The sequence below is a fragment of the Saccopteryx bilineata genome, chromosome 5 (genome assembly GCF_036850765.1).
Source record: "Saccopteryx bilineata isolate mSacBil1 chromosome 5, mSacBil1_pri_phased_curated, whole genome shotgun sequence".
Lineage (NCBI taxonomy): Eukaryota > Metazoa > Chordata > Mammalia > Chiroptera > Emballonuridae > Saccopteryx > Saccopteryx bilineata.
In genome coordinates, this window is record NC_089494.1 from 265,660,557 (window position 1) to 265,721,504 (window position 60,948).

At 57.9% G+C, this 60,948-nt stretch overlaps 2 protein-coding genes across 5 annotated transcripts; one reads left to right on the plus strand and one right to left on the minus strand.

Annotated features, from left to right (window-relative positions):
- The first annotated feature begins 18,306 nt into the window (after positions 1–18,306).
- On the plus strand, positions 18,307–21,695 carry NKX1-1 (NK1 homeobox 1). Its single transcript, XM_066279295.1, has 2 exons — positions 18,307–18,769; positions 20,818–21,695. Exons 1-2 carry the CDS (start codon positions 18,307–18,309, stop codon positions 21,693–21,695), a joined length of 1,341 nt encoding a protein of 446 aa, XP_066135392.1.
- Positions 21,696–27,317: 5,622 nt separating this feature from the next.
- Positions 27,318–60,093, minus strand: UVSSA (UV stimulated scaffold protein A). Of its 4 annotated transcripts, none has more exons than XM_066233776.1 (14): positions 60,075–60,093; positions 59,002–59,101; positions 57,645–57,975; positions 56,858–56,978; positions 55,737–56,057; positions 54,627–54,739; positions 54,392–54,520; positions 47,362–47,482; positions 41,946–42,090; positions 41,383–41,508; positions 40,718–40,901; positions 40,195–40,306; positions 37,448–37,622; positions 27,318–35,593 (listed from the first exon to the last, which is right to left on the minus strand). In XM_066233776.1, the coding sequence occupies exons 2-14, from the start codon at positions 59,097–59,099 to the stop codon at positions 35,500–35,502; spliced, it is 2,070 nt and encodes a 689-aa protein (XP_066089873.1). In that variant the 5' UTR covers positions 59,100–59,101; positions 60,075–60,093; the 3' UTR covers positions 27,318–35,499. The 4 variants fall into 4 exon arrangements, with proteins under 4 accessions (XP_066089873.1, XP_066089870.1, XP_066089871.1 ...); XM_066233773.1 differs by lacking the exon at positions 60,075–60,093 and adding an exon at positions 59,468–60,029; XM_066233774.1 differs by lacking the exon at positions 60,075–60,093 and adding an exon at positions 59,983–60,007.
- Between the last annotated feature and the right edge of the window lie 855 nt (positions 60,094–60,948).

Consider the following 60,948-nt stretch of genomic DNA (forward strand, 5'->3'; position numbering starts at 1 on the left):
AGAAAGAAATGACCAATGAGCAGACAGACCTCGGGAAAGACGTGAGCCACCTGACCCGTCAAGGCAAAGAGGGGCACGTGGGGGACAGAGAGAAAGGACAGGGTTTGGCACGGAGGCAGCTGGGGATGCAGAGGCAGCTCCTGAGAAAACCCTCAGTGTGAAACGGGAGAGAGTGAAGACACCTCACAGGAACCACGGGCAAAGGACCCCCCGCACGTGCCTAACCGGCGTCACCAAGAGCGAGGGAAACACACCAACACCATAAAAGTTCCAGCGCGTTTTTAAACTTAAAGAAAACGTTGCTGAATAAAACGATTTGAAAGGACGTACTGATTCCTCGGAAAAAAATTGACACTCATCAGAGAAACTGATCTTGGAAAATCAAGTCCTGTGTATGTCCAAGCCAAAAAAAATGATAAAAAAAAAAAACAAAAACAATCAAGTCACCTCCAAGGGGAGAAAAGCCAGACCGACCACAGAGCCACGAGTCAGTGCCACCGACCATGGAGAAATGAGCTCAATGCTCAGGAGACAAAGTGTAGCCAGAAGCGAACCCTCACTTCGACAGGCAGCAAACTCTCCAGAGTGTGTCCTTGTGGGTCCCCGAGGGCCCTACCAAAATCCCAGCCCCGCAGACGGGGAGAGGTGGCGAGAACGTGGAGAAAGGGCTGGAGGCAGGCGCTGGCTTTATTTACGCGCAGGAAAAATAGCAAACATGCCTGCGGTGATGGTGAGCGGGCAGAGCAATCAGGGTGACACTGAACACGCTACTTACATGCAGGAGGGAGCTTGGCACACCGCCTGCCTTGCCACCATCCACCACAGAGGGGAGGGGGGGCTGAGGGAGTAAGACAGACAGTCAGCAGGGGGAGAGAGCGCCCGGGGGCCCAGGTGAGGCGTCTGAGGGCGGGCCTGAGTCCTGTCTCCACAACCACGGCCATCCAGGGAGGGAAGAAAAAGAGGGAGTACCACATGCACCTGACTTCCAACCACAAAAACCCCGCCCTCTAGTGAACAAAGCCCGGTTGGTACTTGACCGTTCACTGTCTGACCAGTCGGGCTGTCCAGGCCTTTGCATAGGGCGAGGTCAGCAGGAGAACCCTTCCTGACCCCCTCGTTCTGTCCCCAGAAAGTCCCCCCTGCTGGGGTGCACAAAGGACCCCCACCTCTGCAGCTACATCTCTCACGGCTCCCCAAGATTGGTATCCCCTCCTCCCACCTCTCCACAGTCTGATGAGGGTGATACAGACAGGCCACGACACAGAACGATGGGCGCAGGATGGAAGGAAGGACAGGGGACGGCGGGACACCCGCCCCAGACCAGGCTGGCGGGCCAAGGGAGCGATGCCCTTTGTCCTTCGGAAAAGGCTCTGGAGTCGAACAGCGGTGACAACAAACTCCGGTTCTTCCACTTAAGAGCTGTGTGACCTTGTGTGACCTTCAGCAGTTGTCCTCACCTCCCTGAAGGTTGGGATCAGTATTTGCAAAGGGGAATAAGAACATCTCTCCGGCTGGCTTGGTTCAGGGTGAAGGATAAATGTGCGAAGCATGTAGCATCCAGTAGACACGTGAGAAGCATCATGGGCGGTGGGGGTGATGCAGGTAGTGAAGGCGGTGGTGATAATGGTGATGGTCATGGGGTGATGATAAAGGTGGGGATGGCGATGATGGTGATGAGGGTGGTGATGATGGTGATGCTGGTGAGGGTGGTGCAGTCAGTGGGCAAGAAACAGAGGACCGAACCCCCAGCTGCTGAGGCCATGAAGGTGAGTGATAACCTCATAAACACTGTCTCTCGGCATCTGTGTTTCTGCCCACTGGCAGCCACTTTCATCCAGTGATTCTTCTCTCCAAAAAAAGTGGCCTGGCCCTGGGCGGTTGGCTCAGTGGTAGAGCATCAGCCCGGCGTGTGAAAGTCCCGGGTTCGATTCCTGGCCAGGGCACACAGGAGAAGCGCCCATCTGCTTCTCCACCCCTCCCCCTCTCCTTCCTCTCTGTCTGTCTCTTCCCCTCCTGCAGCCAAGGCTCCATTGGAGCAAAGTTGGCCCAGGTGCTGAGGATGGCTCCATGGCTTCCATCTCAGGCACTAGAATGGTTCTGGTTGCAAAAGAACAACGCCCCAGATGGGCAGAGCATCGCCCCCTGGTGGGCGTGCCGGGTGGATCCTGGTCGGGCGCATGTGGGAGTCTGTCTGACTGCCTCCCCATTTCCAACTTCAGAAAAATACTAACAAACAAAGTGCCATGGATCACCCCTCCCTGTTCCTCAAGAGTGGGCTGTGGGGCCTGGGGCCCAGCGTAGCCCTGGGTCAGCCTGCGAGCCCAAGCAGGGTCCCCAGGGAGCCCATCGCCTCCAGGGCGCACCCCGACACTGCTCTCCCAGACCTCTGGAGGACCCTGGGCTGCCCCTTCTCTCTGTCATTGGGCTTCCTTCAGGGGCAGGGCCACTTGGCTGGTGTTTTGACACCTGCCCTCCTGGCTACAGCCTGCAGAGGACCCAGCTCCTTGGGCCCCTACTTGGGCTCACCGGCTGACCCAGGGCTACGCTGGGCTCCAGGCCCCCCGCCTGCAGGAGGCAGGCCAGGGACTGGCCTGGTGTCCGGCGAGCCGCTGGCCAGCTCAGCCTGCAGAAGGTGGTTGGAGGGCTGTGTTTTCCCTTAATGTGACAGACACTTAGAGCTGAGAAGGGGACTCACAGCCCTGATAAAGCAGTGACCCTGTCTCCCAGGCTTTGTTTTATCCCGGCAACGGTCATAAAAACGCCATGCACGGGGCCTCCTGTCTTTGGCCCCTGAGTGCACAGACATTCTTTGCAGGCAGCAACCAGCCTGCCCACTGAGCCCTGGTTCCCGGAGGTGGGCACCATGCAGCCCAATCATTATGGGGCTTCCTGTCCACAAGAAAGCCCAGGATGGGCAGAGCCCAGCCCCAGGACCCCAAACACCCAAGGACGCTGGTCTGAGGTCCCTGTAGCCTCCTGCTGGCAGGAAGTCCCAGTGCCAGCCAATGGAGGGCCAAACCTCTCTCAAGCCGCCCTGGGCAGGCTGCCCCCTGGGCCCTGCAGGATGGGGTGCCAGGCCGCCCCCTGGGCCCTGCAGGATGGGGTGTCAGGCCGCCCCCTGGGCCCTGCAGGATGGGGTGCCAGGCCGCCCCCTGGGCCCTGCAGGATGGGGTGCCAGGGTGCCCCCTGGGCCCTGCAGGGTGGGGTGCCAGGGAGCAGTCCCGTCTGGGAAACAGAACGGCCAGCCCATTTCAGCCTTCCATCGGGTCATTTACTCTGCAGCTACTGGCCCAGCGATGGGGTAGCCGCTCCCGGGTCCAACGTGCTCCACACGGCACAGCACCCGACCCCGGGTGGGGATGCAGGGACCTCGTACGTCCTGGTGGGAGGGTGGCAAGGCCTCAGAGAAGAAGTGGCTTCCAGCAGGAGGCAACCGGCCAGTGGCTATAGGATCTCATGCTGACCCTCAGAGGGAGGGGCCAAGCGGTCACTGGGGACTTGGGGGGACACCGAGGCCACAGCGAGGTGCGTGGATGTGGGGAAGGGTGTGGCGTGATTTGTGTGTGTGTCAGGATAAGATGGAGAGGTTGGGCCGGAACTCATGGGATTCAGGAGGACGGGGCCATGGGGCTGGGACCCCAGGAACGGCCCCCTCGGACAACATCTGGAGCTCGGAGCAGGACCAGCCCTGTTGGACCTGGGAGTGAGGAGGGGGTGGGTGGACAGAGGGGCTGTTGGGGGATCCAGGAGTCTGTCTGGACATGCAGTTGGAGGAGGGGCTCTGGACTGTAGGACATTCAGCAGTCTGTCCAGTGGGCAGAGGTGGACAGGCCTGGAGCCCAGGAAAAGGGTCTCCTCCCAGGTCTTCCTCCTGGGAAGCTTGCAGGTGGAAAGTGGAGACAGGAGAGGGATGGGGGGCCCGGGACACTGGGGTCAGCGGGGAAAGGCCACACGGGCAGCCGACAGCTGTCACAAAGGAAGCATCTGGGGCAGGAAGCAAACCCCAGAACACGGGTCCAGCATGAGGGGCCCCGGCCCCGGCTCTGAACCCAGTCCCTGAGCTGGATCCACCCCCAACCCACAGCCACACCAGCACAGTCACTCCTGAGTGCTGGACTCCACCTTCGGTCTGACCTGGCCACCCAGTCAGAAGGCTACTCAGGCCCAGAGCAAGGGGTCAGACCCGAGTCCATCGTGGGTGAGCCTGTCCCGTGTGCAAGCTCGCTGAGTGTATGAGTCCGTCTGAGTGTGCACCCCCCCATCCAGTGTGCGCACTCAGGCCTGGCCTGTCGCCAAGGGCAGTTCAAAACCATTGACCTCGGCTGTGAACCCAGCGGGAGCTTGGCAACAGAAGGCGGTAACCACGAACGCCCACGCACCGCTCACCGCGCAGAATCGATGCGCCCAGATCGACTCCGGGTTGCTTCTCCGTCAATCAGAGCCTTTGCCCTGACTCTCCCAGTTTCCATTCGTCCTGCAGCTGCAACATCACAGCCACACTGCCGCGCGTCGACACGGACACAGCACCCCGGGTGACGCACCCTTCTCTGTGGTGCATCCTCCAACCTCGCAGAGATAACGCGACGTGCCCTCCAAGAGCACTGAGGAGGTTCTGGTTCGGAGACAGACACAGGCTCTGGGGATGACTCCCAGCAACAGAGGCCCTCTGGGGAGCGAGGACGGGGTCCTCTGGGCCCCTGCAGTGGGTGGAGGACCCAGGAGGACCTGCAGTCACTCGGTCTCCTGACCAGAACGTCCCCCCTGCACTGTCTGGACCAGACCCTAACCTTCATCTCCACCCTGCTCAAGGGTTGACTGTGTGGATAGATTTGTTTCACAGAATTTGCTCCCGTGGGGTCGAAAGCGGGCAGGGCGGCAGCAGGGGCTGGAGACATGAGCAGGAGCTCATGTTACCGGAGCCAGGTTTCCTGTGTGTGTGGGGGGGAGTGACCGGGGGGGGGGGGGGGGGGGGGGGGTGGGGGTGTTCAGTTTTCTGCTCAGACTTCTCACTGCCTGGATGAAGCCTTGCATGATGGAGGGTGGTCTCCTTCACTTCAGGTCCGCTGAGGGTGGAGGTGACTCACACCTGCTGGGCACCTGCACAGCAACTGATTGCATCTCTGGGACCTGCATCTCACCAGCTCCAACGCCGTCACAGACAGGAGCTCCCTGCAGGGTCTGTCCGCGGCCCCTGTGCCTTCACACCCCGCCTGGTGAGAAGGTCTGAGTAAGGAGGGTGCTGGCCAGGCATTCGAGGGAGGGCCATGCAGCGGAGAGCAGGCCTGATGGGTGCTCCCAGGAGCCCAGGCACAGCTGCAAACAACAGCCACTGACCAATGGGCAGGAGCTCAAGGCCGCAGGCCTGGCACTGAGCACCTCACTGCCCCTCACAGCAGAGCCCCAGGCCCCTTGCACATGCTTGCTTTCTCCTTCCCTCCTGCACCCCCAGCTCTTCCCACAGTCATCACTGACCGCCCTCCCCAGACCCAGGGGCTTTCAGTGTCACTTAAGTCACCTCTCAGTGGTTTGTAACCCACTCCTGCTGAGCCACCTTCTTCCTTGGGTTCCAGAACCTTCACCTCCCAGAAGTTCTCTGAGCCCAGTGGCCGCTGCCTTAACCTGGGGCCCGGCGCCGTGAAGATGTGAGGGGCATTTGGTGTTATGCTGTGTGGGTGGCGTCACCTGCACACACATGCGGCTCCTGTGTGGGGAGCATGCCCCAGGCCAGGCAGGGGTTTGCCCTCCGTGCCTCTGGAGGGCGTGGGGCGTGACCCACCCTTTGCTGCTCCCCGTGTGCCCGTCCTGAGGGCTCATCGCTTCTCGGCTGAGGCAGGATGATCCCCTGTGACCTCCCAGTCCAGACCCTCCGTCGACTCCAGACCCCGAAATCCCACTGGTCCTCAACTAATCCGCTCGACAGTGCAAGGAACAAAACCTGACGAGAGTGAACTGCCAGTCCGGCCCCTTGTCCTGTCTCCCTGTCTCTGGAGAAGGTCCACCCTCCAGGCTCCACCCTTGGCACAGCTCTGCCTCCTCCGAGACCTCCCATGCTGGGTCGCTGGCCCCACGCTGGCCTCTCCGAGTCCTCAGACCCTGCACCCCTGCTTGCCTCCCGCCCCCTCCCCCTTCCCCCATCCTCCAGACTGCCCTCCCTTCCAGCCTCCCTTCATGCTTTGTCTGGGTGAAAATCTTGGTTGTTTTTTTTTTTCCTTCTCACTAAAAAAAGAAAAAGTACACATGATGGTTGAAAGCAGAAGCTCTAACATCCTCCGAGGGGACTCTGAATGTAGGCAGATGTCGTGGTGAGACAACCATGGCCACAGAAACGGGACGAAGGTGGCTTGGGCACTAAGTTTCCTACATTCTACTTGAAATGGCAAAATATTGATTCCAAACAGACAGTGACAGGCTCAGTGTCTATATTGTAATCTCCACAGCCATTGCTAAAAGAAAAAAAATTATATAAGGAGACATAATAAAAAAACCTAATAGATTAAATGAGGTGCTAATAATAATAATAATAATAATAATAGTAAAGGAGAAGAAGCCAGAGAGGGAAAAGGGAGGAACAGAAAGTGGGCAAACAGTCAGGAACAACACAGATTCAAAGAGGCCTGAACCCAAGCACACAAACAAGTATATTAAATGCCAACAGTCTAAGCCACCAATGAGAAGGCAGAAATTCTTACACTAGACTAAGAAAAATCCAATGACATACTGTCTACACAAATCCACCTTAAATATAACTATATAGGTAAACTGAAAGGTAAAAGGTGTAGCCTGACCAGGCGGTGGCACAGTAGATAGAGCATCGGACTGGGATGCAGAGGACCCAGGTTCAAAACCCGAGGTCGCCAGCTTGAGCACAGGCTCATCTGGTTTGAGCAAAAGCTCACCAGCTTGGACCCAAGGCCGCTGGCTCCAGCAAGGGGTCACTCAGTCTGCTGAAGGCCCGGGGTTAAGGCACATATGAGAAAGCAATCAATGAGAAACTAAGGTGCTGCAACAAAGAATTGATGCTTCTCATCTTTCTCCCTTCCAGTCTGTCTGTCCCTCTCTCTGTCTGTCTCTACCACACACACAAAAAAAAAATTAAGAAAGGTAAAGGGTGTAAAAGGAGATACTATGGAAACAGTAATCAAAAGACGGCTGAGAGGATGTAATTAATAACATCAGATGATGTGAACTTCTGAGCAAGGAAAATTATTAGGGGAAAAGAGGTCCATTCCATTGGGACAATTCCTCAAGAAGACACAAAAACTTGGATATGTATTCAATCCTCACAACAGATCCCCAAAATACATAAAGCAAAAAAAAGAAAATACATAAAGAAAAAACTAAAAGCTGAAACAAAAGCCTGCAGTTCTAGCCAGGACGTCAGTGGTCCTGTCTCGCATCTACAGAATAAGCAGAGACGTGATCAGCCAAGGATGGGGTGCTGAAGGTGCCCCCCGTCATGGTCCTTCCGGCCGTTACAGAACCCTGCAGCCCACGAGAGCAGAGCACATGTTCCTTCAAGGGCACACGGGACCTCTCCAGAGAGACCAGATCTCGGGTTACAAAATTGACCTACTAGGTTTAAAATTTTTCAAATTATGTAAAGTATGTTCTTGACCATGATGGACTCAAAGTAGAAAGCAATACTACAAAGACTCTATTCATCCCCTGATGCTTGGAAGTTCATGCACTTCTGAGTAACCCATGGGTCAAAGGTGAAGCCTCAGGAGATTAGAAAAAGTTCTGAACAAAAATTTTAATTATCGCAATTATGTGTGGAGTGCAGGTAAGGCAACGCTTAGAAGGAAACTTATAGCATTGAATGTTTATATTGGGAAAGAAGAAGGGTTGCTTTCCTCTTAGGAAACTAGAAAAATAAGAACCAAAGAAGCCAAAAGCTACCAGAAGCAAGAAAATAATAAAGATGAGGCCCAAGTCAACAAAATTAAAAAAACAAAACCTTCAGAGAAAATCAATGAAATGAAGAGCTGGTTCTTTGGAAAAGTCAATTAAATCGATAAATCTTTAGTCAGACCGACAGAGAGAGAGAGAGAGAAGATGCAAATCACCAATAACAGGAATAAAAGGAAGGCTAGCACACGAAGCTCACAGACACTAGAAGGATGCCTAGTGAACAGTCCACGCACCCAGATCCAACAATTCCGGGGAACGGAACTATTCCTGAAATGCGCAAACTATCCACACTTACCCGAGAAGAACCAATAACCCGAATTTCCCTTGGTCTCCGAAAGCAATTGAATCCATACTTAATAAATAGCCTTTCACAAAAGAAACTCTGAACCCAGATCGTTCCACTGGCAAATTCTACAAAATATTTAAAGCTAAAAAACAACACCAATTCTATGGAATGTCTGAGAAAACAGAAGAGCTAACCCTTTCCAACCCATCTCACGAGGCCAGCATGCCCGTCATCCGAGCAGCAGACAGAACGGATCAAGATGAGAAGCCACAGAACAACCCGTCTCCTGAACATCTACGCAAAGTCAGTCTCGGTCATCTCAGTAGAGGAAGAAACATGTTTGATCAAGTGCAGTATCAGTCGGTGATAAAAACTCTAAAAAGAAAAGAGAACAAACAAACTCGAAGTGGGAAGTGACTTGCTGAACCTGGAGCTATTGTAATTTTTTTTTAAATTTAGTTTCCAGTTGTTGATTGCAGGCTTAGGGAAATCCAACCTCCCTAACTCGTGAGCACCGGGGACCTGCTGTGGGAAGAGTCACTTATCTGCACACAGAGACAGTTTCTCTTTTTCCTTCCCAATCCATAACCCTTGATTTTTTTTTTCTTTTTCTTACCTAAAATATTTACAGGTGAGAGAACTTGATGTCTGGAGATACGCTTGAAAATATTTCAGGGGGAAAAAAAATGTGGCTGTGAGTAGATAAAATCCTATTGACGAAATGTGGGTGATTGCAGAATTTGAGTGACAGGTACCAGGGGGCTGACCTTACCCTTCTCTGCTGTCTTTGTGCCTGTTTGAAATATTTTATAATAAAGGTGGGTGTTTTTTTTTAATATACTACAACAAAACAATCCCAATAGTTGAACAAATGGAAAAGGGACAAAGGCTAGTCACAATAAAATAAAAACTACATGTGACCCGTATTCATTAAAGAACATTTTCATCCGCACAGTATCCTCATAAATTCAGGTTTCAGCCCGAGGTAACTGTCCTGCCTGGCGAGGGGCGGCGTCCTGTTAAATGCTGCCTTCAGGACACGTTTAACCAGCGACTTCCCTTCAGCCCAGGGACTCGTGTCTCTTCCCCTAAAGAGGGCATCGGAACCCAAACCAGGGTCCGTGCAGCAATGCGTGTTGAGTCACCTGAAGTCGACTAGCCCTTCACCCAGACCTCCTGCTGCCCTGTGTGGAACTGTGACAACTGTGTTCTGTCTTCTGCGTCGCAGGACAGGTTCTGATGTCACGTGGGGACAGAGAGGCAGCACCCACCTGTGTGTCATTAAGAAGCAGAAAATGGGGTCAAGGGGAAGGGCAGGCCGTCGCTGTGGGGGGGGTTATGGGACATGTTTTGTCTTCTTGGCACTTTTTCGTGAGCACACGCTGCTTTTATTATCAGAAAAGGTGCAGCTGGAAGGACGGCATGAAGGGGATCCTTCCCGTGGGCCCCCATAGGGCCTGGCCAGGTCGGCAGGAGCCCACGGCCATCTTCCTCATCGATCGATCAATGACAGGGCTCTCCCGTGGGGGCCTGGCTGTGCCCCCCCCCAGGCTTCTCTGTTTAGGGCGCTCTGAGCTCTTCCCAGCTCTGCTGTGTCAGGGGAGTTGGGAGGAGGCCCCACACTCATCTGTGACAGAGGGACACCTGGAAGAGGGGCAGGGAGGACTCAGGCAACATTGCAGGGTATCTGCAGGGGGGGCCTGAAAAGTGAGGCGGCCACCAGGATCCCCCCCCCCACGCATGCAACACAGGAGCACATCAACGTGATGATTCTCAGCAATCAACTCACTGTTTCAGACAAGGCATGCCAGCGGTGAAAACCTTCTCTCCTCGAAATGTTCCACCATCAGTAAAGAAGGAACTAAATGTTACATTGCAAAGCAGGCAGTGAGGCAATGCATTGGTACCTTTAGGTTACGTTAATGTATTTAATAAACGTTTTATCCTGGAACAATTTTAGAATTTAGACAGAGCTCCCGCTCTCTCTCTCTCTCTCTCTCTCTCATACACACACACACACACACACACACACACGCCTGCCACTTCCACCCCTGCTCAAGTCGCACACGACATGCGTGTCACAACCAAGCCCCCAGCACTGGTGACACGCTAGGAAGTAAACTACTAGGTAAAACTCGACTTGGTTTCAGCAACGTTTTTCTGATCATGTCCTTTCTTCATTCTGGATCAGGACTTCCCACTGCCTTCAGCATGAATGCATCAGGAGGAACCGTTCCCCTGGAGGACAACAAGGTGCCCACCCCTCACCCAGGCGGCCCTCACTCCAGATCACGTTTGTGTCCTGGTTTTATGCACACAACATCTGTGCTCACTGAAAGTTACTCGGCTCAGGAGCAGCAGAACCCCGTGCCTGTCTCCTTCGGGCCACCAGCAGATGAGTAAATCATACATTTGGGGACAGTCACGGTGGGGAGAAGTTGAGACAAGCCCTCAGGGAGGTGCTGTTGGAGGAGTGAAATAAGCATCAGTGAGAGTGGGGATGGGGAGGCAGCCTAGAACATGAGAAGAGCCAGTGCAAGGGCCCTGGGGCAGGAGTGAGCTTGGCTGGTTGTGCAGCAGCAAGAAGGCCTCCTGGCAGGGCTGTGGCCAGCTCAGGGAAAGGCGAGAACAGGGTGAAGGTGGGCAGCCAGAGCCTCTCAGACCAAAGCTACCAGTTTGGGTTTTATCTCGTGTGGGGAAGACATTGGAGAGCACAAGGTGAAGCCTGGAATGTTTGTCCTGAGCATCATGGAGCGGGGAGGGACCCCCCTCACTTCAGAGAAAGGTGGGAAAGCAGGTGGGTGGTGGCCAGAGACTAGGCACCTGGTGCCCAGCAGGACTTGCAGGCACCCCCTCTCCCCCAGCCGCAGAGCAGCCCCCGTGCACGAGGACCCACAGACCCCTTGTTCCCAGCGAGCTGGACGGCGTGGACCAGGTTTGAGGCCCAGGCTGGCGAGGCCCAGGCCAGGCGGGCGGGTGGTGGGCGGTGTCCCAGGCCTGTGCGCCAGGCTCTCACAGCACCTGTCCCCAGATTAGATTTCTCCTTTCTCATTACCACCGTAATAGGTCCTTCAGACCTCATTCCAGCCCAAGATATTATCTGACCCGTATAATTAATTAATTATAGCCCAAATATTATAGATTATTAAAAATAGCATAACTAATAGTGTAATATCTCAAGCTGTCGACTTTAATAGTCAACATTGTCTTGGCGGCCCTTATCAGCCCAGGACACCCGGTGAGAATATTGATTCCGGGTAATTTTAGCCGTCATCTGCCATCCTGACGGCGAATTGTCAGGTCCTCACCAAGCTGGGGCTCATTTGAAATCGTTAAACCGCCGCGCTGCTCACAGTGGACCTTAATGTTTCCTTTTCTCTCCCTTCAATATGTTTCAGCCACAGAGAGGAGAGTAAATAGAGAAGCGGACGGGGAGAGAGGGGCGCTCTCAGGGCCAGGGGACGGGTGACTGATTTGTCTCTTGCCCTGGGGACCCTGAGTTGGTCCCCCCCCCACCCTCCCCCAGCCGTCTTTCCCTGGAATCTCCTGGCAGAGCTGCGTGCAGGGGGAGCAGCTGAAGGACAGGGCCTCGGGGCTCAGCATCACACACAGACATGACACACCCAGGCTGCACCCCCACGACCCCAGACACCCACCCACAGGCACATGGCCACCGACGCGGCAAGTCAGACCCAGACTGGCTGCACAGCCACACACACGAATACACCCAGGCACACTCACACACGCGTGCACAGTCACACACACACGGGTGGACACAGACAGTGGACGCCCAGACACACTCATGCAAACATACATCCATGTGGACACATTGACACACACAGGAGCCCAAGCTGGCCACAGAGCACTACACAGTCACACACAGAGACATGGCTACGCAGAAGTACACACTCACGCACACACGATACACACAGGAGCAGACACACCTTCGCGTGCACGTGGAGCACATGGACATACACATTCTCAACCGGCGTCTATTAACTGAAGGTCTCCTGGGGGCCCGTTCCTTCCAGGGACTTCGACACCGGGTAGGGGGGTCATAAATGAATCTACCCCTCAGGAGGGAACCTTGGGAAGGGAGGGAGGGAGAGGTGGGAGGTGTGGCAGTTCCGACCTCAGAAGAGGGAAGGTAAAAACCATAAGCCCCTCTTTGCCCCATCGCTCCCCGTCACGCTCCGGATCGCCGCACACCCACGTGAGCGCGCAGCAGCCCGTAGGCACGCCCCGCCCCGCGGACACGCCCCTGCAGACGCCCCGCCCCCGCGGGCACGCGCCCGTCCCCTTCCCCAGGGACGCGACCTCCCCGCGCGCGCGCACACGCTGCCCCTCGGGCACACGCTTTACCCCCCTCCACAACTGCCCCCAAGGGGCGGCCAGGGCGGGGCGAGGCAGCGGCGCGCGCAAGAATCGCTCCTCTGAGGCTCCCCTGGAGCTCTACTCAACCTTCTAATTATGATTCATGCGTGTGATAATAATAATTCAATAATCAGGGAGCTGCACAAGACGCATTAACCTCAATTAAGCTCATTAAGCGGCATGACCCACTCCCCCACGTGCCCTCCCGACCCCCAGCGGGCTCTGCAGGCGCGCTCAGGAGTGTGGCGTGTGTATGCTGGGCCGGGACCGCTTCCTTCACTGAGCACCACTGGATACCTGCTCTGGGCCCCGTCCCTGCTCCCTTTGGGGTTCTACTGCCCCTCCATACCCTTACTCCTCATCTCCTACCCCCACTTCCTCCCTGAGCCCACCCAGCTCTGACTCTTGTCCCTAACTTCCCCAAACGTCCACATCAGCCACCTGGTCCCTCCCTCAACCTGGGTCTCCCCACTTGCTCCTTCCTGCCCCCACCCCCTCACACCCCCACCCCCACCGCGCGCCCACAGAGCCTACTCTGTCAGGTGTGCCGTGGAAAGTAGCGGAGTGAATGGGAATGGAGGAGTGAGGCCCTCCTGGGATATGGGGTGGGGGGAGGACACCCTGGTACCTGAGTCTGGGCGACTGGATAAATGCCCAGAAAAAAAAAGCCTGTGACCACAAGGTGGGCGAACAGGGATGGGCCATCAAAGCTCCTTCCCATTCTGGCTGGATGACCTTGAACCTGTCACCCAGCCTCGGTTTACTCACCTGTAAGGTGGTGATTCCCACTCTGCCCTGTCCTCTGGTCAGAAAAGCCTTTGGAGCCAGCGTGCCCCTTGAGGCCGTGCGAAGTAACTGACTGACACTTGATGTGGGGGAGTCAGGTGCCTCCTACACACAGAAGAACCCTTGGCCCCACTCCAGTTCCAGCTGTTGGTTTTGGGGTTGCTGTATTTTTGTGTGTGTGTTTTTAAGTTTAAAGGGTTTAAACCTCACCTTGGCATGTGATTGACCCTTTGCCATGAGCCGGACCCAGCGCTATGTGCTTTTCATCTCTGAACTCCGTGCAGCTTGCAAATAGGAGAATTCAAGCCCAGGCAGGGAAAACTTTGTTAAAATCCTCCGACCTGGCGTGGCCGTGGTGAATGGGCTGACTTCTGATCTGGGCTGTAGCCTATCCTGAGCCAGGACACCACACCACGCACACGGCCCGCAGCCCTCTTGCTCCTGCCTGGTGACCCCCGAGTGTGGGGAAGAGAGCCCAGGACGGGATGCAGCTGTCAGAGACGTCCGGTAAATTCCGGGATAGCACAGGCGCCTGGAATCCGTGTCGCTGTCCGCGGTGCTGCGGCGCGCTCGAGGAAGGCAGGGCGGGCGCGCTGTCCGTGGTCCTGACGGGACGCGTCTTGGGCGCTGTTCGTGGTTCCCAAGAACATCCTCCCGGGGATGGTGCCCTCGTGTTCCCAGAGCTGTGGTGCTCTGGGGGCAGTCAGCATCCCATATTCCCTCTTTTCTCTGGTGTTCTGAGTGTGGGACACCCTTTCTCGAGGAGTCATGAGACCTTAGAGAAGATAAATAAAGTAGCCAATAATCAGAAAAGGTCATTTTCCTAACTCTGGGTGAGCAAAAGGGTTGGGTTCTCCATAAAATGGAGGAGGTGGAGAGGCGAGAGTAAGGAGCATAGGAGCCTTCGGTCCTCATTCGCCACCTCTACCTCCCGCATTCTTCCATTCTTCCCACCAATGCCAGGAAGGTGGGCCATTCAGAGACAGCACGATGTCAGTAGCACGACCCAGTCCAGACTCGAGTCGGAGCACTAAGTTTCAGGCAAGGGTGGTAGTACCTGCCTGGCACACTTCACAGTTGTGAAGACCCCAGACGATCTGGGCTGGGGTGTGCCTTGCACGAAGCAAACATTATACGAGGTGGGGGTTGCTTATCCATAGCCCCCTGGAGACCCCTGAATACTGCTGTTCTTCCAGTTTGTCCAATAAAGCTCTCTAGGTGCAAGGAAGAAAGGAGGCCCCCACCCCCACTATCATGTCCAAGGAAAGCTGCGATCTTGTCATCATCATTCGACCCTCAAGGGGAGGGTATAGGGACCTTAGAGTTCACATGGAATCCAACCCCCACAATTGACAGATGAAAAATTGAGGCGGGGTTTTTGTAAACAAATGATGTCAGTGGCAGGGGTTGTGGTGTACCCCTCATGCTCTTGTCCCCCAAAATTTCCCAAGCCCCAATGGCTGAGGCTTTGAGGATACAGGCCCTGGACTGAGAAGGCTGGATGCTCAGGTCTGCCCATCCCTTTCCCTTAAACAGCCACTCTCTCTCCTGCAGGATCTCAACCCTCACCCACTCCATTTCCAGGTCCACTTCTAAGACCTTTTACCATCCATCCCTCCCCCAGATTTCTGTCCTTGTCCCGTGTTGATTCCTGCCTTGAGACCCCTTTCCCAGCCCACCAATGACCCCATCTGGTCCTGACTGATGTGCAGTGGGTGGCGGTCTAGCCATGAAGGGGTGTTTCTTGTCCACTGGGTAGGCAGAGGCATCCCATTTCAAGCACTGATTTCACCTGTCAGTGCCCACCTGGGGCCCCGCGAGTGAAGCTGGTGACTTGGTGATAACCCGATATGGCAGATGGGAAAAGCTTGCACAAATGAGGGTCTAATTGACAATCAATTGTGATTAGGAGTGAAAGGACATCTTCATAGCCCTAGACGCTCTGGCTGAAGTTGGGGGGAGGGACGGGTTATTTCAGGGTATCTGGGAGAGGAGGGGTGCTGTGCATCTGTCTGACTTGGGTTGTTCCTTAGAGATGGGGGTCGGGGTGGGGCAGGGGAGGATGCCGTGATCTCCCTGAGCCTTGTCCACATACAGTACCCCCTTCGCCCAAGGGAAAGCCACCCGAGGTCCCCTGTGTAGCTCTGGAGGTCCGCTCTCACACCCCACTGTCCCACCCTGCAGACTTGGCCATCAGCTTCCCTGCTTGCTGCGGTTCCTGCTACAATGTTTCAACCAACTGCAGGGAGGGGAGGGGAGGGGAGAGGAGGGGAGGGGAGGGGAGGGGAGGGGAGGGGAGGGGAGGGGAGGGGAGGGGAGGGGAGGGGAGGGGAGGGGAGGGGAGGGGAGGGGAGGGGAGGGGAGGGGAGGGGAGGGGAGGGGAGGGATTCTCTGCATCTCCAAACTACGGGACAGTCACAGCGTTTCTTCCAAGGAGCACTCAGCCCCGAGGCAGGAGCCATCTCCCAGCAGGGAGCGTGTCCTGCCTGTGGAGTGAGCAGCGTGCGTGTTTGGGGAGAACACCATGTGGCTGTTTATTAGGATTTATTATTTAATTAGGCTTATTATGTAGCCTACGTAACATGCTGTGTTGCATTTACTATGTTTCAGCGATGCTCACCATACATTACGCTACATCTACACGACATAAAATGCCATTCTGTGTGTGTTTGTGTTCGTGTAGAATGAAAGTTGTACCAAGAGGGCTGATTTCTGTTCCTCACTTGCCAACACCTAGTGTGTATGGTGGGAGTGAGAGCAGACCCCAACCGGCCCACCAGGTACACCTCGTGGCAACCTGCCCCTAAGGATGGACGCTTTGTGACTGGAGTTTGAGGGTGCACCTGAGGGGTTGTGCCACACTGGGACCACCCAGAGCTAGGTTCCAAGTCTGCACTGGGACCTGCCTCCCAGGGCTCCCAGCAGCTCTGCCTGGTGGAGGAGCAGAGTGGCAGGCAGCACAGGGTGTGGGGCAAGAGCAGGAGGGGTCGAGGGGGAGGCTGGCTGAAGCCATGCGAGTGTGTCTGTGGGTCATGTGCCCCAGATGGTATGCCTAGGTGATCGTGAATGAATTTGTGCTTGTGTATGGTGTGTGCTGGTGAATGAGTGTGTGTGTGTGTGTGTGTGTGAATGGGGTATACACATCTATATTCAAACTTGGCGGGGGTGGGGGTGGAGAGAGCCGAGGAGTCCTTCCAGGAAGATGGGGGTGGGAAGGAGATAATTACCTCCCTGAGATGAGAGATTATCCACCCTCCTTCCCCCAGAGGTGATTTATAATTTAAAGATAAAGAATAATCAAGTCCTGGCAAGGAAGGACACAGTGTTGTGGGTCTGATTAGAATCTCGGATGGACCAGCACGCGGGGGAGGGGAGGGGCTGGGGGAGGGGAGGCCTGGCTTCCCCCCAGTCCCAGCCTCCCTGAGGCTCAGCATGTCCGATGTTAGCCCAAATCACAGCCGATCGGTCCCCCATTATTTCTCCTAACTTTTAATTTCTGCTTCCAAAGGATCATTGCCCGCAGTAATTGCAAAGGACCCGTCCTTGTGCACGGAGCAGGCTCCGGGGACCTCAGTGTGAGGCGGCGCGCACACCGCTCGTGCGCACGCCGCGCATAGTCACACCCGTCACACACAGCCGCACACGTTCTAGACACTCGTACGCAGCTCCCACCTGGGTCCCACCAGAGGCCGGTGTGTCCGCCGGCCTGAGCAGGGGTGGAGGGAGGAGGGTGCCCGCGGAAAAGCTGCGGTGCCCCGAAGGCTCGGGCGCAGGGCCTGCGGGGCGACCCTCGCCGCTGTAGGTACATGTGCACAAACAAGACCCGGACCAAGGGCGTCTATTTCTCCAGGCGTGGGGAAGGGGGGTTGCTGTGATGTTTCCCCTTATTTGAAGGGCACAAATTTTTGTGCAGGTCGCTTGTCGTGGGAACGATTCTTCGGTCCCCATTTGGGGCGGGGCGGGGGCAGGAGGGCTATCAAGCCTTGCTCATTTTCCATTCCACTTTTAAATTAGGAGCGACACCGGCGGCCGCTGGCCCCGCCCCCCGCGGGGATACACGGGCGAGGTCCCTAATTTGACGCCGTGAAGGGGGCGGACGCAGGCGCGGATGGAAGGGCGAAGACCCAGGGCACAGGAGAGGAGACCCGAGCGGAGCGACCGGGAGAGGCGGGCTGAGCACTTAGGGAACTCGTGGAAGGGAGCTGAAGACCCCAAAAGTAGGCCTGTGAGAACCCCATTCCCTGCCCTAGCCACCGAGGGGCGCTGGAGCTCCGGGAGCCCACAGAGCGCAGGGGCCCCGCGCGTCCGGACCCAGAGGAGAGGCCGCTGGGCGCCGCGTTCCGCGCTGGGATGTCCTAGCCAACTCAGAGCCTTCACCCGGCCGCGCGCCCGGGGCCTCTGCGTCCCCTACGTCGCCGATTGATCCCGCAATTATTTAAAAGCCGGTCTGTCTCCTCCCCCTGAGCCCAGGAGGAGGGAGCGCCGTTTCCGGACGAGCGGAGGCGCAGCGACACGCCGCTGACCACGAGAACCGCTCGCGGATCGCACTCCAGCTTCAGACTGCGCGTCTGTCGGTCGGGCCGGGACTCGGTCCGTGTGTCCCGCGCGAGGACCGCCTCCTCCTCCCGGGACCGTTCGCAGCCAATTAGGCGCGCGCGCTAACGAGGGCGGCGGAGCCCTGCAGCCGCCGGCGGGCGCACGTGTGTGCGGCGTGTGGGCGCGTGGGCGCCGCCGGCCGGGTCGCCATAAATGCGCGGGCCGGACGCGGCGGGCGCCTGAGGCGGCGGCGGCTGCAACGCCAGGCAGCACCGGCCGAGCGCGGGGCGCGGCGCGGAGAGCCAGCTGAGCCGCTGCCGCCTGCGGGAGACCGTGCGGCGGCGCACGGCCCGCGGGCGATGGGAGCCCAGTAGCTGGCGGGTCCCGAGCGGCCGGATTGGCGGGAGACCGGCATGAGCGCCAGCGGCCCGGCGGCTCCCGGGGACGGCCCGGCTCTGCCGCCGCCGCCGCCCGGACCCGGCCCGGGGCCCGCACCGCCTGCGCCCGCCGCCGCCGCCGCCCGGGACGTCATGGACGGGCGCGCGGAGATGCCTGCTTTTCCCCGGGCCGGAGCCCCGCCGCTAGCTGCCAGCGACACGGTGCCCGCGGCGCCCGAGGGAGCAGGGGCGGCCCGTCCTGCCCCGCCACCGCGCCCCACATCCTTCTCGGTGCTGGACATCCTGGACCCCAACAAGTTCAACAGCAGAAGACGCCGCTGCGTGCTGCTCGGCCCCGTGGCGCCCGCCGCGTGCGTCCCGGCCCCGTGCGCCCCTGTCCCTACCGCCCCGGGGCGCCCGCCGCGCGCAGAGGAGCTGGAGCGCCGCGCCCTCACCGCCGCCGGAGGAGCTGGAGCCGCCACCGGAGCTGAGCCACAGCGTGAGTGGGACTCGGCCGGCGCTGGGTCGTGGGGCGCAGGGGTAAGGGCCGGGCTAGGCGTTTACGCTCCCGGGACCGCCTCGGTGAGTGTGGCGGGCCGGGGGCCAAGGCTGGGTGGAAAGTTCGCAGCGCGCGGGGCCGCACTAGTACGTCCTCGGCCTCCGTCCGACCCGGACTCCGGGGCCCGCACCGAACTACGCCTGCCGGGCCGGGCCGGGCCGGGCCCAGGGCTACGGGGCTGCCAGGCCCGCCCAGGTCTGGCCGCCGCGCGTCTCCGGCATTGGAGGGGAGTCGGTGCTGGAGGAGGAGAGGGCGCGCGCGGCGGCTGGCCCGTGACCTCCCTGCCCCCACCGCAGCCGCCTGAGGCCTCCTCCCCCCCCCCTTTTTTTTGACAAATCAGACTAATTGTGACAAAACGCTGGTTATCTCTGGAAAAACAATTAAATCCCTTCGATTACAGTTAAGGGGAAATGTGCTTAGCGGCGGAAAGCGGCCGGTAATGGGGCGGCCCGCGCCCCGACCGGGTCGATATCCCATTACGGCAGCATGCATATCTCTTTCAAGCACCTTGCAAACTCCCCCCCGAACATCTAAATTATAGGGTCAAAATTCGGATAATTACTCGATTAAAACCTATTACACTTATTAGGGGCCGCTATTGATCGAGAATTGCATTCGACCGGCTCCTGATTGCTTTTTTGTGTCCCTCCCCGGGCCTCGCCTCCTTCCAACGTCCGGATCCCTCGGCTCCCGGGGACGAGAGCACAGGGAGGGCAAGGCTGGGGCCGTTGTCTTGGGACCAGGGGGCCTTGGGACACCTGCTCGGGGCTTCCTCCAGGTGGGACGGAGACGGAGCGTCGGCCCAGGCTGGCTGGAGGGGACCCTTCCTGCTCTCTGCCTGGCCAGTGTGCTGGGAGTGTCCGCACAGAGCCTCCATCCTCCGGGGAAGCCTGTCCCAAGTGAAAGGCCCAGTTTCTCGCTGGTTCAGGGAGGGAGCTGGGTCAGGCCCCCCTCCTCCGCCCACCCCTGCACGAGGCGGGAGCCGGACAGCGAGGTGGCTCTCAGGGCCCCTGCTCCCGCTGAAGGACGCAGGTTGGGGGCCAGGGCATCTGCTCTGCGGCTTCCATAACCTCGGCATTGCCCCGAAGGAATCTACCAGGGCTGAATTTGTGGTTTCTTCCCGGGTTTCTCAGTGCCAACCCCACTCCACGCGGGACTTTGGTACCCGACCGAGTGGCACCGTGGAGGGCACATGCCCTGGCTTCTCTCACGACCACTTGTGGGGATGGGAGCTGCACACAGACCGCCCTCCACCCAGGCCCTGCCCAGGACAGACACTTTCCTTCCAAATTTCCGAGACTCAAAATGCAGCCGCCGCGGGGCCTCTGCTTGGGGGAACCGGGCTGCTGCTCAGACCCGGCCCGCGGGGACTCCCGGCCGCAGCCCCAGCCCGGCTGGGGACCTCCTGCCGCCCAGGCCGAGATTTCAGCGGAGAAGCCCGGGGAGGCAAGTTCCTCAAGGTCCAGGCTTGAGGTAGAGAGGGAGCCTGGGCAGCCGGTTTTGGTCCCCAGAAGTCTCCTCCCCGCGTCCTGCTCCAAACCACCCCGGCCGCTGTCACACACACTCCCACCCCATTCTTAATTGCGGGGTAATTGGCTGGCGCTGCGCCTTGCATAATTGGAGGGTAATATACGCCGAAATAAATTAAATGGCCCTTAACTAGTTTGTACATTACACAAAATGAGTTTAATTAAGTTTGTATCTGCCCGCGGATCGATCTGAGCTTTCGCTCGGCCAGAAACTCCGCGGGTCCCGCTCGGGCAAAGGCGCGGGGCTTCGGGGCCGCCAGCGGAGCGGAAGGGGAGAGGAGCGAAGACGGAGGGGAAAGAAAGAGAAGGGGGCGAATAAACGAAGAGAAGCAACGAGACGGGGAAAGGGCGTCGCGGCGGGGGCAGCGGGAGCGGACGGAGGGTCGGGCGAGCGGGAAAGGCGACGCGAGTCTCAACTGTCCTGTCTCCCTCCCCGCCCCGTCCCGACCCGGCCCGCAGAGGCCGGCGACCCCTACCAGGCGGACGAGGCCGAAGCCAACGGCTACAGCAGCGGCGGCGGCCGCAGCCCGAGCGCGGACAGTGGGGACGAGGCGCCGGACGACGACGACGACGACGACGACGAGGACGAGGCGCCCGAGGCGGGGGCGGAGCGCCGCGCGGAGGAGGCGCGTGGAGGCGGCGGCGGCCTCGCGGCCCGCGGGTCGGGCTGCCCGAGCGCGGCCGAGGCCGAGCCTGTCCCCGGCACCGTGGACGAGGCCGCGGCGCCTGGCGCTCGCGGGAACTCGCCCGGAGTCCCTGGCCCGCCGGGAGCCTCGGCCGCGGCGCCGGGGGGCGCGGGGACCACCCCGCAGGGCGCGGCGGCGGCCTCCAAGCCCAAGCGCAAGCGCACGGGCTCCGACTCCAAGTCCGGGAAGCCGCGGCGCGCGCGCACCGCCTTCACCTACGAGCAGCTCGTGGCGCTGGAAAACAAGTTCAAGGCCACGCGCTACCTGTCGGTGTGCGAGCGCCTCAACCTGGCCTTGTCGCTGAGCCTCACCGAGACGCAGGTGAAGATCTGGTTCCAGAACCGCCGCACCAAGTGGAAGAAGCAGAACCCGGGCGCCGACACGAGCGCCCCGACCGGCGGCGGCGGGGGACCCGGGCCGGGCGCGGGGCCGGGCGCGGGGCTGCCCGGCGGCCTCAGCCCGCTCAGTCCGTCGCCGCCCATGGGCGCGCCGCTCACCATGCACGGCCCGGCGGGGTACCCGGCACACGGCCCGGGCGGCCTGGTGTGCGCCGCGCAGCTGCCCTTCCTGTCGAGCCCGGCCGTGCTCTCGCCCTTCGTGCTGGGCTCGCAGACCTACGGCGCGCCCGCCTTCTACGCGCCGCACCTCTGAGCGCGGCTCGGGAGGCCCTTGGATAAGGCTCCGTCGCTGACTCTGTGTATAGCCGGTTGCTACGGAAGAGTTTTAAGTTTATAAATGACTGTCCGCATCGGGGCCGAGCTCGGCCTCTTGGAAGCACTTTGCCGAACTTTACTCAATCAATAAACCGCCGGAGGTCCAGCCGGGTCCCTCAGGCTCCCCGCGCCGCCCGCCCCCGGTCCTCCTCGCTGCCCTTCCGTGGGGACTTCGGTGCCACCAAGGCGCCCGCGGGGTGTTCGATCAGGCGCGGGGCTCGTACCCCAGATTCCCCGCGGGCCCTGCCTCCCACAGCCAAACTTGCCGGGTCTCACCTCCGCGTGCTTGGGTTGGGCGCGGAGGGTCACCGCCGTGCGAGCTGAGACCCCTGTCCGAGACTCCTCCCAGCTCATCCCCCTCCCTCTCTCCACCCCACCGAACGCGTACTCCCGGGACGTGCCCTTTCTTCCCCGGTGTAGCTTCAGGACACTCTTGGGAGTGGGGGGGGTGCCTGGTGGGACAGACGCGCCGCAGGGGCGCAGCGCTCTCTCCCTCACGCCCTCCACTTCTGAGCACCAGGCTGGGGCGGACGTCCAGTGCTGGGCCCATCCGCCCGATGCCCCGCAAGGAGGGCGCTCCAGCTGCTCCCAGAGGAGGAAAGCTGGGGCTCGCGGGATGGAGCCACCTGCCCAACAGCTCCCCAGCTGGACTCCAAGGCCGCCCGTGAGAGTCCAGTGCTCCGACGAGGCCCTCTCCTGGAACGACTCGAGGGTCCTCCATGGGCGAGGTCCCTACGGGAGATCCCGAAGCCCTGGGCCAGATGCCTCCCGGGACGTGAGCGTTGCTGCGTCGCGAAAAGGGTGCGCACAGTGACACCGCCCGGGACTAGGAGGGAACCGAGCGCGCGGTGAGGGATGCGCCTGCTTCTGCCGTGTGGCCCGAGCCTCGCGCCCGCGGAGGGATCCTGCTGCTCTGGGCCTGTGAGTCCTCCAGTCCCCGCGCTAGTCACCCAACTCTACCACTGCCGCAGGGCTGGGGGGGGGGGTTGGAAAGCAAGATGACCCTGCGGGGGTGCGGTAGCAGTCACCACCCTGTCCCTGACGGGAGTGGAAGAGAGCGCCTCACATCGGCCTCTCCGTCACCAGTGAGCAAGGGGCAGGTCAGAGGCAGCCCCAGCTCGTGGGGCAGGGACAGAGGCAGCCAGGCCTGCCCTGCTCACGTGCTGCCACCCTCGTTGCCTGGGCCGCTGAGTGCCCTGGGGCTGCCCTTCACCCTCAGTCCCAGCTCCTCCCATGTGCCACCCACTTCTGCTGTCCAGGTCTGCAGCCGCGGCGCCGCCCGAAAGGCAGTGAGCTGAGGTCTGACTCTCTCTGCTTCGCAGAGCCCACACCGCCCAACCTGTGGGTAACAGGAGGTGGAGTAGAAGGGTCAGGGCACCCCTGGCCTTACTGCTAAGACCAGGGCCTCCCAATTGTAGGCAGCTGAGGAATCCCAGAAGTTTCCGGAAGGCCTTTGGCCTCGTATAAAACCGTCAGTGTTGCTGTGCACTTAGTCTGAATAGGGTGCGAGGGGTGCAGAGTGGGAAGCGACCACCTCCACTTGTGGGAGCTGGACAGAGTGGCAAGGACAGGTGTGCCCATCAGGGCCGGGAAGGAGCCGGGTCTGTCCCCCAAGGATCCCCTGCCTACCCCAAGCCCTCCTTGCTGAGCTCAGCTGAACTTCAAAGTCCAGGTACAGACACATGGGGATCCCAGCCTCAGACCCTGGGTGCTGCTCAGACCTCAACCAGCAACCTAATCTCTACCTGCTGCCCCTGCACCCACTCCCATGAGCCGGCCGGCGGGCGGGTCAACAACCTCCACCAGCCAGGCCAGCAGGGGAGGGGGGAGGACTTCAGGCACACAGGCACGCCGGCTCTAGCCTTCTCCCTCTCTCCTTCACTCACCAAGGCCTGCTGATCTCCAAGGTCACCCAGATCACAGCAGCCATGCCTGTGGACCCCCCAACATCAACCTGGCTGTGGAACAGGGGTACAAGGCACCTTGGAGGCCATGAATCCAAGGATGCAATGCACCCACCCTTGAGCTGGTGCCACTCTCTAGGACTAGGTCCTGCTGTGGGCGTCGGGGGGGGGGGGGGGCTCCTGCAGTCTCTCTGGTGCATACCTGGTATGTGCCAGGCTCTTGCAGGCACAGGACTAGAGGCAGCTAGGCCTGCCCTGCTTGAATCAGCCCGTCCAAGCCTCCTGGCAACCCTGTGGGCTCCAAGTTATGGCTTATCCACATATTACATGGGAGGAGACAGGCCTGGCTTGCTGGGTGTGGCCCCCGCCTTGGCCCCAGCCTGAGTGTCCCTGTCTCTCCTGGAGGAGCCCAGGTGAGGTCTGGCTCCAGCCCCAGTTTGCCAGCTCACCGTCCCACTGGGTCCCTGGAATGGGCTGCGCACCTGGGGAGTGTGGTGGTGCAGGCCGCTCTGGCCGCTTCCCCAGAGGCCCACAGGCTGGCCCCACCACTCCTGCTCCCACGAAGGTGCCCCCTCCTCCAGTTCCCAGAAGTTCCTGTGTCTGACTCAGGGTCCCAGCCCCCCAGGGCCTGCCCTGGAGGCAGAGGTGAAAAGTGACATTGCTGGCTGGACCCCTGATCCCCACGCCCCCTCCCTATGGTCCCACTTTGGTGTGTCTTGAGGCCTGTCACAGCCCCAGGACCTGAGTACACTCTGGGACAGACCTTCCTAGGACTCATCCTGGCTCAGACAATATCCATCCCACGATTCCAAAGTTGTACCCATTTAGTTTCCATGACAAAGCCACCAGCAGGAAGAAGCCTCCTGTAATAAGCAAGAGAAGGCCTCCCTGGGGGGCCCCCTCCTGCACCGCCCCCCCCCCCAGCTCAGCCCACAGCGCATGGCCAGCACACTGTGGTCCCTTGCTGTGTGTTAGGATTGGCTTTGGCTGCAGGAAAGAGAAAATCCGAATGAACAGTTAAAAGGAGGTTGTTTTCTCTTGTGGGAAGTAATTCTGTCCATCAGCAGCCCTGGACAACGATGACATCTTCAGAGTCCTTGGAGACCCAGCTCTGTCCGGCTGTCTCCTAAACAATCCCTGGGCTGGGCCCGCCATCCTCACGACCCAGATGGAAGACAAGGCTCCAGCCATCACATTCTGATTCCAGTCAGCGCCCTGGAAGGGAGAGGACGGGCATGCCCTTTTCCTTTTATGGGGAGCTTGCCAGGTAGCACACCTACTCACATTTCATTGGCCAGAGATGGGTCACATGACCACTCCTAGCCTAAGGAGGCTGGGAAATGTAGTTTTTTCCTTTCAGCCGGTGTAGCGCTATTTTTAGTGAAAAGGGAAGAATGCATGTGGGGCTGCTAGCAGATCTGCTACCCTTGCAAAGAGCCCTCGCAGCTTTGCCCATCTGCTGCCCACGTGCCCAGCTTGAATTGACAGGGGGACTCTGGGCCTTACCCAGCTATGGTCACACCCTGAAGTGGGTACTCCTTGGCCAGCAGCCTGCTCCCTACCCCTTGTGGTCCCCTGTGCCCACCGCTTGCCCTCCGTTACAGCACCCACTCCTCCCTGCTAGACGGTGTTGGCCCCCAAACTTGCTTCCAGCTGCTCCTGCTTGGCTCCTCTCAGCCAGAGTCCCCCAAAGAGCTGTCTGTACTGTCTCCACTTCTGCCCACGCCCTCCCTCTCCTCGGGGTTCCTCTGCGGCTCCCTCCTCCTTCTTAAAACCACGGGGAAGCTGGGGATCACTGTACCCCTTCATGCCTACCGCCTAGCATAAGCTCTGAGGGCCCACCCAGACCTTCTGCCCCTGGGCCAGGGTCCCCGCCCACTTCACAGTAAACCAGGGGTCGGGAACCTATGGCTCACGAGCCAGATGTGGCTCTTTTGATGGCTGCATCTGGCTCGCAGACAAATCTTTAATAAAAAAATGTTAAAAATATAAAACATTCTCATATATTACAATCCATTCATTTCCTACCGCTCATGTTCATGGTTGCGAGTGGCTGGAGCCAATCATAGCTGTCCTGCGGGATAACACCAAATTTTTAATGGATAATGCATAATGTACACAGGTCGTTGTATGGCTCTCACGGAATTACATTTTAAAATATGTGGCATTTGGCCCTGGCCAGTTGGCTCAGTGGTAGTGTCGGCCTGGCGTGCAGAAGTCCCGGGTTCGATTCCCAGCCAGGGCACACAGGAGAAGCGCCCATCTGCTTCTCCACCCCTCCCCCTCTCCTTCCTCTCTGTCTCTCTCTTCCTCTCCCGCAGCCAAGGCTCCATTGGAGCAAAGATGGCCTGGGCGCTGGGGATGGCTCCTTGGCCTCTGCCCCAGGTGCTAGAGTGGCTCTGGTCGCAACAGAGCGACGCCCCAGAGGGGCAGAGCATCGCCCCCTGGTGGGCACAGCGTCGCCCCCTGGTGGGCGTGCCAGGTGGATCCCGGTCAGGCGCATGCGGGAGTCTGTCTGACTGTCCCCGTTTCCAGCTTCAGAAAAATACAAAAAAAAAATGTGGCGTTCATGGCTCTCTCAGCCAAAAAGGTTCCCGACCCCTGCAGTAAACCCTGGTGGCCTTGTGCCTCCTCCTTCAACTCACTCCCCACAGCCCAGGCCACCATGCCCTTCCCCCCACAGTGCTGTCTCATGCTCCCCCACAGCAGAGGCCCCTCCAGGCTGCCCCCCTACACTCAGCAGTGCCCTCTCCTCCCTCTGCCCTTGCCTGCCCCCTTTTCACTTTTCACATGTCCCTTGCTCCTGGTCCAGCTGGCCTGAAAAGTCACATCTACCAGCCCAAGGTGGCACCCACGGCCCAGAGTCCCCAGGTCTCTGTTCTGGGTCACTTAAGAGTCATGTGCCACCAGGAAGTGTCACTCAGCTCAGAGGGACCTTTCCCGGCCCTCTGGGAGAAAAAGAGAGGTTCCTGAGGGGGCAGTTTTCATAGGGGGGGTGCCCTGGAGTGGGCAGGGAGGGGTGAGGGGCTGGGGAGCGTAGTCAAGCAGGGAGTGTCTAAAGGTCTGTGGGGGAGAGATGTCTCATCCATTCTAGGGCCCTCTCCCCCAGACAGGCTGCAACGCCAAGACACTGTGTCCCACCCCATCCCAGTCCTGTGTGGTGGCCCCTTGGAAGGAGCCTGTGCCCATGCGTCCTCACACCAGTGCTGGGCACTGGAGACAAGGACAGGCTGAACCCAGGGGAGGGGTGGGGCAGGAGGAAGAACGGCTGAGACCTCTGTGCCTCCCAGCTGTCCAACTCTCACCTGGATCCTTCCGGCATCTCCATGTCAGGGGTGCCCCTCGTTTGCAGGTGGGCTCACGCCTCTGGCACCAAAACCACCTTCTGGCCAGGCCGTCCCACCCTGACTCAGGGGGACGCGAACCACACCACAAGTACAGGTGGGGAAGGGGAGGGGTGCTGAGGACACTGAGGCCCTCTGCTCTCCCTGGGGCCTGAGGAGAGTGTACCCACCAGTGCCCAGTCACATGACACCCAGCACTCAGCATGAACCTGCACATGACCTGCCAGCCGCAAACCCAGCCCAACCCCGACCCCTCGGCAAGGCCCTCTCCCTGGCCAGGCAGAAACACACCAACTGACAGATTTTTGGTGGTCTTTTTAAGATGTTATTTATTGATTTTATTAGAGGGGGGAGCAAGAAGTATTAACTCATAGTTGCTTTGGTTTAGTTGTTCATTGTTTGCATTTTTGTGCCTTGACCAGGCAAGCCCAGGGCTTCGAACTGGCGACCTCAGCGTTCCAGGTCGATGCTCTATCCACTGTGCTACCACAGGTCAGGCAGGTTTGTCGTTTAATCAACACTCATGGAGATGCATTAAAAGACGTGATACAAAGAGCACCAGTGACAAATTATCCCTGAATTAAATTTTACACAAACACTTCTATCTCACTAGTCTTCTAACTTTGGTGTTTCAGATCTGCAAGATATGAATTCATTAATAAATGGGGGGGCAAGACATTTGAAATAAAAAACTATTTTCCTAGGTCATATTTTTTATTAAAATAAATGAGATGTAGGTCAGTGGTTTCAATGTAAAGCTGAAACCCATAAAAGTATAGAAGAAAACATGGCAGAGTTTTTATTTAATATAATTTCTGCATGAGGAAGAAATCAGAGAACATGAAAGGTTGATTAAATCATCTGCACAAAAATCTACACAGGAGGACAAGTAAAATCAGAAGACAAACTCAGGAAGTACCAACAATGCACCACATAAATAAAGCTAGTGTCCTTAAGGAATAAAGAGCTCCTACAATCCAATAAGAAACAAGTGAACAAGCCAATAGGAAATGAGCAAATCATTAGCACCCATAATGTACAGAAAAGGAAAACAAGTCTCACTCCTAAGAGAACTATCAGTTAAACTTCGAGGGTACACTTGTTCATAGCACTTGGCAAAGCTCAAACGTCATGGTTACGTGATGGAGGTTTAGGGCGGTAAGCACTCTGGTTTAGCGCTGGTGGGAAAGTGGACTGGTGCCAGCCACTTCTAAGAGCAACTCCGCAGTTTCCATCACGGCTGCACTTACACAAACACCCACAGTCAGCAAGTCCACGCCAGGAGCTGGGCTCCAGGGAAACACTCCTGGGTGAAGAGAGGCATGTGCAGGGATGTCTGCTGCAGTGCTGGTGGGAACAGTGAGTCTCCACCCCAACACTGAGCCTGTCATGTCCACAGTGGGCACCACCCACATGGAGGAATGCCAGGGAGCCACAGAGCAGAGGAAGGACCTCAGAAACCCACTCTCCTGTAATGCCACACAAAGATGAAGTCGACTTTTTCAAAACTCTGGGAATTAACCCAAGACTTGTAACAATCTAAGGAGTGTTTATCCAGCAAAGGTAAGTGAGCCTCAGCAAGGGCGAGCTCTGTGGCTTTAGTGTGTGCCGTGCCCACTCCCCCTCCAGCCATGGGCGCCTGTGCAACCAGCAGCCTCACACCCACTGGAAGGGGAGACCAGGTGTGGAATGACCCCCCAAAGCCTCATTCTCAGAGAGCTGTCACTATGTGACTTGTCTAGCTGCAACCTGGAAAAATCCAAAGCTCAGAGCTTGTCTGTATTTGGCCTGACACAACTGGCTCATCAGCGGTGTGTTCAACAGCACAGCTTCTTGGTGGTGATACCGGTAAGGCCAAACAAGAGGCTGGCCCAAAACACCCAAGAAGACCCTAAGCTCTCACCTCTGCCTGACCTTGAAGCTCTGCAGGAAGGCACGGCCAAGGCCGAGTGGGCAACTGCCTGGCTGAGTGTGGAAGGTTCTCCCACCACAGACACTTGTTGGCTAAAACTGCAAGACTTACTGGGCCAAAGCATTTAAGGAAATCTCTGTCCGTCATTAGCCGGTCACTACGCTAACCAAGCAGAGACCTCAGTGGCTGAGCACGACAAAGAACAGAGATTTTACACAATTCATCCAGACACTGAGCAAACAGCAGCAACAACAAATTCTGGGAAGGAAGGGGTATATCTGATTTCTAGAGTTGCTACATTATATTTAAAATGTCCAATTTTCAACAACAAAAGAGTTATGAGACACACAGAGAAACAGGAAAGTATGGCCCATGCACATGCAAACAAGGAATCAAAAGAAACTGCCCCTGGAAGCCTAGCTGGTGAACTTACGAGACAAAGACTAACTCAGCTACTATAGATATGTTCAAAGAACTAAAGGAAACCACATTTAAAGAATTAAAGTATAAGAATGATGTTTCACCAAATAGTGGAGATCAGTAAAAAGACAAATTGTAGAAGAGAACCAAGCAGAAATTCCAGAGCTGAGAATGAAGGCTCACCAGAGTCTAGGTGGCAAAAGAAATAATCTGGACCTTGAAGACAAGTCACTAGGTCCAGTCGAGAAACAGAAAAAAGGATAATAAAACTAAACAGGATCTCAAGATGAGTGAACACCATCGACCAAATCAACGTACACTCAATGGGAGTCCAAGGAGAGAGAAAGGACCAGGAAGACTCCTTCAAGAAATAATGGCCAAAACCTTCCAACTTCAACAAATTCCAAGTACACAGAAAGATCTACACCCAGGTGCTTCCTAGTTAAACAGGAAGACAGACAGACAGACAGCATCGTGAAAGCAGCAAGAAAACCACCTCGCTGTGCACCAGGCACGCCCGTTACAGTGGCAGCTGGCCGCTCACTGGAAACCACAAAGCCAGAAGGCGGTGGGAAGACAGATCCAAAGCGTTGAAAGAAGAAGACTGTTAATAAGAATTCTACATCCAGCAAAACTGTTCTTTAAAAGTGAAGGAGAAATTAAAACATTTACAGATAAACAAAAGTGGAGAGAATCCATTGCTAGCAGACCTTCCCAACAAGAAACATAAAGGGTGTCTTTGAGGCCAAAGTAAAAGACACTAGAACCAAATCCCAGAGAGAGAGATAAACAGCTCTGGTAAAGGCAACCATACAGCCAGGTAAAGATAGTATAAATGCATTTTTGCTTGTAAATCTTTTCCTTTCCTCTCTGATTTAAAAGACAACTGCATAAAGCAATAATTACAAAACTATGTCGATGGGCTCACCCCTTACAGAAACAGCAGAGGAGCTGGGAGGGAACAGAGCTACATGGGAGCAAAGTTTTGTACATTACTGAAATTAACTTGGTGTGTGTTCAGACTAGACTGTATTATAATATATATAAATATCCACTTAGCACACAAGAAAAACATAACAGAGGAAGAAAAACAAGACATGTATAAAACAAATAGAAAAATGGCATACATAAATCTTACCTTATCAGTAATTGCATTAAGGGTAAGTGGATTAAACACACCACTCAAGCAGCAGAGATTGGCAGACTAGATTAAAAACATGATCAACTATATGCTGTCTATAAGAAACTCTTCAGATTCAGAGATAAAATGAAAAGTAAAAAGGTAGAAAAAGACACACCATGCAAACAACAAGCAAAACCTATACTAGTATCATAGAGAAGAGACTTTCAGACAGAGTTGTTGTTAGAGACACCGAAGGCCATGTTGGAGAAGGTTAACCCATCAGGGAGAAATAACAAGTGTGAACATACAGGCAGACCTCGCCTCTGCACTTCACAGATGTGTGTTTTGCAAACTGAAGACAAGATCCTCCATCAGCGAAAAGACGCCGCCTCGCTTTCTTGTGAGGCTCGCTCTATCGCAGGGGTCTTGGACCACGCCTGCAACAATACCGAGGTCTGTCTGTACACGCTCAACAGCAGAGCCACAAAATACAGAGCAAGAGCTCACAGGAATAAAGGGAGAAGAGACAACTGAAAAACAACAGCTGGAGATGTCAACACCCCAATTATGGCCGTAACAATAGCGCTGAGTCAACAAGGAAGAGAAGACTTCAACGCCACTGACCCCCTGGACCTAAGAGGCAGCCATAGAACACTGACCATCAGGACACATGGGGCTCATTCTCCAGGACAGCACTCACGTTAGGCCATAAAGTAAGTCTCAAATTTCAAAGGATTAAAGTCATATAAAATGTGTTCTTTGGCCACATGGAATGAAATTTGAAATTGAGTATCAGAAAAATCTGGGATATTCACAACGATGTGGAATTTAAACAACAAACTCCTAAGTAACCCATGAGTAAAAGAAGTGACCAGAGAAATGAGAAAACACTTTGATATAAAGAGGAAAACACAACATAGCAACACTTACAGGCTGAGGTGAAAAGTGATCGGGGTAAACACCCAAGTTAACAAGGCGACGGGTCTCCAATCAGTAAGCCAATCTCCCACTTGAAGACCCTATAAATAGGGTAGGGGAGGCAGAAGGAGGAACAGGGGGATAAATGGTGAGGGAAGGAGACCTGAGCTGGGGCGGAGAGCACACACTGCACAGACAATGTCTTGTAGAATTGTACACCTGAAAGCTATACAATTTTATTAACTAAGGTCACCCCAATAAATTTAATAAAAAATAAAAAAGAAATTAAAGAAAAATAAACTCAAAGAAACCTCAAGAAAATAAAAGATTAAAGTGAAAATGAATGAAATAAAGATGGAAAAATAGAGAACATTAACAAAACCAAAAGTTGGTCTTCGAATAGCTCAGTATAATTGATCAAACTTTAATCAGACCAACGGAGAAAATAAAAAACGAGAGAAGACGTAAATTCCCAAAATCATCTCTTCCAACCTTACAGAAATAAAAAAGATTATAAATGAATAGTATGAACAATTGTATGTCAACAACCTACTAGATGAAACAAATTCCTAGAAATACAAACTACTGAGACTGACTCAAGTAGGGACAGAAAGAAAATCTAAACGGACCTGTAAGACATTGAACCAGTAATAAAACAAGCAAAAACAAACACGTCTCACAGAGGAATGCCTAGGAGCAGAGAGCCTCACTGGTGAAGCCACCAAATACTTAAATAATTAACACCAACCCTTCACCAACTCTTCCAAAAACAGACAACGAGGCAATACTTCTCAACTAGATCTATGAGTCTGATACAGTCTGATACCAAAGCCAGACAGACATTACCAGAGAAAACTGCTTTCTAATATTGACCATGAATACAGATGCAAAAATCCTTGAGAAAATACCATCAAATTAGGTCAGTGGAATAGCAAAATGATAGTGAGGCACAGGCAGAGACACATAACAAGAATCATACGTCATGACCAAGTGGGATTTACCCCGTGGATGCAAGGATGGTTCAGCATAGGAAAAACACTTAATGTAATACACCACATCAACAGAATAAAGGACAAAAGCCACATAATCATTTCAATAAGTGAGAAAAGCATTTAGCAAAATTCTACACCCCTTCATGACAAAATCCCTCAGCATACTAGAAAGAGACGAGAACCAGCTCAACATATTAGAAGTCGTATATGAAATGCCCGGCACATGCCATCCTTGGTGGTGATGGGCTGAAGACGTTTCCTCTAAGATCAGGAACACGGCAAGAACACAGCAAGAACACGGCTGCTCCCGCCTCCGGTCTGACACGCGCTGGAGGGGCAGCCAGGGCTACGGGCAAGAGAAAGAAATCAGAGGCCCAAACGGGGGCTCCTGCTGGAGAGAACAGGACTGTGCACAGAGGCGCCCAAGGAACACACACACAAATGGAGCTAATCAGTGACTTCAGCAAGGTTGCAAACACAAGACCAGTACACAAAACCAGTTCTATTTCTATACATTAACAATAAACAACCCAAAAATGAAATTCTGAACACAATTACATTTACAATAGCATCAAACAGAATAACATACTTGGGAACAAACTTAACAGCCTTAAATGCAAAACTTGTGCCCTGAAAACAACAAACTGCTGAAACAGAAAAAACTCTGAGTAAATGGAAGGACAGCCCAAGTTCATGAGTCAGAAAACTTGATGTTAAGATGGCCACACTTTCCATAGTGATGTATGGATTCAATGCAATCCCGATCGAAACCTGCCTTTCTTTGCAGAAACTGACCCTAAAATCCCCTTGGAAATAAGAGGGACCCAGAACAGAACAGTGTGGAACCAGGAAAGCTGGAGGGCTCCCTCTGCAGCTGCAAACTTATCACAGAGCTACTTCAATCACGACACTGTGGCACTGTCACGAGGGCAGTCAATGGAGACGAGTCCAGAAGGTGAACTCATCTGTTTGTGGTCAACTGATGATCAGTCAAGTTCCAAGATAATTCAACCAGGGAGAGAATCACCTCTTCAACAAGTGGACATCTATACTCGAAAGAATGACCCTGGACGCCTGTCTCACACCACATAGAAAAATTAACTCAAAAAGGATCAAAAACCTAAATTTAAGAGCTGAACCTACAAAACTCTCAGAAGAAAACATAGGGGTATACCTTCGTGACCCTGGATTAGGCAATGATTGCTTAGATATGACATCAAAAGCGTAACTGGGAAAAGTAAATCGATGTACTGGGTACAATCAAAATTAATGCCTGTGATTCAAAGGACACTATCAGGAAAGTGAGAAGACAAAATGGGAGAAAATACCTGCAAATTAAACATATCCAGAATATATAAAGAACTCTTACATCTCAAAACAAACAGTCCAATTAAACATGGGCAAAGGAGCCTGACCAGGTGGTGGCACAGTGGATGAGCGTTGGACTGGGACACAGAGGACCCAGGTTTGAAACCGAGGTCGCCAGCTTGAGCATGCGGTCATTGGCTTGAGCATGGGGTCACTCAGTCTGCTGTAGCCCCCCAGTCAAGGCACATATGAGAAAGCAATCAATGAACAAGTTAAGGAACCACTGAAAAACTGATGCTTCTCATCTCTCTCCCTTCCTGTCTGTCCCTATCTGTCCCTCTCACTGACTCTCTGTCTCTGTCAAAAAACTACAAAAAAATGGGCAGAGGATCTGGACACTTCTCCGATAAGCACATGAAGATGCTCAACATTATTAGTTATCAGGAAAATGCAATCAAAACCACAATGAGATAGTGCCTCATACCCACTGCAACAGCTGTAGTTAAGATGAAGGAGGCTGGGTAGCTCAGCTGGTTATAGCATTGTCCCAAAACACCAAGGTTTTGAATTTGATCCCCAATCAGGGTGCCGACAGGAAGCAACCAATGAACATACAACTAAGTGGAACAACAAATGAATGCTTCTCTCTAAAATCAATCCAAAAGAAAAAAAGAGAAAAAGAAGAAAAAGGGTGGAGTAACAAGTGCCTGTGAGAATGTGAAGGAATCAGAACCATGCGGGTGGACGAGGTGCAGCCACTGTGGAAAGCCGGTCAGCAGCTCCTCAGTGGGTTAAACAGAGTAGCCACGTGACCCAGTAATTCCACTCCCAACGATACGCTCAAGAGAAGTGAAAATACACGTCTGCACAAACACTGCACGTGTGTGTTCCCAGCAGCACTATGCATAACGGCCCGAACGTGCAGCAAGCACGCTGTTGGCGAGGAGGTGGACAAGGTGGGTACTCCCACACGACACAGGGCTGTGGGGTGAGGACGGGGAACGGTGTGCAGGCACCCTGTGACGCCTCGATCTCGGAACCGCCCGCTGCCAGGAAGCCCGACACAGAGCCCAGTGTCCAGGACAGAGAAACCCAGAAACAGCGGCTCAGAGGGGGCCTGTGGTTGGGGTTGGGGGGTGGCGAGGAGTGGCCACTCACGGGACAGCCGCCTCCCAGGGTGATGAGAGGTTCTGGAACTGTGTGTGTGGGGGGTGTACACCACCGGAAATGCCCTTGACGCCCCTGAGCTGTCCACTTCGCAGAGTGGGTGCTCTCCATGCAGCTGTTGCGAGCACACAGTGAGGCAGTCCTCTGCATTCTGATGGAACCACTGTCAGGCGGTCAACGTGGGACAAGGTGAATGGTTCACTTCCCTTTGTGTCTGTGTTAAAACAGCATTTACACAGAAGTGTGGGTGTCCTAGAGTTCCTGAGTGTCACCACTCACCCACCCAAAGGCTGGGAGATGGGGGTTGGGGTGCCGCACACACATTTTGAATATTGAGCGAGTGGCTTCCACACTGAACCGCATCACAGAATGCACAGGCTGTGCCACATGCCCACTGGGCAGAGCTGCTGGGGTGACCCTCCGTGCTCCAGGGACCTCTCAGGCAAGGCAGACCCGTAACCCAGATGGCAGTGGCCCCATGGCCAGGGAGACCCACACTCTCAGGCACTGTGGTCAGAATGTGCGCCACTGCCTCACACCGCACACAGGGACAAGACGGTGGCTGCTGACCCGGCCGTGCCCACTCCCTCTGGGGCACTGGCGGCAGAGGCGGAGCTGATGGGCAGAGAGGACCACAGCACAGCTGGCTGGCCTCTAATTCAGCGCGTAGTTAAACTGGTTTGCAAACTTCTCGTGCTTCTTCTGGTCCATCTGGTTCATGGCTGTGACCACCCTCTGCACAGCCGCCCTGCAGAGAGAGCAAAGTAAGGCATGACCAGGGAGGCCCAGGGCTCTTGGGTGCCAGACCACGGCCTGGCAGGGATAGGGCACAGGTCCTGGGGCAGCTGCTGCCCTCAGAGCCCTCGCAGACCCCTGACTGTTGGGTGATGCAGCTCAGAAATGACCAGAGCCAGAGACCACAGTGGGTAGCCCTGTCCCCCAAAGCTGGCTTCACCTGGGCTGGACTGCACTCCAGATGGGCACAGCCTGCCCAGCATCGGGGGGTGGGGGGCAGATCAGGGATCTGCACAGGAAGCATGGGACTCAGACCCTGTCCGGCCACCACGGCGCTCCACATCGAGTTGTAGGGAAACACTTAAGGACGGCCACTGGGCCCTGGCCGGTTGGCTCAGTGGTAGAGCATCGGCCTGGCGTGCAGCAGTCCCGGGTTCGATTCCCAGCCAGGGCACACAGGAGAGGCGCCCATCTGCTTCTCTACCCCTCCCCCTCTCCTTCCTCTCTGTCTCTCTCTTCCCCTCCCGCAGCCAAGGCTCCATTGGAGCAAAGTTGGCCCGGGTGCTGAGGATGGCTCTGTGGCCTCTGCCTCAGGTGCTAGAATGGCTCTGGTTGCAACAGAGCGACGCCCCAGATGGGCAGAGCATCGCCCCCTGGTGGGCGTGCCGGGTGGATCCCGGTCAGGCGCATGCGGGAGTCTGTCTGACTGCCTCCCCGTTTCCAACTTCAGAAAAATAAAAAATAAAATAAAAAAGAACGGCCACTGTGAGGCTGGTGTCTGGCCCGAGGAGTTCATGGCGTCCCCGCCCAGCCCGGCCTCTGTGAGGGTGGGGTCTGGCCTCAGTGGGCCTGTGCCTAGGAAGGAGCCGTTGAGGCCATGAAGCAGTGACTGCTGGACGCCGATCCGTGGGCTATCCCCACGGCCCTCCTGCAGGGAGAGCTCCAGCCACACAGCTGCTTCAAGGAGCCAGTCCTGGGCCCCACAGAGGATACAGGGAGGACACTTCCTCGGGTCAGCACCCAGGGTGCCCTTTACTACTGGCTGATCCACGGGAAACTAGCCTCACGCCTGGAGCGCTCAGGGGCTGAACCCTCCTCTGGACACTGGAAGACACAACAGCCACGAGCCCACAGGGCGGCACACGGCCACAGGAAGCTGCCTTCTGGTCCAGCCCCACTGGATGGGTTCACAGCAACACTGGCCAGGTCAGGATGGGCCCCTCTGCCTGGGACGCTGAGCTGAGCCTCCCAGGGGCCACGTGAGAGGCCTTCCTGATGGACCCGCGGGGCCTCAGCACAGACCTGAGAAGGGGCAGCAGCCTCATGCGGTTTCCTGAACAAGGTCCTAGATGCCTCCTGGCAGCCCCGTGAGCTCGGCGGGAGTCTCCCGCAGTCCACAGCAGCAGCCTGGGCGGTGGGCTGCTGGGCTGGTGGCCTTTCTCCTCGGGTCCTGCCCAGGTCCCACCAGCCAGGGAGTCCAGCTGGGCCAGAGAGATGCCCTGACCCCTTGACCCCGAGTCGCGGTGAGAGCAGCACATCAAGTGTCCGCTGTCCTGGTGAAACTGGCCAAGCTCTGCTGGGGCTGAGACCTGCCCAGGGACCATGTCCTTCCAGACTTGGAGATAACTGGCCTCCCTGAAGTCACAAGTGGACTTCCCTGGGCACTGACCACGAGTCAGCGGGCAAGGGCAGAGCAGGCTGCTCTGCACGGGGGGAGACAGCCTGTCCCCCCTTCGCTGGCCGGGAGAACCCATCTGCCCGGGCCTGGCGGTCACAGGAAGAGACGCAGAGCAGAGGGAGCCAGGAGGCCTCAGGAGGTCCGGGAGCTGCACCAGCACCCAGGCCCAGGGCGGGGAGGGGCTCTTACTTAGCAAAGATCTTCTTGGCGATGCGGGTGCGGGTGGTGTTGGCCTGCTGCTTCAGGTCGGTGAGGCCCGGGTGCTTCCTCCGCTTGCCTTTGCCTTTCCTGCCCGCCCTGGAGGAGCCGAGATCCACCCCTGTGGCCGCCTCCACGTCGCGCATGAACTCAGGATCCTGCCAGTCTGCAAATAGACTCTGCGTTTCAGAAAACACCTGGCACCAACCACAGCGCCTCTCCCCGGCCCACGCGGCCCGCCCTCCACGACACAGGGCTGGCAGGGAAGCCTGCTGGCTGCTCCCCTGGGCTGAGGGCAGGCAGAGATGCTCCCCAACACCCACACCCCCAAGACACCGTGCCACACAGCCCGGGCAGAGCGGGGCCAGGGCATGGCGCCCTCCACAGGCCGCTTCCTGACCTCCAGGCTGGACGAGGCCCCACCAGGCCCCCAACCATGGGCTTGACCTGCCTGCTAGTCAGGGGTGTGCACAGCAGGGTGGCCACAGCTGACAGATCAGGCACACTGGGCTTTCTTTGTATTGGCCCAAAGGTCACCTGGCCACAGGTCTCAGCAATGAAGGCATCAGCTGACTGGACAGCCTGCTCTTTCTGACATGTCCTCAGGACAAGGCCCAGTCGGGCAGCAGAAGTGGCCCAGTCGCAGGCCAGTGTGCTCATGCAGAGGGCTGGCAGGAACTCTGTTTAACGGGGGCTCCAGCCCAGGGCAGGGGGCAGGCACTGGGGTGAGAGGCCAAAGCTCCAGCTCTGGCCCACCAGTGCCAGATTCAGTGCTACTTCCCGCCCTGGCTCCTGCTTCTGCGTCCCCGGTGGAGGCTGGTCTGTTCTGAAGAGACACGTGGGAGTCCCTGAGAGATGGGCATCGGTCCACCCAGGCCTGCCTGGAAGGCTACACAGTCAGGAACGACAGCCCAGCACCCCTGACGCACCCAGACCCACAGAGACCCCGGCCCTCGGGAGGGTGCTGGGCACCCCACAGACCCATGGCACCCGCCGCACACACGGGAACCCGCAGCATGGGAGGGTGCTGGGCACCCCACAGACCCACGGCACCCACCACGCACACAGGAACCCGCAGCCCTGTGAGCCGGGCACGTCCGGCGTGGGGAGAAGCCACGCGCCTCAGACAGACAGATGGCGAGGCCTCCCCGAGCTGATTTTTTGAAGTGAAGGAAAACGGGGCTGCACAGCTCAGATACAGAGACGATTAATCCAAGATTAAGGAAAACTGTCTAAACAGTTTATCTCCCAGTAATAAGAAGGCGTCACAGTTTAGGAACCCAGTGAATGGAGCAATTGTTTAAACACAACGGGAAAACGCAGCACCGGCTCGAGATGGAATGGGCATCTCAGGAAAATGAAGGAGCAATTTAAAAGCCTTTGAAGAAAATCAATAGCTGCCGCGCACGGCCTTCCTGCGCACGCACGGCCCGGAGCTCGCTGCATTGTCGCCGGGCTGAGCGCCGGGAAGAGAAAATTGCCCGCCTGCGAGGGAGGCGGGATCGATACTGTAGTTAGTGAGGAGACGCTATTTCACATCTGACTGGCCAGGCCGGCCTGCGGCCGCAGCCCATACCTGTTGTTAACAAGTCACCGCGGGCTGGAGAACCAGATACTCTTCAGAGCTGACACAAAAAAGAGGCTCTTAATTTGCCCCTGAGTGTGCACCACCGGGAGGCCTGGCGGATGAGCAGCCGGCCCTCCTGCCCCTCCAGGGCCAGGGGCCTGGCACCGACCTCGGTATCAGGCCGAAGTCTAATCTTTGTCTCTTAGGACAAAGGAAAACACCCCACTAATGATGACAAGCAGCCTGGCTGGGACCCCACACGCCAGCCAGTGCTGCCCTCACGACACGGATGCCTTCTGCCTCCTCAGGCTCTGGGGACACAGTGCATTGGAATGGCCAGGACCTCCAGACCCCAGTGCACTGAGTGTGCCCACGGGCTGCTCAGCTGGTCACAGCCACTTCTGCATGTCACCAGCCGCCCTGCTGGTCAGGGCCCACTGGGGGACCAGGGGCTGCCAGCCCGTGGCATGTGACAACTCCATGCTGACACACTGTGACAAGACAAGCTCCCTGAACTGTCCTGACAGTGGTGTTCAGGAGGCTGCAGCCCGTTGGCTACGCGATCTGAAACTGGCTCCATGGCCAGAAAATGGGGAGCCCTGAGGAGGACCCCAAGCAGTGCTCTGGAGACCCAGCCCCCTCCACAGCGCCCCCTCACTTCTATCCAGACTGCACACGTACTACATGCATAACACGCACCACGCACACGCCACATACAGGCAGCACACACACCACGTGCAGCACACACTGTGTGAGCACAGAAAACGCACCCTGCACATGCGTGTGCACACACACCACAGGCTCAGCAGGAGGGGCGGGGCTTGACAAGAGCCAGACAGCAGACGTGAGGAGCAGAAACGAGCTGGCTTCCTCTAAGCACATGGGCTCAGCCAATTGACTTTTCTTGCCTTGGTTCCTTCACCTGCTTAAAAAACATGACTGATAACCCAGAACACAACCAAACCAGTGATAGCAGGTGGGGCTCTGGCAGTGGGGTGTGCCCACATCCCCCATCAAAGCACCCGTGAGACCTGCAGACAGCATGGTCCCCAAATCACCCAGCTGGAGCACCAGGGGATCGCACACAGAAGTGCACATGGACCTCCCTGGTGACTGCTGGGACCTGGCTGTCCCAACAAGGTGCCCGCCCCCGCCTGGCCCCTGCGCATACCTGGGTGCCCGGCCTGCTTCTGCAGCTGCTGCCTCTGCTCCCGGGCCCGGTCCTCTGGGTGGAGGGGCCGCCCTGTGTCATCTCTGGGGACAATCTTGCCATGGAAAGGGCACTGTGGCAAAGAGGAGTGTCCATCAGCCTCTGTGTGTCTGTCACCTGCCCTTCACCCACCCCAAGAAAGGACTCTAGGGTGCTGCCATCACAGAGCGGGTGAAGGGGCGCCTGGCACCTGAGTTCGTCTGGCCAAAGCAACCTCCCTTCCCGGCCCAGGCCCAGCCAAGAGCAGGCAGAGGGGAGCCGCAGGCACCAGCCCAGGAGCCCTGCCTGGGCCCACACACAGCACCACTGGGACGGCGGCTCAGGCACCACCCAGTGACTAAGAGACCGCTGCAGCCAGGACGAGTGCACCACAAGGAAGAACCATCCAGTGCACCCTGATCTCAGCCACCAGGCCTGCCCTCAGGCTGCACAGCCCCCCAGGCCTGCAGCCCCCACCACCACCCCCCGGCTGCAGCCGCCTCACCTTCACCCGGTCCTGGCGCTCACAGAGCCGGCCGTCGGGCCGGGGGGCGCGGCACCGGTGCTGCACAGGCTCGAACCGCCCCGCAAAGGGGATACGGCGGCTCCGCAGCACCTCGGAGAGCTCAGCGCTCTCCACCTCCTCGTCCACCTCACTGGGCTTCCAGAAGCGATGCTGAGACTCAGCTCTGCAACAGAGCCAGGCGGTCAGAGCCCTCGCAGGGGCACCACCTGGACAGGCGGCCTGGGCGGCAGGTCCCACCGGGTCTGGGCCCGGTCACAGGCACCTTGAAATAAGGTGAGAAGGTACCGAGCGGGGATCGTGTGGAGCCCGCGGGCCTGGCCTGGACCTCGAGGGGACACGCTCCCTTCCAGGGTTCACAAGGGCACAGACCCACGGCCTGGTCTGCGGTCCCTTTCCTAGAAATTCCTCCAGAGCCCCAGGCTGAGCCAACTTGGGGGTCCGAGGGTGAGGGCAGCGGGAAGTGCCCTGGGCCCTGGCACCCAGCCATCTGGGAGGACGACACAGGACATCTCCCCAGGGAGCAACAGATTCGGGACAAGCTCCATAAGGCGTGAGCAGGACGCGAGCACAGCCAGGCCGGCACGCTGCGTGTCTGCCGGGTGAGGGGAGGGGCAGCCACGGGGACCAGACACGCCTGCACTCACCTGAGGACCTTCCCGACCGCCTGCTGCTCCTGGCCCCAGTTGCACAAGTCCACCCCAAAGGGCACAATGGGTGCCCGGGCCTGCTCTGTGGCCAGCTTCCTGGCCTCCTCCGGTCCCAGCGGTGCCCTGTGGGGACCACAACAGAACTGATGCTCTGATCACGTACACCTAGGCCAGTCACAGCCACCCACTGCTCCCTCTCCCAAGCTTGGACCTAGGGTCAGCATATATGACCAGTGTCCTCTACCACATCGGGCTGGTCTCCAGGGCAGCGCTGAGGCCCTGTGTGAGGAGTCTAGCTCCCACTGTCCCCAGGAAATGACACAGGGAGTTGGCCTTGGATCTGCGGTCCTCACTCTGGGCCTGGGTGCCCTGACGTCTGTCCCTCAAACCCAGAGCCTCAACATCCCCGGCCTGCTCCTGCTGACCCTGCCCGGGCACAGGTGCTGGCCAGTGTCCGCCCGGCCGGGCCGCACACCAGGGCTGCCTGCAAGGAACCGGAGCGACCTGGGAGCCCGGGGAGGCAGGCCATGCTCGGGCCGCGATGGGGTACGGTGAGTCACCTGGAACTCGGGCCCGGAGCTGGGGGCACGCGGCCCCGGAGCCGGTGGAGCTGGGCAGCAGCAGAGGTGGGGTCGCTGGCCTCCTCGTCCCTCCTCATCCTCGTCCTCGCCTGTGAGCGCTGTGCAGCTGGGTCCTTCTCCAGCCCTGAAACAAACACACGTGTCTGCCCCTGGCCACTGTTCCCGCTCTTCCCCGAGACGGACACAGGCGGGAAAATCAGTGACCACGTGGTCAGGAGGTAGCACACATGTGAATAATGGGCTGAAACCTCCAAGAGCCCATGGCTGCAGTCCACGGAGGGCCTGCCCTGCCACCAGCCAGCTGGAGCCACAACGCGGGCAGCTCACTGACGTCCCACAGGACAGCGCCTCGAACAAGGCCAACACACCCCTGACCTCTGCAGGCCAGCGTCCCTAGCACCACGAAGCCCACTGCCCTCCCGAGCCCTGCTGGCTAGCCTCAACCACACCACCAGCCCCTGGGCACTGGCTTATGCCCAGAAGCCAGGCCACCACCCCGTGTGGGGACGTGCAGACATTGGTCAACTACAGAAGCTAACAGTGAACAGCAAGTCTAGGTGTGAACCTTTCATAACTAGGGAGCCTTTTTATTTTTTTAGTCTACTAAATATTTTAAACTCAGAAGAGGAAAAGCTACTCTAGCAGATAAAGATAGAAAAAGGAAAAAGCAAAACAGCAAATCAAAAAGAGTGTGGAAAACAAGCAACCAGCCACGGCCCAACGTGTACGGCCACAGATAATTAAACAAATCAAAGACAGGCACAATTAGTTTAAATTTGTCGCCTGGGTGAAACCCTCTTCAAACAGTTGACGAGGGCTGGAGATGAAGGAGAGAAGGAGAGAAGGTCCACTATGCACCCAGGAGCAAAGGAAAGCTGAGCTCACAGCCAGCACCGGACAGAACAGAGAGAAACCAGCTTCTGGTTGGAAGGAGCCGCCTGGGAGAGGCGGTGAGGTCAGCACGACCCTGCCTCTCCGCAGGGCCCTGTGAGGCCTGGACAGGACAAGCACAGTCCTGGCTCCAGGGAAGGTCGGAGGCAGCACCCCAGCAGCACCACAGGCTTCACACTGAGAAACCCATGCCAAGCACATGCAGGCTGACAGGTACCCAGGAGAGGAGACCACAGTTCTGAAGTCCCCGTGTCTCCCAGACGGTGTCCTCAGCCACAGGGCAGTCGAGGGAACCCGGAACAGCTGGCATCCCAGACATGGGCACTTGCAGCACCTGCTCCCACACACTCCCCTGAATGCAAACTGGCTGTGCTGCCAGACTCCTCTGCCCACCGTCTCCCTGCAGGGTCACGAGCAACATGAGAGGCGGGGACTGACAGGCATCAACACTGGACATGGGGAGAGCTTCCCGGACAGGGAGCTGGGTAGGGATGGGGAAGACGAAGACAGACCCAGCTGCCAGAAGGGTCCCCTCTGCCGCAGGGGTAGCTCTCGGCAGCAGGCCAGCCTGACACAACCCGTCCCTCAGTGCCTGGCAGGCTTAGACTGTGGTCAGGGACGGAGCACAAATCTGGCATTCCGCCTGCTTCTATGCAGAGCACTCAGCCACACTCACCTGCTCGTGCTGTCTGTGTGGCTTGCACAGAGGGTGGCAGAAGACAGCACAGGTGAGCAGAACACAGCACAGGTGAGCAGAAGACAGCACAGGTGAGCGGAGGACAGGACAGCACAGGTGAGCGGAGGACAGGACAGCACAGGTGAGCGGAGGACAGGACAGCACAGGGGAGCGGAGGACAGGACAGCACAGGGGAGCGGAGGACAGGACAGCACAGGTGAGCGGAGAACAGGACAGCACAGGGGAGCGGAGGACAGGACAGCACAGGTGAGCAGAAGACTGCACAGGTGAGCAGAGGACAGCACAGGTGAGCAGAAGACAGCACAGGTGAGCAGAAGACAGCACAGGTGAGCGGAGGACAGCACAGGTGAGCGGAGGACAGGACAGCACAGGTGAGCGGAGGACAGGACAGCACAGGTGAGCAGAGGACAGCACAGGTGAGCGGAGGACAGGACAGCACAGGTGAGCAGAAGACAGCACAGGTGAGCGGAGGACAGGACAGCACAGGTGAGCGGACAGGACAGCACAGGTGAGCGGAGGACAGGACAGCACAGGTGAGCAGAAGACTGCACAGGTGAGCAGAGGACAGGACAGCACAGGTGAGCGGAGGACAGGACAGCACAGGTGAGCAGAAGACTGCACAGGTGAGCGGAGGACAGGACAGCACAGGTGAGCGGAGGACAGGACAGCACAGGTGAGCGGAGGACAGGACAGCACAGGTGAGCAGAAGACTGCACAGGTGAGCGGAGGACAGGACAGCACAGGTGAGCGGAGGACAGGACAGCACAGGTGAGCAGAAGACTGCACAGGTGAGCAGAGAACAGGACAGCACAGGTGAGCGGAGGACAGGACAGCACAGGTGAGCGGAGGACAGGACAGCACAGGGGAGCAGGGGATGGCACAGGTAGGCAGAGGGCAGATGTAAGCAGAGACTGGCCAGGTGAGCAGAGGTGAGCAGTTGCCGCAGAGGCTGGGCATGGCCCACAAGCCTTTCACAAAAGACGTCTGCCCCACCCCTACTCACCCCCACCCCAGATGCCCTTTGAGCCCTGCACTCTGCCCTACTCTTGGGGCCCCATGCTGAGAGTGGGACACACAGGACAGAGCCACTTAGAGGTGACCGGGTCCACCAGCCACGTGGCCCCGGGAGCACTGAGGAGGAGGCACGGCCCTGCGGCATCCCCAGCAGTCTCCCCGCCCAGCTGACAGAAGCACCCACAGACCCACTCGGGGCTCCGACTGTGCGTCGTCAGAACACGAGGTCAGGCCGCACGAGCCCGTGCACCAGGCACACAGGAGGAAGAGGCTGGTAAGTAAATGCTAGAACTTGGGTGGATACAGTCATAGCCAAAGATCAATATGAGAATTCCTGAGTTACAAGAATGAAATATATTTTTCATTGATTTGTTGTTTTAAACCATTAAAAAGATGGGTAAGCATGTTAGAGCAGGGTAAATACTCAGGGCACTAAAAACCCCCACCATTTTCACATTGTGGTAGAAAATCAATCTCGCTGACACACTCTCAAAGTGAGAGCCCAGAAAGCAGACATACCCCGGCCGGCAGTTTTCAGGGAGAACTCGGCCATCAGAAAGGAGCCCACGTCCCAACCACCGACCCATCTCGGCCACACCACCGCCCGTGGGCATCCGACTCAAGCACAGGATTTTGGCACACAAATATTCCCATGGTGGCTTTTAGAAAGAATCATAAAAATGCCCAAATCTCCCTTTGTTTGAATGGACGAGGGGTCCGGCTGGCCCAGGGCGTTCAGGCAGGCTGGGTGGGACCGGTCGATGGCAGGAAATGGAGAGGCTGGGGCTTCGTGCGAAGTTAGCCTCCTGCCTGACACTATTGATTTTACCTAGTTCAGCTGGCCTTGTAATTAAAATGTAAATTTAGAAAGAGATTACTGTCCTGACAGACGGCAGGATTAAGGGGAAGATAAAAGCCCCTCCGTGAAAATTCAGAGAAAATGAGAGGGCTCGCGATTCCTTGCCGTGGGCTCGGGCTGAGCCGGCCACACACCCGCCTGCACGTAATGGAAGTGCCGTGTCGGATACGGACCCGCGTTATGAACTGACTGTGGGTTCCCACGCCGCCTGCAGCCACGGGGCTCCCCGAGGGAAGGTGTTCAGCGGCCCCCGTTTTCTGGGATGAGGTGGAGCAGGACCCCAGAACAGGACCCCACCTGGTCCTCAGAGCAGGGCCCACTTGGGACCCTGGGCTGCCAGTGCCCTCCACCACCCACCTGTTTGCACCCAGTCAGAGGACATCAACCACCGGCACCTGGCCCAGACGTCAGCCACCGTCACCTCACGATCGCAGCCCGCCCTGAGCTGTCCAGACAGGAAGCGAGGGGCCTCTGCCTCCCTGTGAGGCTCCCGCACAGCCAGGCGCTGCACGCCACCCTGTCAGTGCACAGCCACGTGCTGGCAAGGGGCCACGGCACTGCCAGAGCCCAGCGCCAAGGGCTCAGAGGGACTCTGCCCTCTGCAGGGAACCTGGCCCAGTCAGAGGAAGGCAGGAGTGGCATGCAGGCCCGAGGAGATCCGGGCAGACAAGACCGCTGGCCCTGAGCTGGCACTAAGGCAGGGCTGCTGGCCACTGGGCTCTGTGACTGCAGAAACTTGGAGAAGTGGCTGCAGGCGAAGCAGGCTGTTCCCTGCAGTCCTGCCCTCTGCCCACTGTGCTGACCTGGGCATGTGAGGCCTCCAGGTTGGCCAGGCTTCTGCTGGGCACCACCCAGGGAACAAACAGGCAGTCACTGCACCCAGTGTATAGCTTAAGCCCCTCCAAGGTGCCTTGTAGGTGTGGGGAGACCGCTGGCCCAAGGTCAGGGTCAGATCAGCAGCGGGCGTAGCCCACTGGTCCGAGGGAGACCTGCTAGTCCCGACCCCGGCTGGGGCCCTGGAGGGCAGGGACCACCCAGAGAGGGGTCACATGGTATAAACAGGGACTAGGCACATGAAGGGTTGTTGAGAGCTGGTTGTGTTAATGTGACACCCGTAATGGGTCATTTCTTCACACCTGAGTGTCCAACTGTGTAAGTTCTCTGAACACATCACGTTTCAACTACACACTCCCGTTCAAACTGGTCTGTTTCTCCACAGAAGCCGTGGGCCCCGCTGTCACTTGCTTCCTCTGGATGTGAGTTGGACCGTGCGCAGCCACCCTGATGTGGGCCTGCACCCCCGCTCCCTGGGGGAGCGCAGTCCTTGGATGCAGACGTGTAGAGGGTTTTGAGGAAAGAAAAACCTTCCAGACAGGAAGGACCTGGGACAGACAGGTTTGCACTTCCTGAGGTCGACGTCGCCCAAGTCCAGACACTGGGTCTGACTCCCCGGGTCGGGAGGGATGCCACCTTACTCGTGGTGCCTGAGAAATGGCACTCGAGGAACAGGGGAGCCTGAAGACTGTGGGGGAGGCCACCCCCCACCCACAAGAGGCAGAGGCAGCAGCCACTGCCACAGACTCCTTCCCACCTCACTCGGCAGGCCCGCCAACCCCTCCTAAGTATAGGACCCTCACTCTGCTCTGGGACACCCGTCTACCCCTGGACTCAGTCCCGAGGCCAAGACCTTTCGTCCGCAGCAGGGCTGCCCCTCACCCGTGGGAGGTCAGTGCAGGGCCTCGGAGGTCCTGCTCTGGGTGAACACCTGGCTGCACCCACAGGCAGTGGTGTCAGGAATCCTCAGGGAGGGCCCAGGGCACAAGAGGATAATGACAGGGTCTCAGTGAAAGCGGCTCCATAGTGCCACCCACAGCCACAGCTGAGGGACATGGTCTGAGTGGGACCTCCTCCCAGTGCCCCCGCCCCCCACTCACCATCCTCAGGCCACAGGTGGTCAGGAACGCAGGCCTCGTACCCTTCCTTCTCAGGGACCTCCACAAAGTCGTCATCGTCATCGTCATCATCATCATCATCGTCATCCCTCAGGGCCTCCATCTGAGGAGACACCCCCCACCCTGTGTGAAACAACGTAGAGGCTGATGTTTCCTGGGCCCCTGTGGGGCTCTCCTTCCAAACTGGGGTGCCAGCGTCGCTAGGCTGAACACAGTGAACCATCCCCAAGCCGACCCCCCTCACTCCTAAAACCACCAGCTCTGCGCACCCAACCTGAGGCCAGAGCTCAAACCTCGACACGTGAGCTGCCGGCTGCCCGAGGCCCTGACATGTGCGCATAGGCACCACTTCAAACTCTCGCAGAGATTTCACCCGAGAAAGGCAAGGCCCTCTGAACTGAGGAGACAGCCCCTCCTTCCAGGCTTGGCCACAGCTGGGCAGAAGCTTCGCGCCCTGTTCTTGGGCAAGACCCCTACCTGGGCCTTGGCTGGTGAGGACGTGACCACAGCACTTCTGAAATATTCTGCTCCTAACAATGGTAAAAAGCCACCGAAGAAAGTGCTTTGGAAGAGGCCACCTGCAGGTGGGTGTGGTGGGGTCCCTGACACTAAGCTGGAGGTGAGGAGGACCGCCTGGGAACTGCACGGGGGGGAGGGGGGGGGGCACCGGACCCCGCCCCCCGCCCTCTTCCTGGGCAGCACCCAGCGCAGTGGGAGCGGCATGGCCCCCGCCCAGGGAGGGCTCATCTCAGGCAGGCCGAGGGTCCTCCTGGAGGAGGGCCTTCCACGGAGGGTGACCAACGGCCATGCACACACAGCAACGTGCCAGGGCCACATCCAGTCCAGCCCTGCTCAGAAAACCCTCCAGGGCCAGCTCAGCCTCCTCTTCCATCTCCCCTTATCCCACAGCATCGACTGCCATGGACTCTCCTGAGGGGCACAGTGGGAGGCACCCAAAAGCCCCCTGCTCCCTGCCTACCATCTCGAAACACTTGGGGCGGCGCAGCCACACCAGGGCTCTGCTTCTTGCTGCCGGCCCTCAGGCCAGAGCAACTGCCCAGGGACCCTGCCCTACGCAGCAGGCGCTGCCCCCAGAATGGCAACACCACCTGGCTGCCACTGCAGGAAGGGCCCGAAAGGGGGCCCATCAGACCAACGCCATTGACGGAGCCGGTAAGACGGTCAGAAGCAAACTCAGAAAACGGGACCATCCGACACAGGCCCTGGCTTCTGAAAACATTCCCACAGCCACACTGACCACAGGGGGGCGGCCCCACACCAGCCCAGCCACTAGGCTGCCCCCAGGACATCAGATTGTTGGTGGCAGCACCTGCAGGTGGAGGAGCTTCCGCCACCCCAGAGGCATAATCAGATGCAAATGCACTTTGTTTGGGTTTGGCCTGCAGCCCTGTGTCTGAGGTGCGGGGACATTAATCACTGGAAACTGTAATTTTTGTTATCAGTCTAACACTGATCAAAAGGGAAGCCTGTCTCCACCGCTGACCTGTGAAACGTCCCAATTATACTCTTTGGAAATGACAGGGGCACTTAACTCCCGAGCTGAGCAAATGACGACAATCAATCACGTTTGAATAACAATGAGCCACGAACCTGAAAATTATTTTTGTATAGAATCTCCCCAGGAATTTATGAAAGGTGGAAAGCAGCCCAAGGTTTCCGGCATCACGGTTCCCGGCCTGTGCAGTGCGCATCACACACTAAACAGAATTTATGTGTTTTAATTTTCTAAAAGGTAGATGCTGACCGACCGGGGCTACAATGCATAACATAGATGCCAGGTTTTAAATATGGGGGTCATTTTCATAAAATATTATGCTTATTGCTCCCACCATCGAATTTCACCAGGGACTTTTATTAAATTTCCATTTCCTAAAAAATATTTAGCTGCTTAGTTAACTATTAAGAATCACACCTTCTTCTCCCCCCCAACTAAAAGTGTTTTTCCTGTCATTAAACACGAGCCCTGGGCCCTTTGTTCTTAAATCAGCACAGAAGAGGCTGGAGAGGGGCACCCGTGTGCAGGGATGCACGTCCTCTGTCAACGCACCGGGGGCGGGGGGAGGGCTGAGCCTGTGAGAACTGTCCCCCTTGCAGTCCTGCGGCCAGGTCCCCAGCCAGAGCCTCGCCATCATGGACCAGCTCTCCCGTGCTGCGTCGCGGAGCTGGACTCCCAGCTGACAGCACACTCAGCTCAGAAGCTCCCACCGAACGGTGTCAGGTCACAGGTGAGCTCAACGGGCACAGTGAGCCCGTGTGTCCGACTCCAGGTGGCTGTGCCAGAGAAAGCTAGAAAACTCCCCAGGAAGTCACGGCTGCCAAGACACCTGCGTGGCCCTCCTGTGACCTGCTCGTGGACATGCCACCAAGTGCCTGCTCAGAGAAAAGCAGCACCGCCTCCCGGGCTGGGCGGCCCTCCCGAGACCGAGGAACCAGCACAGCCGGGAAAGAAAAGGCCTGCACCCGAGCTCCTGGGGGCTAGTCCAGCAGCTCAGGGCAGCAGAGATGGCCTCACAAGGTCCCAGGTCGGAGATGGGGTCAGAAGCCACTACTGAGCCAGGGGAGAAGAAGCACTGAGGGCAGAGCAGAGCAGGGGTCAAGGGCACTCAGGACCCCGGGAAGAGGACACACCCTGAGGCGGCACTGGCTAAAGGCAGGTCACACTCCAAATGGGTTGGACATGTAACCTGGTCACTCCCTGGAGCAGCTGTCTCACCGCGGTGAGAGCACACCTGGCCCCCTTTCGGTCACGAGGTCCCCTAACAGGTGGGGCCCAAGCAGGCAGTCACCCCCGTGGCCAGCAGATGCCTCCTGTGCTTTATGAGGCTCTGGGAGCCGGCCAGGACTCTGGACTGGCCCTCCAGGGGGGTCAGCCCGCCGGGGGCTGGGAGGCCCAAAGGAGGCCTCGGCCTTGGCTGGCTTTATACAAACTGATTCTCACCCACAGTTAAAAGGATTTAGAAAAATGAGCCTCTACAATCACAATTAAATAAGCAGTAAAATGGCTAAAATATATAATGCAATCAGTTTAGAGAAGTCGGGTAGCGGTTACTAATTATCTGAGAAGGGACGGGAAGAGCGGCTTCGCACTGGAGCGGTCTGCCGCCCGCCACCCTGTGCCCGAGATACAGCTGGGACCATTAAATAAATTTCGTACCATCTAATTAACTTGGAGCACAATCTCAATTACTTTTCACCCAAGAAATCACTTTTGTTCAGTTTATGTGTGTTTCCCTTTTAAAAAAAAAATGATGTAAGCCCTCGTCAGACAAGTGAGCTCCCACCTGCATTTGTCTCTCAGCGCTTGATGGCTATGCATTTAAAACCCCATTCTCTCTTATAAACTAAAAATTAAACGTGCTCAGCTGTGATGGCCGTCATCCGGTGGCTATTTATATGCTAATGCCCTCCCTGAAGGCCGTGCAAATTGCCCAGCCCAGCCGCTATCTAGCATCTGGGCTGCAAAGCACCTTCAGAGGGCAGAGGACGCGGGCAGGCTGACCATGGCAAGCACAAGGACCCCAAAGCCTGCCTGGACCAGCCATGGGACACGTGCCCCTCCTGAAGGAGGATCGGAGAAGCTGGTGTCAGGAGCCGCCCCGTCCGAGAAGGGCTGTCCCTTCCCTTTCTGGTCCTACTGACCCGCAGCAGGAGTGAGCTTTGAGCAGGCCTTGCTGTGGGAGCCGCTCCAGTGCCCCGTCTGGTTGCTGGGGTGGGAGGCCGCCACCACCTGGAGGTCCATCTCTAGGGTGAGGCTGAGGCTGGGGTCCAGAGCTCCGCGAGGTCTGGGGGAGGGGGCAGCAGGCAGACCTGAGGCGGGATGGCAGCCCGAGAGACGGGTGGGTGCCCAAGCCTGTGTGTGGTCCAGATAAACAGCTCTCCTCTCCGGAGACCACACTGGGCGTGCACTAGAGCCCGCAGCCAGTCAGAGGTGCCCCTGGGCTCCTGCTCGGAATGGAGCACAATCGCTTCTGGGTGGCACATCCAGCCTGGAACGCAAGCTTGGGTTCGGGAATCACGCCCTCCCTGCTCAGCCCGGCCTCCTCAGTGCTCTGGAGGCGGGACTCCAGCCCTGTGACACTGCGGGTGGCACTGTCCCTGGATGACCCAGCCTTGAGAGGAAGGCACGGCTCACAGGACTGCCCGACTCAGTCTCCCCACCTGTAGAATGGGGCCACCACACAAGCCCCAGTGGAGCTGCTCTCAGATTTACAGGGACACCGGGGAGGGTGTTGGGGACGGCGAGGTAAGGCAGGTGTTTGCACAGAAGAGGGGGAGGCCTGGCTGAGCTGATCCCCAGTCCTCGTGGGCGCAGACCCTCCCTGCTCTCAGCCCCTGGGGCGGCAGAGGCCGGCCTTCGGCATGATGGAAGGGACCACATCACCAGGGAGGTTGTTTACTGGCCCTGCCGAGTACAAGGTCCCCACGCTGCTGATTTAGTTTCCCTGTTTCCCGGGGAGCCTGACGCATCCAACATTTCATTCCCCTGCTGTCCTTTTCACCTACAGGAAGCCCGGCCCGCAGGGCCCAGCTCAGAGCTGCCCGACCCAGAAAACCTCACGTGGAGCCCAGCGGATGGGCAGGGAGGTGCTGCCGTTAAGACCCTGTAGCTGCCACACCAGCCCGCTGACGGGTGAGAACAAGGGCATCTGTGTGGGTCTTTCAGCCGTTTCAACTAGCCAATGTTTTGTATAAAACCCCACTGCTGAGAGTTTAAATAGACTGATGCTTGAAATAATTTTTTTCTGGCTTACTGGTTAGTGGGATTCTACTATTTTGTTAATTACACAACACAGAATAACCTGTGGTCTTAGCGACATAATTAAACAGCAGGCAATTTAAAAGTTTTCAAAGGATGTTTATCAGTGTAACGGATGCAGCCACATGGATTATCACCCCTGCCCGAGCACAGCCAGGCTGGAAACTAAATCTCCCCAATGATGCTTCCTATCGATCTGGGTGAGATTTATCCAGCCAGCTCCCAAACGGAATGCAGGCGAAGCACTCTATAAAGCAAACAGTTAAACCTATTTAGACTGGCTTAAATATTTTTAACTTTTTTTTTTCCACAAGAAAGGAAGAGAGAAACAAACATGAAGGGAGAGACATGGAAAGGGTCAACTCGTAGTTGCAGCACCTTAGCTGCTCATTGTATTCTCATATGTGCCTTGACTGGGGGGGGGGGGGGGCAGCCAAGCCAAGCCAGTGACCATGGGACCATGTCTATGACCCCACACTCAAGCCAGCAACCTTGTGCTCAAGCTGGTGGCCTCGGGGTCTCCAACCTAGGACTTCAGTGTCCCAGGTTGACACTAACCACTGTGCCACCACTGGTCATGCAAAACTGACTTAAATATTTTTAGAAGATGAGAAGTCTATTCAAAAGGGAAAAACAAATCATTGGCCACACAAAGAAATCAAAGAGAGGCACCTGCTGCCTCAGTGTGGCACCGGGACCTTCTAGGGACAAGCTCCCACCCCGTCCAGCATCTGGCCTTGTGGTCACTGGAACCAGAAGCGCCCTCTCTGTTTCAGTCTCACACATTTGTGACAAGTCCTCACATGTTTGAAGTCACCTGCTGAGTCAGCACCCAGCTCAGCCTGTTCTCTGTGCAGCCAGGACCCGAGCTAAGTGGGGAGGTACCAAAGTCAGGGATGTAACCCCAGGCATTTTACATGAGAACCGGACAAGAACAATGCGACCCTCATTTCTAATTACCAGGCTGCTGGCGGCCGCCTGCGCAGAACGGGAGCAGATGTGCAGATAGCGTGTGTCTATTCTGGGAACGGCGCTCACCTGAGCAGGGCGCTGCCACTCAGCCCGTGGCCCAATCGCTCCATCTACAGCCTGGAGGAATGAGCACTGTCTCTGAGGACTTCAGCGCAGCGCCTTCTACGTCAGCTCTGGAGCACGTCTGTGTCACCGACAGAGGCAGAGACAGGTGCACCGACGTGCCTGCCCGCTTCCTCCCGGCACTTCAATCAGACCCTCTGGCCCTCCACGGCCGGCGTGAGCATGCACGGTGCCCACCTCGGTTACTGTGTCTCCAAGTAACAGACACTCAACCTCCGGGTCAGCACCTCACCTGGCCTGCCCTCCAGCCTTCAGGATGGATAGTGGCATCTCTTCAACCAACGGCTTCCCAACCCCAAAGCCCGGTCCTGCTGCTAGCGGTCTGCAGCTGCTGCCCCACTGGACGACCAGGCCGGGACACTCCATGCCTCCCACCTTGGACATCATCCCACAGATGCCTGAGGGCAGCTCCCAGGTTTCTACCAGCAAGACATCGAGCCAGACACGAGCTCGGAGGCGGTCGAGGTGCTGACAGAGACCCTCTGAAAGGAATCAGCGAGCCCACACTCACAGGGCCACACCAGCAGACACGGCCAGCTCACTCCTCAGCACCCTGGGCCCAGTCTGGCCCCACTGACCGTTTCCGAGGGAGAAAGACAAGATCGCCCTCTGCTGGTCCCCAGGGGCTGCACACTCCACAGAGCCGAGGACAGAAGGTAGCGCTCAACGGCTCAAAATCTCAGCCAGAGCTCACAGCCCACTGCCTCCCACCCCAGGGGAGGGCCTGAGGCAGCCTTGTCCTCACCGACAGGCCCAGGGAGAGAGGAACTCGAATGCTCTGGAGCCCTGCAGGTCCCGCTCAGAGGGCTGAGCTGAGACCACAGGACAACCTCCCACTGGGACCACGCCACCACCGCACTCGCCTCTCTCCGGCGCGGCCCCTCAGACCACAGGACAACCTCCCACTGGGACCACGCCACCACCGCACTCGCCCTTCTCCGGCGCGGCCCCTCAGACCACAGGACAACCTCCCACTGGGACCACGCCACCACCGCACTCGCCCTTCTCCGGCGCGGCCCCTCAGACCACAGGACAACCTCCCACTGGGACCACGCCACCACCGCACTCGCCCTTCTCCGGCGCGGCCCCTCAGACCACAGGACAACCTCCCCACTGGGACCACGCCACCACCGCACTCGCCTCTCTCCGGCGCGGCCCCTCAGGCTCGATGTCCAGCTCCCGGGATCTCCTCAGGGCAGTTTCCAGTTCCGCCTTCAGGCTGATGGCGGCCTCTAAGCGCCCTCCGTGTGTCCCTGTACGAGTGAACAGCTGCCAGCAGGGCAACGCGTCACGTGGCAGTAGGCACCCTCCCCCAGACGCATGCCCGCCCGCCCCGTGGCAGGCCCCCCTGCCTGGCACTCCCTGCACACCTCACCTGGACCCAGGAGCACACGGCCGGGAGGAGCTTGTTCTGAATGAGCCTGAGCGTGTCCTGGGCTGACTGGATGACTGCTGAGTTGTCCTCATCCTCCTGCACCCTCAAGCTGTCTACGGAGATGTGCAGGGTCACCAGAAGGACCAGGAGCCCCAGACAGGTCACCTGCACTTCCCCCTATTCCCACCCCCACCACAGGCCACCTGGGACCCCAAACCTGACTCCCAAGGAGATTGGTTGCCTTATGAGTTCATCCTAACCCAACACTCTCTCCATACCACACACCGGGCCCAACACCTCCATAGCTTCTCCGGGACACAGACACCCCCTCAGCCACCCCGACCCCTCAGGGGGTGCTCAGGGGAGGCCCTGCTCCCCCCTGCACCCTGCCACCCGACAGCAATCCCACCTCCCACACGCAGCCACCCCCTGACCCCTCAGTGGGCTCTGCTCCTCCCTGCACCCTGTCACCCGACAGCAATCCCACCTCCCACACGCAGCCAGCCCCTGACCCCTAGACATAGGTGGGCAGCTTCTTGGAGCTAGCAGGGCTGAGTGTCAGCGGGTGGCCAGGACTTCCTGTAACTACGAGTCTGGCTGCCCTCCTCCTGGGAACATACCTGGAGGGCCCCAACCCCACCCACACCCAACAAAGACATCAGGGCGCCAGTGAGAAAACTGGGCCCAGGGTCAGGCACGAAGGAAAACCTCAAGGCGGGGATGCCAGGGCCACTTGGGCTCAGTGACACCACCTCTATCACTGCAAATGTGGTGAGAAGCCATTTCCCCATCTCACTTTTCTCCCAGGCCTTGGGGGCCACTCTGACCCAATGGCTGGGCAGCAGACCACAGCCGCCCCGGGAACTCCTGGGGCACCCTGGCTACCTTGCCAGCTTGTCACGACAAGGGCTGCAAAGCAAAGCCCTGGGACCCACAGCCTAACTCCAAACAGGGGTCCTTGCTCTGCTCACAGCCCCAAGAAGTCTGAGTTGTCAGGAGGGCCTGTGGCCAAGGAGCTGTGGCCAAGAGGCCTGGTTTGGACAGCGGCCTGTGCGGGGCGGGGCAGGGCGGCGTGCAGGAGAGCCTGAGCGGCCGCAGGGGCCATGCTACCTGAGGAGAACGCCACATCCAGCGTGTACTTGTGGGAGCCCAGTCCATGGTGCCGCACAAACTCTTCCAGGTCGCTGTCCTCGTCCTCCGAGGGAGCCCCTGTGGGGGCCTGGGGCAGGCGGCCGGTACAGGCGGGCAGTGTCTTGCTGCAGCATGGCTGTTCCTCATCTCCAAAGTCAGGGGCACTGGCCAGGCGACGAGTACCCTCAGATACACCAGGGGCCCCAGTGGCCCCTGAGCTCAACCCCAAGTCAAAGGGCACCAGCAGCCGGAAGCAGTTGTTCACCTCGGTAAGGCAGCCCTGGATTTCCTCAGACATTTCTGCGGAAACCAAGAAGCTGCTTGTTGCTCACATCACAGGACAGCACCGCCCTCCAGAGGCAGGGCCCACTGTCTGCGGGAGGCCCATCCAGCCGCAGCTCAGCTGCCTGCAGCCTGGCCTCCCCACCAGCAAAGCCCAGTGCCTTGGCCTCAAGTGTCAGCTGAGGTTCTGTAACTGCTGGACGGACTGCTTGGCAGTGGCAGCCACAGAGCCATCCCCCCCAACGTCCTGGTGACTCCACGGGTCTGGTCTTGGGCTGCAATGGCCATTCCCTGGCGCGTTTGTGAGTACACTGGGACTCACTGCCACGAGCATAAGTTGGGGGAGAGAGCAGCCAGCTGAGGGCCATGGGGACACCTGCCACGCCCCAGCTGCCCAGCCTGAACGCACCTGCACCCACTCCCTGCCAGGGCTTTCCTTCCTGGGTCCCAGCATCCTGCACTGAGCCTTCTCCCAGGCGTGGCCTTCCCGGAAGTGCCTGAGGCTGGGCCACCTCCCCGCTCCTTGCACCCTGGCTGGCAGAAAGCAAATACTGGAGCTGGGCGAGGGGTTGGCAAGGGCAAACGAGGTCAGGAGATGCAGAAGTGAAGCTGACTACAGACCCATCAGATGCACTTCTCATCCCCCTGCCCAGCAAGGTGCGTCGGCGTCACTGCCAGCATTACCACCAAGGTGCAGGAGAGACCTGTGCGGCCCGCAGGGCCCCTCCAGCTGCTGCTCAGGACAGGGCGGGGGTCACTGCCCAGCTGGTCTGCCTACCTGCTGTTCCCTTGCCCCCGGCCGGGTCCTGGTGACTCACCCTCCATCTCCCGCACGGCCTGCTCGGACCTTTCCCGGTAGATTCTGTCTAAATGCCTCTGCTTCTCCTCCTCTCGCTTTCTCTCCGCCAGCGTCCTCGCATTCACGTCCTGAAAATCAACCTGGAAAATTGAGATGAAGATGAGACCCAACTAGACAGATCACACACACACACCAGCACACGGCCCAACCTCAGGAGCCCTCCGGTCAGTGTTCAAAACACAAGGGACACACAGACTACACGTTGGGTCCCTGGAAGGAGCACAGCCAGCAGCACCTCCCAACAGCCAGGTGAGAAAACCCCGGTCCCAAATGTGCCACAGGGGGAGGGATGCTCGCGCCTGTCAGCACGGAAGGGCGGCTGCTGGCCAGACCTGGGGGTTTGAGGCCACCACCTAAGCCTAGATCCCCGACTTGTGGCGGGAGAAACAGTACCCACAGGCCAAGAGCAGGGACAGTAGGAGAGGGGCCTGGATGAACAAATAGTGTAGGCAAGGGGTGGACTCCGAGGGTGCCAGCGCATCGAGAAGGGCTGATCTGAGAAGCTGAGTCTCGCTGTCCTTCCTGTCACAGGTACACCCGCAGGCACCAGGCCCACAGGCTCAGCTCCACCCACACCCAGGGATGAATTCCCAGATTCCGCCCAAAGCTGCTCCTCCTGGCTCCTGAGCCCGACCCCCACTTACTCGTTGTCTCAGGCCTGCTTGGTCCACAACCCTGGCCCAGCAGCCAAAGGTCTAAGCAAGTCTATCCACCAAGATAGACTGGCACTGCCAAGGCCAACCCACCTGTTGGCTGTGTCTCAAGAAGTGGTAGCCCAAAGCGAGCTTCTTATAGGCTGCGCCAAACTTCTCGTTCCACCGCTGGACAGCCAGGATGACCGCCTGCCTCAGCTTCTGGGCCACCTCCCTGGGGGGTGGCAGGGGTCGCCTGTGTTCAGTGCCCAGCGTGAGCTCCAGGAACTCCTGGAAGTTGGACACAACCAGCACCCTGAATAGGTGAGACCGGGCGAAGAGCTCATCCAGAATCTGGAAGGCGGAGAGGCGGATCTCGGCGTGCTCCTGGCTCAGCTGGGCCATCAGCAGGTGGTAGGTGTGGCTCAACTGCTCCTCCGAGGACCTGGGGATGCCAGCTGTCCTTAGCAAGCGCCCAATGCTTGAGGGCACGGTAGTTAAACGCTGAGTGGAGACAGTATTCACAAGTGGCAGGGACACGCACCCTCTCCCAGTCCTCATTCTCCCCTTCGTGTGGCCAAACCCAGTCCCTGCCTGTTTCTGTAAAACCCACAAAACCGTAAGAATGGTTTTTACATTTTTAAATGGGTGAAACAAAAGAGTAATACTTCATGACATGAAAATTATACAAGATTTCAGTGTCGGTGCCTGTAAGGTTTCTCTGGGACAGCCTTGCACATCCGTTCCCGTCCTCGCTGGCTTTGCCTCAGCGGAGTAGCTGCAGCACACACAGACTAAAGTGCCACCCCTGCCCTGTAAGCCGTGGCTGTTTAGGGGTTTTTGGGCGTACAGTGAAACCTTCTCTGAGCTGAGATTTTTGTCAAAATGTTAAGATCTTCATCACTCAAGCAACCCCTTAAGCTCTCCTGTTGTGCAAACACAGGAAGGATGATCAGCACACCTCAGCTTGTGTTCCCAGGATCTGTGAGGCTCCCAGCAGATCCCTCCCGGCTCAGCTGTCTGCAGTGGGAGAGCAGGGTGCGGTAGACACACAGTGCTGCACACCAAGGGGTGACCTGCCCACCTGTGACCTCTCACCTTCCTCTGCCACATATCCTGACAGTAAAGGAGCAGGTGCACACTCATCTCTACATCACATATGTACACTCAAGGGACAGGCTCCAAAACCCACACTGGGGGTGAAGAGAGACAAAGACAACCACAGTCCTAACATATTCCCCCCAACACCCCAACACCACCACTGCCTCAGAACACCGCAGGGATCTGGGGTAACACCCTAGACGTCTTCCTTTGGGGGATCTTTTGCAGCAGAGGCGACTGTGGAGGGCTGGGATATATGCAGGTGAGGTATATGCCTGGCCCCAGGGGAAGCCCCACAATCTCCCAGGGGTGGCATGAAATTTGCTGGGCTGGCGACACCATGAAACGTTGAACCTTAGGACGGACATACTTGCAGATTTTCTTCAGCTCCTTCATTTTCTCAGGATTCAACTGAGGTTCTCCCGAGGTTGTGAGGTCTTCTACCAACTCGGAAAGTATCTGATCCATACCTAGAAACAACAGAAGGCAGAGACGCTAAGGGGACCACCTAGTTCTGCCCCAGCTCAGTTCACAGCAACACTCCTTTCCGGAGCTCCACCCTTAGCTGGGCGGGGCTGGGGACCTCCTCCCCGGCCCCGGGGAGATGACTTCCGGGATGCTGCCATAGAGCCACTCAAGGTGATGTTCCCCGCCAGCCCAACGAGGCGTTTTGGGCGATAAACAGGACAACGTTAAGTCTGGAGGTCGACAATCACGGAGTGGGAGACGCGGTGCGCGCGTTCGGGGAGAGGACAGAACGTCCGCGTTGAAGTTAGCTTTTCCCGGATGTATGGGGGCACCTCTCCCCGTGCCGATCTTGTCCGTTCGCGACGCACCAGGCTCCGCTTCCGGAGACAGCGAGCGAGCTGCGGAGCGCTTTCCCGCGGAGGCCGGGTGTGCGCTGACGGCGCCCTCGGGAGGCCCGAGCCGGGGAAGGAAGGGCGGCCCGGGGACCGGCTGGCTGCGGAGCTCAGCTCGATTCGGTGGAAGGAGGGACCGGCGGGCCCGTGTGCTCGGGGGACGGGGGGCGTTCCACGAAGGAGCGTTGGACGGCGGCCGGCTCGGCACCCACTCGGCAGCGGGCTCGGAGCGCCCCAGCCGTCCCGCCGCCCGTGGGCCCTCGCGGGCGGACGTGGCCGGCGTCCCAGGCAGGAGGAAAGAAGCGGTGTCTCGGGAGGAAATGAAGATGGGAGAGCGTCCCGGGAAGCAGGGCGGGGGCGTCCCGGCGGGAAAAGAGGCGGCGTCGCCAGGAGAGGCGGAGAGACGGCCGGGAACCCGCCGCACCGCTACCTGCGGCCCCCGAGGCGGAACTCGCTCTCGGACCCCGCGACGGAGCCTCCACAAAACCTACCGCGCCACCAGGTCGCTCGCCTCACCCCGCCCCTTCCGGCGAAGGTCCCGCCTCCTGTCACGCGCCCCAGATCGGTACAGACATTGGCTCACCTTGGCTCCGGCGGCGCGCGGAGAAGGTCAGGGAAGCGACGAGCGCATCTACCGCGCGACGCAGCCGCCCTCACCTTAGCCCCGCCCATTCCGGCGGCGCGCCCGCCTTCAATCACGTGCTTACCCCCCCCCCCGCTCGCAGCCAATTGTTGTTCCTGACCCTGGAGGCGAGGGCGGGACATAGGGCTGTGGGGCGACGGAGGCGCGCGCCCGTCAGGGGAGGGGCGGGACGCCCCGGGAGAGCGACGAGCAAAAAAAAAAGGAAGCGGGAGGGCGCTCCAAGTTCTTAAAGGGACCACTTGAGCTTATGCGTGCGAGTACGCCTGCGCCCGGCTGGCCCGGCCAGAAGGGTGTAAACTTGTGTGCACGCCGCCAAGAGGCGGCTCGCGGTACCCTAGCCCTGTCCTTGGCGACGGGTCGGCTGCGCAGGGCCGGATGGGAATTAGTGCGTTTCTCCGGGGAGTGCCAGAGCCGCCGCACCGCGCGGCCCCGACCAGGGCGGGCTGCCCCTGGGGAGGAGGGCCAGCAGTCCTCAAGGGGCAGATGGCCAGGTCCCAGACCCGGTCCCAAGAGTTCGAGCTTCGCATTGTCATTACGGGCACTCCTGCCCAGCCACACTTTCTCCAAACACATGTCAGCTCGGGTAGCCACCTCTGTCCAGTTGAACCACTCTTGCCGGCCCATTGGCTTGGAACCTCCTTGGGCTCATCTTTTACCAGGATGCTTTTCGCCCCCGCCCAGTGACCTGCCCTTCTGACCGCAGGCATCCCACTGTGTGCCCACCCCGCACCCTACTCCCTCCCCCACACCCATCATGGGAGGCTGAGGGGTGTCAACATCCCTTTGAGTTAGTTGCTCCTGGTGCAGTCTGGAA

Excerpts from the sequence above, each read along its gene's own strand:
- NKX1-1 (XM_066279295.1), top strand. The coding sequence starts at position 18,307 with ATGAGCGCCAGCGGCCCGGCGGCTCCCGGGGACGGCCCGGCTCTGCCG. Across the intron at positions 18,770-20,817 it reads CACCGGAGCTGAGCCACAGC|AGGCCGGCGACCCCTACCAG; the intron begins GTGAGTGGGACT and ends CCCGGCCCGCAG.
- UVSSA (XM_066233776.1), bottom strand. The coding sequence starts at position 59,099 with ATGGATCAGATACTTTCCGAGTTGGTAGAAGACCTCACAACCTCGGGA. Across the intron at positions 47,483-54,391 it reads AGGGGCCGCGCCGGAGAGAG|ATGGAGGCCCTGAGGGATGA; the intron begins GCGAGTGCGGTG and ends GTGTCTCCTCAG. Across the intron at positions 40,902-41,382 it reads GCGGTCGGGAAGGTCCTCAG|AGCTGAGTCTCAGCATCGCT; the intron begins GTGAGTGCAGGC and ends GCTCTGTTGCAG.